Source organism: Ostrea edulis, chromosome 6, assembly GCF_947568905.1.
Source record: "Ostrea edulis chromosome 6, xbOstEdul1.1, whole genome shotgun sequence".
Taxonomy (NCBI): domain Eukaryota; kingdom Metazoa; phylum Mollusca; class Bivalvia; order Ostreida; family Ostreidae; genus Ostrea; species Ostrea edulis.
The window spans coordinates 71,928,924-71,998,512 of record NC_079169.1 but is presented as its reverse complement, the minus strand read 5'-3'; the positions used below and the strand labels follow the sequence as shown (position 1 = coordinate 71,998,512).

At 35.7% G+C, this 69,589-nt stretch overlaps 2 protein-coding genes across 3 annotated transcripts; one reads left to right on the top strand and one right to left on the bottom strand.

Moving 5' to 3' along the window:
* Positions 1 to 12,492: 12,492 nt before the first annotated feature.
* On the bottom strand, positions 12,493 to 41,179 carry LOC125683507 (peroxisomal leader peptide-processing protease-like). Of its 2 annotated transcripts, none has more exons than XM_048924738.2 (10): positions 41,142 to 41,179; positions 35,301 to 36,087; positions 33,283 to 33,434; positions 29,920 to 30,075; positions 25,090 to 25,239; positions 24,253 to 24,374; positions 23,661 to 23,749; positions 21,114 to 21,208; positions 17,774 to 17,851; positions 12,493 to 17,196 (listed from the first exon to the last, which is right to left on the bottom strand). In XM_048924738.2, exons 2-10 carry the CDS (start codon positions 36,077 to 36,079, stop codon positions 17,171 to 17,173), a joined length of 1,647 nt encoding a protein of 548 aa, XP_048780695.2. In that variant the 5' UTR covers positions 36,080 to 36,087; positions 41,142 to 41,179; the 3' UTR covers positions 12,493 to 17,170. The 2 variants fall into 2 exon arrangements, with proteins under 2 accessions (XP_048780695.2, XP_048780694.2); XM_048924737.2 differs by lacking the exon at positions 41,142 to 41,179 and adding an exon at positions 40,722 to 40,927.
* On the top strand, positions 41,145 to 66,766 carry LOC125683506 (histone-lysine N-methyltransferase trr-like). The gene is made up of 13 exons (XM_048924736.2): positions 41,145 to 41,234; positions 51,450 to 51,550; positions 52,429 to 52,471; positions 52,578 to 52,608; positions 52,765 to 53,069; positions 53,568 to 55,777; positions 56,615 to 56,883; positions 57,611 to 57,823; positions 58,831 to 58,955; positions 59,318 to 59,466; positions 59,647 to 59,741; positions 60,674 to 60,776; positions 63,495 to 66,766. The coding sequence occupies exons 3-13, from the start codon at positions 52,440 to 52,442 to the stop codon at positions 64,832 to 64,834; spliced, it is 4,872 nt and encodes a 1,623-aa protein (XP_048780693.2). The 5' UTR covers positions 41,145 to 41,234; positions 51,450 to 51,550; positions 52,429 to 52,439; the 3' UTR covers positions 64,835 to 66,766.
* Positions 66,767 to 69,589: the final 2,823 nt, after the last annotated feature.

Genomic DNA, 69,589 nt, shown 5'->3' with positions numbered 1-69,589 from the left:
CTGACTTTATAAATGCGAAATGAAGGTATCAAGGTACTTCAAGCTGATGACGACGCTGATCTTCTCATAGCGAAAACTGCCCTTGCCTGTGCAGAAAGCAGAATAACAGTTGTTATTGGAGAGTATACAAGGGCTGTTCGATATGTAATGTGTATTGTAGGATATCTCAAAAGCATTCGACTCAACTAGTGAAATGAGCATTACATTTCTTCAAAGTATTCTCCGCGGTTTGAAATACATAATTTCAATCTCTGAATCCATTTCTGAAATGCGTCATGGTACGCTGATTTAAGTAGACCTCTGAGGTACTGACTGATGGCTGAGCCAAGGGCTTGTCGGGACTTGTAACGACGACCAGATAAGAACTTTTGAAGTTTTGGAAAAGGGAAAAAGTCGCATGGGGTTAGATCTGGAGAGTATGGTGGGTGTGGCAAGACGGTAACCTTCTCCGACTTCAAAAATTGCTTCACAAGCTCAGATATATGTGATGGAGCATTATCATGAAGTAGACGAACATGCCTAAATCCTGACACAGGGCGTCGTTTATGATAATATTTCCTGAGTTTTTTTTCAGTATAACATTTCGGTATACCGACCTGTAACACTTTTGCCCTTCGGCACCTGGATTTGTACATCACATGAGAAGAATATGCAATAAAGAACCTTCATTGTGCTTATGGTTCCTTTGGCAACTACAGGCCTTCTACCGTGTTTAGTTAGCCATATTTTGTTTCCAATTTTTCTTACTGGTTCGAAATAGTGAACTCAGGTTTCGTCACCAGTAACAATATTCGCAAATTGTCTTTGATTGAATTTGGGAAACATTTTGAGCAATTGCTTAGCGGTTTGTACTCGTACCCGTTTTGGTCATCTGTCAATATGTGCGGTATCCATCTGGCAGAAATCTGTCTTGCTTTCAAAATAAACTTCAAAATGAAATGCACCCGCAATAGCTTTGGTAGCGAATTGTTTATCTACCATCACTTTCAATTATTTCCCTGACTTTTTGCCTGTTACAGTCACAGGTCGGCCAGTAGCCAACTTTTCTCTTTTTAAGTAGCCAGTTACTAGTAGCTGGTTACTAGTAGCCAACTTTACCGATCTCACGTCGAATACAGTATGCAATACTTGTGTTTTAATAGTCAAGGTTACTAACGAGAACTTGTATGTTTTACTGAGTGAAAGGTGTTGACAAAGGCATGGTGCATTTTACGAAAGTCCGATGTGAACTTTGCAAAGCAATAAGGCCAAACAAGGTATGTAACCGTTAAACAGTCTGAGTGGATAAGATGATATGCATTCCAGTAGCAAAGAATGGTGAATCAATATTTTCAGAATTATGTTGAACTTTATTAATGCATATTAAACTTCCCCTATTTTGTTTTGTGGTCAGAGTCGTGTACAGTTGCCAACTGTTGGTTGTAGAAAATAATACATACGAGTATAAGAGCTTTTAGACCGTAGTAGTACAAAATATCAAATACATGTATTTGATACACTCGTAACATGTAACCGTATATACAATATCTGATACTGAGAAAAACAAGACAATTTAATTTTCACGATTTTAAAAATTATGTTTAGACTACATGTATAATGTATTGACACAAAAAAAAATGTATTAGACTTGCCCTTAGTACTGGGGAATAAATGGCAAATACGCAATAAGGGTATAAATATGGATGAAGATCAGTTCTACATCACGAGTGTTGGCACAGCTCCGATAGGGAAAATTCCCGCTTCGGTGTAACACGCTCTTTTTCACTTTAATCCGATGCTGTTTGGAACTCCCAGTAAACGCTCACGGGATCACCAGTAGTCCAGCGTTTGAAGAAAGCTTTTTGGTGTGTGATCTTTCCCGGACTAGGGAATCAAAGCTATGTACAGTGACCCCCCCCCCCCCCCCCCCGACTACTATTTATTCAGAGGGTGATAAATATCATGGTTTGGATTGAACCACAGTTTAGAACGATGTTTACAGATGGCAAACTAATACCTAGAAGCGCTACAATTGGGTAAAACCAGGTTTATCTTATGCAAAATGTTGAAACTGTTGTAAAATTGGAGTGTCAAGTTTTCTCGCACAGCCGATTTTCATCCGGTTCTATGAAACGAAATTGCACGGGAGGGGCAGCAGAAACAACCCCGTCATCAGGATATTTATTTTACATTTACATTATTTATTTATTTTTACAAATCATAGTTTGCAACAATTAATCCTTTCTCAGGGTTCTGGATTCAGACGCCTATTTCCGTTTAATGTTTATCTAATTTGTCACATCATAGAATATTCTGTGCTTTTATTTGACAGCATGCACAGCTTCAATCTCTCACCAGAGGGCGTATTACGCTGCGCTACAACACCTCTATCAACGTCTGAATGTCAAGATTTTTGGCAAAACTTATTTCTACCTATTGCATTATAAAGTATGATTTTACAAGTTTTAGTGTTAAGCTTAAAATTTTACAGTAAGTTCACAAAAACAACGAATTCCATGATTATTCTAGTATTATTGGATGAATGAATATTTATATAAAACCTTTTAATTTGCTCAGGTGTCTCATATTTACCAGCTTCTGCGTTTATAAAATTCAGACAAGCGTTTGATTTGCTTAGATGTGATCATTACAGATTGATATGCTAAGTTAGTTTTAGTACGTTTTGGTATGATTTTTAGACGTTGACAGAGCAGAGGTATTAGTGGAGAGTAGCGGGAACGATAACTCTGGGTAGAGATTGGCACCGCTCCGTAACCCTACGGCATACTATAAAACCTGGCCTGGTCCCATTGGCCTGGCCTGGCCCCAAATTTGGCCTCTAATTATACTCCATCCCAAATTTTGGCCTGGCCTCAAAAGTTGCCTGGCCTCAAATTTGGCCTCTAAAAAAAATGTTTGGCCTCAGCCAAAAAAAAAAAAAAATTATTCAAAATTTTTATTGAATTCATTGATTTATTATTGGTTTTAGTTTTTCAAAGTCATAGCAGATAAATGATATGTTTCTGTTGTTTTGTAAATGTGCACTTTAAAATAATCACAAACTACCACCAATCTGATTGATTTTATCGAATATCTATTGATTAGTTTATTAATCAAATCATTTTCTTTTCCCTTCATATCTATGTACTTGTATGCACCAAAAATGTATACACAACTAATGAAACGATTGGCATAGTGATTTTTTTCCCCCAGAATTATGATTGATTTCATTGATTTATAATTGGTTTTGTTTTTTCAAAATTATTGAACATGAATTATGTGTTTCTGTTATTTTGTGAATGTGCACATTAAAATGATCATGAACTAACTCCAATCTGATTGATTTTATTGAATATCTATTGATCAATTTATTGATTAAATAATTTTTCCCTTCCTAACATATGTAGTACTATACACCAAAAAAGTATACGGAACTAATGAAATGATTGGCTTATTGATTTTTTTTCTGAATTATGATTGATTTCATTGTTTATTATTGGTTTTGATTTTTGAAAATTGTTGAACATAAATGGTATGCTTGTGTTCTTTTGTAAATATGCACATTGAAAACTCTCATTTTACTAATGATCCATTTCAATTATTGATAATGAATTTAAAAAACAAATTCACACTAGCGTAATGATGAATCATCACACTTCACACACTGCAATGTAGAGTACCCCCTTAATCACTCTCATTGATAAGAACAATGATATCTAGGTATAAAAATACTAACATAAATCATATAGATTGAAACTACAACTTCGATAAATTAAGGATATTCATATCTGGTTAAACTATTTGAAATAAACATGTAATACTAGTACTGTAATGGGATATCAGATTATTTACAACATATCAATTTAACACAAGGTTCTACAGCACGGGTCTTGACAGGAAGTGAAGGTTGAGGTTAATCTATGATATACGGGTTTGAAATGTCACACAGCTCTGGACAAAACGTTTATTTTTTTCAATAATTATCAGAATGAAAGATGATTTTGACGATAGTCTAAAAACTATAATTTGTAGATACATAAACCTATTTTCACCATTATAAAACAATATTATGAGCATTACGTGCATCTGATATTTGCTTAGATGTAGCTGCTGCAGTGGTTGGTTAGATAGAGGTACAAATGATTTATTTGTTAACTAATGCAGGCTTTGATATAAAATAAGAAGACGGTGGACAGATTCAATGTAATAATTGTAATTAGTTCTGTTTTACTGTTGCTTTATCACAAAACCAGAAAAAAATCACAATTTTGAAAATTCAGACAGAAAATTGTGTTTACCTTATTTAGTTTAGGCACAATCATAAAATGAGTTACTAATTAAAATTTTCTGTTGTATCAAACACACCCTATTTGCAAATGTTGGACTGCTCCATTGTTTCTGTATAATGGAATTTCCAACTTCAGCAAACGTTTTCATCACCATCCTTTAATATGGTGATAGATATTCCCTTTATCCTGACAGGGCAGGCCTTCATAGCATGGGAACTTGTCACTTTTACAATGAGTATTGAAACTTAATTATGAAATAAAGAAAGAAATATTTATAATACATCATATCCATTTTAATCTACATTGTTCATTCTACGTAAAGTATAGATAAATGAACACTAAAATACAAATCTAAAATCCTTAGTTCATTGGCTATTGTCATTATGCTAGCAAACATTTCACTGTGTTTATTTTGATTTTTTAAAAATATGTCATTTATCATGCAAGTAACACTAAATGGTGCTATCTGCACATGGAAAACATTAAGACCACATACTCTGTTCGGAATGTGCGCTGCTCTTAAAATCAAATCCATTTAATATAATGATAACACTTTTATAATATGCAAATTGATATCAAATTGAATTCTATTGAATACAAAAATATCAATAAATCAATCATTTCATCAGTATACATTTTGGTGTACTAGTACATAAGTTAGGAAGGGAAAAGCAAATAATTTTATCAATAAACTAATCAATAGATTATCAATGAAATTAATCAGATTGGTAGTAGTTCATGTTTATTCTAATGTAAATACACAATGTATACCGATTTTTTAAATAAAGATCGAGTGTCCAATTTTACTGCTTCAAAGTTAATACGGTTGTTGGAATTCAAATTTGTGTACCGGGTATGTACATGTGTACAATAAAGATAGAGAGTTTTTAAAAACATTTTGGAAATTATTAAGATTGTAAATTTGCACTTTGGATTGGAATAATCCAAGGACGGATGGGTCTTGGGATTTTGATGTCTAATGTTATTTTTATATCAAAATGATAAACCTATCTTCTTTCGACGCCGTACCCTTACTTAAATAATATTTTTCCGGGCTTACACTAACCATACGACGTCTTCTGACTTGCCAAAATTATTTCACAAGCTTCATTCCCATACTATTGTGGACTCACCACGGAGGATGCATCTATATAAAGAAGCGCACCTGGCGACCCCCCCCCCTCCTCCTCCTTCTAAAATAATAAGCATACATGTAAAAGTAACTCCAAGAGTTAACGGGACAACACACCTGACTATTGAGGGTTTCCTGCAGAGATATATTACATGTAGAGGATGTCAATAAGAGGACAGCAAAGACAAACAGCCTTCTGAGGACCCCTTAAAGTATTCAATGCATAAGGACTATATTTCATATCTAGTAAATGAATGGTGGAATTTTTGAAATCATGGTATCATTTTGAAGGGTTCATCAAATAAAAAAAATCCTCCATAAGAATTTTCAAAATTTCGTTTACTGCTTGATTTATTCCACGTAGAATTTAACATTGAAGGAAAAATCATGTTTTATTGATTTGATTTTTAAAAAAAAAGAAATTATATTTTCAGACAAATCGCTTGGTAGAAAGTCATATTTACACTTTCTCTTTGTGAATATATAAAATAGAATTAATCATTTACCACACACATTTTAAGAAAATTAGATTTTCCTTATTTCTACAAAAGGTAAATAACTCTCCAGAAAAGTCTCAAGTGCAAAAAGGTCAGCTTCTAATCAATTATCAGTCATGTGAATTTCATCTACTTCACTTTCATCATTATTTAACAATAAGCATTCATAATGATTTAAATCCAGGCGCGTAGCTGCCTATCTGCAAGCACGCAATTGCGTACACATCATTTTCAGAGAGAGAGAGAGAGGGGGGGGGCAGTAAATCGTGTAAAGTGAGGACACATTTCAACCAATGGACAGACGTTGTGAGGACAAGAATTGCACTATGAGGACAAGTCCTCGCAATTACGTCCTCATAAATGTGACCTACAGCATGTGAAAGATGTAGATACAAAATATTAGCTTAGTGAGGACAAGTGGTGTGAGGACATGTCCTTACTAATATTCTCTCTCAAAAACCTTTTTTTTCATAATTCAAAGGAGAGTATTAGATAAACTTTTATATATATCCCTATAGCTATACCTAACATAGTACTTTTTTGCCTTTAGAATAATATATGTGTGCATTTTCTTCTGTACATTGTGAGGACATCCTCATTTAGTAGGTTTGGTCGGCTAGAGAGAGAGAGAGAGAGAGAGAGAGTAGAGAGAGAGCTCCGTCTTAAAATATTTGTGCATTAAAAATAACTTTGAGTTGTATAGTTCGATTTATAATTATGTCTCCCCACTTTCAGGGGAAGGCATATTGTTTTGTACTTTCCTGAAGTCCGTCCGTCTGTCTGCCACAAAATTCCTCCTATATGGCTTATCGGATTGATTTGAAACTTTGTACAATGCGTCATTGCCATTTGTAGATGTGCATATTGTCTGAACAGGAGGATCCAATTATTTTCCTAAAAGTTATGGTGGATCTAAGAGGGGTGGAAGATGTAAAATAGATTGTGAACACGTCTCCTACTACATGGTCTATCGGATAGATTTGAAACTGTGTACAATGCTTCATTACCATTTGTAGATGTGCATATTTTCGGGACAGGAGGGTCCAATTATTTTCCTAATTTATAGTGGATCTAAGAGGGCTTGTGAATGTTTCTCCTCCTATATGGCTTATCGATAGACTTGGAATATTGTACAATACTTCAATGCCATTTGCAGATGTGCCTATTGCAGGGACAGGAGGATCCAACTGTTGTCCTTAAAGTTATAGTGGATCTGAGATGTGGACAGTGTAAATAGTTTGAGAGCATTTCTCCTATGTGGCTTATCGGGGTTCGTAATGTCTTTGTTCCTTCTCATGATTTCTCCTCCATACCATGCAGTACTATAAGGGGAGGATGTTTCATTTGGAACACTTCCAATTTGGGGAGCCGGGGAGACATTATAATGCCCATTCAAATTTCGTCCTTTATGAATTTCTAATCATCAACTATGCACAAAAAGTTTATTTCATTCATAAAACCCAGGAGCTTCCAGGAACTCGAGGCGGTCATCAGACCCTTTGCCGTACTCTGCGTACACTTCATTTTCTTTCTGGCTACGCGCTTGAAATCCATCAAAATTGTTCAATATCCTTTCCTTATACATTGGCACACTGATTTGACTGCGGATAACTCCGTTTACCTGATCAGGATATGGGGCGCACGGCGGGTGTGACCGGTCAACAGGGGATGCTTACTCCTCCTAGGCACCTGATCCCACCTCTGGTGTGTCCATGGGTCCGTGTTTGCCCAACTATCTATTTTGTATTGCTTGTAGGAGTTATGAGATTGATCACTGTTCGTTATCTTCACCTTGCATTGGATACCTTAACTAGAGGAGCATTGCATCCCAGTTTATGACCTTCTCTCAACAAAAGTACAAAGGATATAGTAACTGTAAATTAATGATTCAAATAATTGGATATCTGTGATATGTTGTGAACATTGTATAATGCAGTGGTGGATCCAGAGATTTCTGAATGAGGAGTGGGAGGGGGCAGTAAATGACTGGGGTTGCCTTGTGGGTCCTGGGTGAAACCCTGGTGGGGGTCCAGGGAGTAAATCTCCCTAAAACAAACGAGTTCTGACAATAGAGTACATGTATGTACTGGAAGAATAAGTCTCTCAGACCTGGAATTCACCATACAAAACACCACTACCACCTATCAGATATATTAGACGAAAATGGATTAACACCATTAGTAGAAATACCAACTGGAAACGATTCTATCTTATACCTTTTTATTACAAACATTCCAACCAAGGTACTAAATGTAAACACCACCCCAGGAATATCAGACCATAATATTGTATACATGGAACTGAACATTAATGTCGACCAATGGAAGCAAAAGCTACGCACCATCCCATTATATAAGAGAGCAAATTGGAATAGCATGAAAAGGGAAACTAACAAGCTTAGCAGCAAAATAGAGGAAGGTGAGAAGAATGGAGCCACTGTTGAACAACTATGGACAACTCTAAAAACCAGCTTGTTAGAGATTGTCAACAAACATGTCCCAACAAAGATATGTAAAACCAAAGACAAACTACCATGGATAACTAGAGACATCAAAACCCTAATACGGAGACGCGACAGAGCATTTAAACGAAAAAAGAAAACCAACAACAAAAATGACATCAAGAACCTCAAAGATCTAAAACATCAAGTGCAACGACTATCGCGCAGAGCATACTGGCAATATATCGAAGGTATCCTTTCGCCACCAGACGAGTGTGAGAAGAACCTAGGGCCGAGAATCAGCAAAACGATTTTGGACATTTATCAAACATAAGAAAAATGACAAAAGCGGAGTAGCACCTTTAAAAAGGAACGGAAAAATCGAAACAGACTCGAAAATCAAAGCCAACATCCCGAACAATCAGTTCAAATCAGTATTTTCAAATTCAGATAAGATTTCCAAGGAAGAATTCAGAAAATTAAACCTCATGTCAAATACACCTGACACTTATCCAACTGCACCTTGAATCAACATCACCTCAGCAGGAATACTTAAACTTCTACAGAACCTCAATATTCACAAAGCCGGAGGACCTGATAATATTAAACCTGTGATCTTAAAAGAACTTGCAACAGAGTTGTCACCAATACTCACAATTATCTTCAGGAAATCACTAAAAAGTGGAGATGTACCAACAGACTGGAGATATGCACGTATAACACCTGCATTCAAGAAAGGCCAACGTTACCTACCATTAAACTATAGACCAATATCATTAACATGTGTATGTTGTAAACTTATGAAGCACATTGTCACCATTCACATAATGCGATATGCAGAGGAGCACAACATCCTATACCCATTACAACATGGCTTCAGAAGCGAACAATCATGCGAAACACAGCTCCTAGAATGCATCGATGACATCACCAAAAACCTGGACAACGGAAAACAAACGGACCTTTTGATTCTTGACTTCTCCAAACATTTCGATAAAGTTTCCCATAGCTTTTTGTTCCACAAACTTCATCATTATGACATCAGAGGCAATTAACACTCTGCACTGGATAGAGGGATTTCTCAACAACAGAAAGCAGGTAGTCGTGGTGGATGGGGAACTATCAGATGAGGCCGAAGTTTTATCTGGCGTCCCACAAGGCTCAGTACTTGGACCTAGTCTTTTCCTTTTCTACATAAACGACATAGCATGAACCCTCAACTCTACTGTACGACTATTCGCTAATGATACCATTGCCTATCTAACTATAAATTCGGAAAACGACTGCAAAATTCTTCAAAATGATATTGATAAATTAGCATCGTGGGAACAAAATTGGAAAATGGAATTTCATCCAGATAAATGCACAGTACTTACAACTTCAAAAAGAAACAAACTACATCCTACAAATACCGCTTACATAACCATGTCCTCGCACACGAAACATCGACTAAGTATCTAGGCTGTACGCTAACTGCAGATCTTAACTGGGGAACCCACATCAACAACATCTGTAATAAAGCCTATACAGAACACTAGGATTCCTCAGAGAAAACATACATATCTCATCAAGGAGCATCAAAGAGAAAGCATATAAATCACTCGTCAGACCTCAACTGGAGTACTCAGCTACTGTGTGGGACCCATACCAACATGGACACATAGACCAGCTAGAAAAAGTACAAAGAAGAGCGGCCAGATATGTGACAGGCAGACACAGAAATAGATCCAGAGTAGGCCACATGATAGAACAATTGCAGTGGCCAAGTCTACAACAACGCAGAAAGGAATCACGAATGGCTATGATGTACAAGATCATCAACAATAAAGTAGCTATAGACCAACAGAAGTACTTCAGCAAGCCTACCAGAACACCACGGCATTCACAACACCATACACTCGCATTACCATCAGCGAGGAAGGACTGCAGGAAATGGTCATTCTTCATTAACACGGTACGGGACTGGAACAACCTGCCTCCGGATATCACCTCAGCAGCATCACTTGAGATGTTCAAATCTCAAGTGAACAATCTTTTCCACCACTAAATAGACTGTTTTTACCCTGTTTTTAACCACATGCGTACACTCACAAACTGGCAAAATATTCAATGAGTTGAAGGAGGCCAGCAATTGGAAGAAGAAGAAGTACAATGTATGTATATTAGATCAAGACCAGTCACTGACTGAATGTATTAAAGCATACCTCTAGTCAAAGTTTGTTTTGTATTAAATACTTATCTGATCATTAAAAACCCAGTCCAGCAAAAATCACGTTTGTAGGATTTGTTGTTTAGCTAAAATTTATTGAAATAACAAACCCCAGTGCAAGTAACCTGATGCTCGGCAGTTTCTGCTGTTATATATCACGGATGTGATCAACAGCAGCAACAGTCTCTGTCGCTCTACAAACTAAACGGCATACTATAAAACCTGGCCTGGCCCCATTGACCTGGATTGGCCTTAAAATTGGAAAATTGGCCTCTAATTATGCTCCATCCAAAATTTTGGCCTGGCCTCAAAAGTTAGCCTGGCCTCAAATTTGGTCTCTAAAATTTTTGTTGACCTCAACCAAAAAAAAAATTTTTAATTCAAAATTTTGATTGATTTCATTGATTTATTATTGGTTTTAGTTTTTCAAAGTCATAGCAGATAGGTGGTATGTTTCTGTTGTTTTGTAAATGTGCACTTTAAAATAATCATGAACTACCACCAATCTGATTGATTTATTGAAAATCTATTGATCAGTTAATCAATCATTTTCTTTTCCCTTGATTTATATCTGTACGTACTAGTACACACTAAAACAGATTGCACAACTAATGAAACAATTGGCATATTGATTTTTTTCCCAGAATTATGATTGATTTCATTGATTTATTATTGGTTATAGTTTTTCAAAGTTGTAGAAATAAAATGATTATGTACATTAGAATAAACATGAACTACTACCAATGTGATTGATTTTATTGACTATCCATTGATTAGTTTATTGACAAAATTATTTGCCTTTCCCTTCTTAACTTATGTACTAGTACATCAAAAAGTATACTGATGAAATGATTGATTTAATGATATTTTTTGTATTCGATAGAATTCAATTTGATATCAATTTACAAATTATAAAAGTATTACAATTGTGTTGTCATTATGATGAATTCAATTTTAAGATCAGCGCACATTCAGAACAGAGCATGTGGTCTTAATGTTTTCAATGTGCAGATACCACACATTTAGTGTTACTTGTTTAATTTCCAAAGCATGATAAATGACATTTTCAAAAAATCAAAATAAACACAGTGAAATGTTTGCTAGCATAATGATAATAGCCAATGAACTAAGGATTTTAGATTTGTATTTTAGTGTTCATTTATCTATACTTTACCCTGAATGAACAATGTAGATTAAAACGGATATGATGTATTATAAATATTTCTTTCTTTATTTCATAATAAATTTTTAATACTCATTGTAAAAGTGACAAGTTCCCATGCTATGAAGGCCTGCCCTGTCAGGATAAAGGGAATATCTATCACCATATTAAAAGATAGTGATGAAAACTTTTGCTGAAGTTGGAAATTCCATTATACAGAAACAATGGAGCAGTCCAACATTTGCAAATAGGGTGTGTTTGATACAACAGAAAATTTTGATAAGTAACTCATTTTATGATTGTGCCTAAACTAAATAAGGTATACAAAACTGTCTGTCTGAATTTTCAAAATTGTGATTTTTTTTTTCTGGTTTTGTGATAAAGCAACAGTAACACAGAACTAATTACAATTATTACATTGAATCTGTCCACATTCTTCTTATTTTATATCAAAGCCTGCATTAATTAGTTAGCAAATGCTTCATCATTAAACTAGTGTGAATTTGTTTTTTAAATTCATTATCAATAAGTGAAGTGGATAATTAGTAAAATGAGAGTTTTCAATCTGCATATTTACAAATCAACACAAACATATCAATTTTGAAAATTCAAAACCAATAATAAAACAATGAAATCAATCATAATTCAGAAAAAACCAATAAGCCAATAATTTCATTAGTTCGGTATACTTTTTTTGCTGTGTAATAGTGCATAAGTTAGGAAGGGGAAAATTGTTTAATCAATAAATTGATCAACATATATTCAATAAAATCAATCAGATTGGTGGTAGTTCATGATTATTTTAATGTGCACATTCACAAAACAACAGAAATATATCATTCATGTTCAACAATTTTGAAAATACAAAACCAATAATAAATCAATCATTATTCTGAAGAAATAAATCAATACGCCAAATGTTTCATTAGTTGTGTATACATTTTTGGAGTGTACTAGTACATACAAATATGAAGGGAAAAGAAAATGATTTAATCAATAAACTGATCAATAGATATTCAATAAAATCAATCAGATTGGTGATAGTTCATGATTATTTTAAAGTGCACATTTACAAAACAACAGAAACATATCATTTATCTGCTACATGACTGAAAAACTTAAACCAATAATAAATCAATGAATTCGATCAAAATTTTGAATAAAAATATTTTTTTTGGTTGAGGCCAAAAATATTTTTAGAGGCCAGGCCAACTTTTGAGGCCAGGCCAAAATTTGGGATGGAGCATAATTAGAGTCCAAAATTGGGGCCAGGCCAATTTTGAGGCCAGGCCAGGCCAGGTTTTATAGTATGCCGGGTGTCCCTGCACTATTTTCCATTTAAGAAAGAACCAGATCTTGTACCAAAATGGACTGCCTTTATTAGACTCAAGAGAAAATGGTTTGGAGGGGCCCTCCAGTCTGTGTGAATTACATTCTGAGGGGCCCTCCAGTCTGTGTGAATAACATTCTGAGGCACCCTCCAGTCTGTGTGAATTACATTCTGAGGGGCCCTCCATTCTGTGTGAATTACATTCTGAGGGACCCTCCAGTCTGTGTGAATTACATTCTGAGGGGCCCTCCATTCTGTGTGAATTACATTCTGAGGGGCCCTCCCGTGTGTGAATTACATTGAGGTGCCCTCCAGACACTCTAGTCTGTGTGAATTACATTCTGAGGAGCCCTCCAGTGAATTACATTCTGAGGGGCCCTCCAGTCTTTGTGAATTACATTTTGATGATTCCAGTTATCCATTTGAATACTAATTCAAAAAATCACAGGGAATTCCAGTGATGTACAAAATCTTAAATCCTGGGTCAGTTCTAACAACACACCACCCCGGTGTTTTGGGAAAGGGGACAAAATGTGATCATAGCTTTGACGAAGAGGAGGATGAGTCCAAGCAGGTACAAGAAAAAAGGCAGAAAACGGTGAGGAAGGGCTTTTGTAAAATGGGAAAATTTTCGAGAAAGTAGTTTTAGTTTGTCCACATTGAGCGAATAACATGTTGAAATTATGAAAAAATTATGAATGCATTGTGGAAAGCATGTGGAGTACCCTTCCATAAACTGGTCTCACACTTGATATAATGATGAAAAGTAGGAAGTGGAAAGTTCCTTATCATTCCTTATTCCAAAGGTCACAGTCATTGATCTTCTGTCCATTTCTGTAGAATACCTTTTTCTGTTTCAGTCTTACACTTTCAAATAGATGCATCAAAAGTCACTATCAGTAACTGAATATAGAACAAGAGCAACGTCAACATGGCATAACACGCCCGTAGATTTTGCTCAAGGGAAACATATTTCAGTGGGATTCATATTTTAGTGAAGTTATCACTGTCCTCTGTGAGCTAATTCATTATTATGCTTGTAGAAATGGATATCAAGATATAAAGAGGGATAGCCTTAGAATGCGCTACTTCATAAATATGCTAACGGTTCGGTTTGTATCCTGCCCACAAGGTTTTCCTAATAAGTGATATTGTGACCTTGACCTTTGACCTTGAAAAACAATAGGCACCTTCCTCTCATCATGATGATCAAATATACCAAGTTATAATATCCTGGAGCTTACGGTTCGGTTTGTATCCTGCCCACAAGGTTTTCCTAAAATGTGATACTACGACCTAGACCTTTGACCTTGAAAAACAATAGGCATCTTCCTCTTACCATGGTGATCAAATATACCAAGTTATAATATCCTGGAGCTTACGGTTCGGTTTGTATCCTGCCCACAAGGTTTTCCTAATAAGTTATACTACGACCTTGACCTTTGACCTTGAAAAACAATAGGCACCTTCCTCTCACCATGATGATCAAATATACCAAGTCATAATATCCTGGAGCTTACGGTTCGGTTTGTATCCTGCCCACAAGGTTTTCCTAATAAGTGATACTACGACCTTGACCTTTGACCTTGAAACACAATAGGCACCTTCCTCTCATCACGATGATCAAATATACCAAGTTATAATATCCTGGAGCTTACGGTTCGGTTTGTATCCTGCCCACAAGGTTTTCCTAATAAGTGATACTACGACCTCGACCTTTGACCTTGAAACACAATAGGCACCTTCCTCTCATCATGATGATCAAATATACCAAGTTATAATATCCTGGAGCTTACGGTTCGGTTTGTATCCTGCCCACAAGGTTTTCCTAAAAAGTGATACTACGACCTTGACCTTTGACCTTGAAAAACAATAGGCGTCTTCCTCTCATCATGGTGATCAAATGTACCAAGTTATAATATCCTGGAGCTTACGGTTCGGTTTGTATCCTGCCCACAAGGTTTTCCTAATAAGTGATACTACGACCTTGACCTTTGACCTTGAAAAACAACAGGCGTCTTCCTCTCATCATGGTGATCAAATGTACCAAGTTGTAAAGTCCTAGGGCTTATGGTTCAGTCTGTATCCTGCCCACAAGGTTCGGACAGACAGACAGATGGACGACGCCATACCATAATACGTCCCGTCTTCGACGGGCGTATAAAAATTGCTGTGGACCAATAGAAATGACGGTATTTGAATTTTTATGCCTCATACATTGTATGTGGGGAAAAGAGCCTTTTGGTTTCTGAGTCAATAAAGTAAATAGGACATGGTCACAATCAGTAATAGTCTTTAAAAATGTTGGTTTCAAATACAATGAAAAGAAAAACATTTTATATTCTATAAAATGTAATGAAATTCATAATCTTAGCTATAGGATACACCTTTATCTTGGAGTTATTCCACAGAGGTTTTGATATGAATGTATTTTGTTATACATTTACAATGGGATTTGACACCATTTCTTAAAACTTATTGTCTTCTCCAAGAACCTGCTACACAAAGATATACATGTATTTACATTCCAATGGAATAAACAGATCTTCACATCCAAGTGACCTTGACAATACAACATAGCTGCAGGATCCTGACACTGTCCGAGGACAATAACGTATAGAAGTTTGAAGTGAGGAGAGCAAGTCACAGCTTTGATACAGTTGCAACATCTAAAAGTTCTATGACCTTGATATACTTTGGTGTACTAAAACTACCAATCACTACAAGCCAGGGGAGCAAACATATAGCATGGACAACAGCTCAGTTTATAGTACTGATTAACAACAAACTACCGTGCACTGTAAGAATTAATAGGAACGAAATTCTGCTACTTCTCAGTTGCTATGCAGCTTGGTTTCCATAGTTAAGAATCATTGAAAAATGTTTTCGAGGCATTTTGAATATCTGTTGCATTTTTGTGTATCAATATAGAATACCATGACCATTTTAGACATGGTATTTAAAACAATCTAGGATATCAAAAGTCAATCTGTAAATTGGAAAAATGATAAACATAAAGAACAATAGGTTCATCAGCAGTATGGAATATACTGATTAAAGTCTCAAGACGTTTTGCTCTTTTTTTGTAACAAAACAATTGTTAAATGAAATTGAGTGCAAAAGAAATTTTGTGAGCTCCCTCAGCCCTCTACCTCATGTAGGGCAATAGTTTGGTCCTCTGGACCCAAATGCATAAAAGTCAGTAAAATTTAAATGACAGTTAATATCCAGTTAGTAACACTACATGAATATCAATGAGTTGATGGGAATTACCTGTTTGTTGAATCAAAAGATGTTTGTACAACTGGTCCCAGATTTCCAGACCTGATTGATTTATTGTTTTTGCGTCTTGTTGAGAATTTTCATTCATATTCATTATTGAGACTTCACCAGCTGTAGGTGAAGTACCACAAATTTAGACCTATGCTTAGCACTCAGGGCTGTAGCAGTGAGGGTTCTTTATCGTGCCAATGGCTGCCATGACACGGGACCTCAATTTTTAAGGTCATATCCAAAAGACCCGTGATTCTCACTTCTAAATGCCAAGCATTTGTTGAAGGAGCAATCACGTCTTGGGTTTGACGCAGCCATGGCATGAGTAGGGCTCAAACTCACAATCTCCCAGTCATAAAGCAAACACACTAATGACTGAGCTACTGCAACTAGTTTGTCCAGACCTAAATATCATGAATGATGTTGAGAAGCTATTGGGAACATGAATGAAATGTAACTATGGTGATAGTTTGATGACATATCAAAATTGACACACACACAGTTTAAGCTAGGGTTTTCTTTTGTTTTCACAGTTTTATCTTGCTCATCATCAATACATGTATTTCTTTCTACAACAAAAATGATGTCTTTCTCATGTAATGGCAAACCACTGACAATACTCTACACATATTGCTTGACAAACTGGTTTTCATATTCAATATAAAACTATAATTATCAAATTATCTAGCCAATTAAAAAACAATTTATCACAGTGATGCTAAGATTGTCAAGAAATTGTTCATAAATTCAATCAAAATGCCACTCCTTCTCTTCAAGTCTTGCATTTTTTCATCCCCTCAGACATACTTCTACACAGTGAATGTACATTATTCACAGTCCATTATCCGTGTACAGTTTGTTAAAGCCTGCTGGGAATCAGGTACCCTGAAATGAATTTTCATATTCATTTTACTACAAAAGTGCTCTGAAAAATCGAAGCAATGGATCCAAATGCTTACCCGAGTTATATTGCCTAACAGTGGGCTGTAAACCTCCTACTTACAAATTCAATACACTTAATGTTCAGTTTAAAAAAGAACGTCTATATCAGTGAAGTAGGGATTTAAATCAATTCAGGAAGTTTAAATCAATTCAGGAAGTAATCAAACTTTATGCGGGCCATAGCAGAGTGATGTCAGAACGGTTCAGAACCTGTGATAAACCATAATAAAGAGGCAGGTGAAAAATGTTTTTACAATCTGGAAGCCATAATGACTGGCAGAAACAATTCCCAGAAAACATGACATCTCTGCTAATAACTGCAATACTCGTATAACCATCATAGCCTAACAGATGGACAGAAACACAAAATAAACTTAGATTAGAAAACATCTCAGCCCTTGGCTCAGGTGAGCTTAAAAATAGACAATCTGAAGAGTGTCCAGTTTGTTTTTGAAAACATCAACAATTTCAGAGACAATCAGTACTGCTAATTTAAGAAATCCCATATCTGTTTGTCTACCTGCTTCTTTGGTTTCCAGGGTCCAGAGTCCTTTGATTAATGGGTCTTTTATTTGCAGATGCTCCAAAACACTTAGATCTGAGCAAATCAGAAAAAATGAATTTCTATCAAAACCATTACAAGAGGCCCATGAGCCACATCACTAACCTGAGTCATCTTGACTCTGCAGTTGTTCAGCTGTTGTGATTTATAAAAGATTTAATTTCAATCTTTATTTCCATTCACAATTTTAACCCATATTGTGGCCCCAAGCTAGCTCTATAGGGTCATAACATAACTGAACACAAGAGGCCTGTGAGCCACATTGCTCACCTGAGTCACTTTTGCCTTCCATTTTTCAGCTGTTGTGATTCTTAAGAATTTTTTATCAATCTTTATTCCAATGAAAAATTCTGACCCCATATTGTGGCCCCAACCTAGCCCCAAAGGATCACATCATAACTAAAAATGAATTCATACAATAAAGAGTTGCCTCAACACCTCAATAAAACCATCTTGCTGTTCTGGATAAAATCAAGGTCACAAGGTCATAGTATTGGTATGATATGAAAGACCTTTTCCATAAGAAATCTATATCTAAAACATGAAGCTCTATCTTAAATAGTTCGGGAGACATTGAATAGGTAAGATTTTTATCAAAAGTTGGTCAAACTTCCAGGTTGAGATCACAAGATCAAACACCAAAGTAAAGATTTTTCCTATATATTTGTACCAGGTATGTAAAACTCTGATCCCCTATTGTGGCCACATCCAACCCCCAGGGGCCATGATTTGAACAAACTTGAATCTGCACTATGTCAGGAAGCTTTCATGTAAATCTCAGCTTTTCTGGCTCAGTGGTTCTTGAGAAGATTTTACAAGATTTTTCCTATATATTTGTATGTAAAACTTTGATCCCCTATTGTGGCCCAATCCGACCCCCGGGGGCCATGATTTTAATAAACTTGAATCTGCACTATGTAAGGAAGCTTTCATGTAAATTTTAGCACTTCTGGCCCAGTAGTTCCTGATAAGAAGATTTTTGAATGACCCAACCCTATTTTTGCATTTTTGTGATTATCTCCCCTTTGTCATGGCCCTTTATTTGAACAAACTTGAAAGCCCTTCACCCAAGTATACTTTTGGCCAAGTTTGGTTATAATTGGCCCAGTGGTTCTGGAGGAGAAGTCGAAAATGTAAAAAGTTTACAGACAGACGACGGACAACAGGCGATCAGAAAAGATAAGATGAGTATGTTGCGGTATTAATAAATTTTTTACCAATTAGCACACATATACCATTTATCAACGTCAGAAAATTGCAATTTTCCCATTGTCGCACACCACGGTTGAAACGTACGCTCCTCTTCCCTTTCACTCGTGGTTCTCTGCGTGACAATTTCTTCGTTTCTCATAAATATGCATGACGTGATTCGGTCAATCGCTGAGTTTCCGAGCAAGACTTAATTAGAGATTTAAACTGTTTATAGAATGCGGTTATATTACTCTGACCAATCAGAATGCTTTTTCTTCCACTAACAAACGCAAAATCATTGTGTAAACGTGTGTTTCACATTGGCAGTTATGAAGGTGCATTTATGAGGATCATAATGATGTTTTTCTGTCACTAAGAACAGGTGGTGGGAAGTCTTTATACTATCAGGTGTTTCTAATGAAATATTCGGAGACTAATGACGACGAGTGTTGTGTATTGGTAATTACACACCCCCTCCCTTCCCATCTTTTGGAACAAGTGGACATTTACAAGAAATAAACCACAAAACTCTTCAGAGGTCATTGATCTGTAGGACTTTTGTTTACTATAATTTTGGTGCAAAAAGAACATGTTTTCATTGCCACATCCATTACTTCTATTGATAACGGATTACGTCATTCTCATCATGCATATTTATGAGAAACGAAGAAATTGTCACGCAGAGAGCCACGGGTAAAAGGGAAGAGGAGCGCATGTTTCAACCGTGGCATGTGACGATGCCATTTTCCTTAAACAGCATTATCAAAATTTCATAAAAACTGGTTCAAACGATATAATAGTATTAATAACAATTTCAGGAAAATGTTTGTGAAAAATAAAGGAAATCTATCACGTAATGGACTTGATAAATAATTTAGTGAAAACAGAGTTGTTGCCCTTGGATTCAATATTTTGAAACATATAATTGATTATTGATATATAACTTCAGACTTTTGAAATATTTTACTGTTAACAAGATTTTTTTTACAATAACTACTGAAAAAGACTCCAACAAAATTTATGTTCCTGTCATGCATAAATCTTATCAAATCATTGACTTTGCAAAATCTTATGATGTCACAGGAGGGTGGAACTGCATTAATTCCAATTTAGTATCAATAGCGTTAAAGATGTTTTTGAATGTTTTACATATAAACATAGTGTATATGCCTGGGGTCAGAGGATCATGGAATTTATAATTTTGGCCGAGACCTTCCTGATCTGCATGACTATGCATTTAGTTTTTCTTACAGATGTGTGCTTGTAGATAAAAAGAATTTAAAAATTTGTCAATGTTTGGAAGTTTTGCCTGCTCTTAAGGCCCCAGGAGTCCTGAAATTTACAATTTATTTCCCCATATGTTTAAAAGATGCTTTACATAAAATTTTAAAAGAATTGAAATATCACGAAGTTAAAAAATTTTTAATTGTTAACGTACGACAAATGACGAATAAACACATAGCAATAGCTCAACTGAGCCACTCCCTTGACCTTAAATGAGTTGCAATTGGGATTGGCACACTGATTTTGACTACGGATAACTCAGTTTACCTGATCAGGATATAGGGCTCTAGGCGGGTGTGACCGGTCGACAGGGGATGCTTACTCCTCCTAGGCACATGATCCCACCTCTGGTGTGTCCAGGGGCTCGTGTTTGCCCAACTATTTTTTATTGCTTATAGGAGTTATGAGATTGATCACTGTTTGTTATCTTCGTCTTGCATAAAACTTGTTTAATTTTGATAAAAAAGCATGATGATTAATTTTGGTGGGCAATGAAAAACTTCATCATTCATACAGTGTACTTCTTTTGAGATTTCTTTAAATCTTAGATACTAGCGTGTAATTTCACAGTTAATATAATTTCAGGTGGGGACGAAGAAACAATTTTTCAAAAAATGGCCTAACTGAATTTAGACTTGATAACAATGAATCGTGGTGGCACATTTTCATGAGAAAATTTAAATTTTCATCATCACTAAATATATTTAACAAATCCTATCAACTTTATTATCGACTCAAAGTTTAATCAAGAAATCCTAGTATAATCTACAATACTGAATTTAAGTATTATAACAAAGCCTATGATATTCAGAATCATTCTCACCTTTTGACTGTACAAAGTTTTCAATTATGGGCAATACTGTTTCCATAGGAACACACATGTTGATATGGGGATAACTAGCACCGGATGAAACATCCCTGCAAACATAATTCAGACCTTGAAAAACCTTTGAACTGGAAATATTTGCATGGTATTCCGTATTTAAAAAGCACATAAAAATATGCCTACATGTCTACCATTTTCTACTCTAGGTCACAAAAGACTAGAATTCTTTGCTCCATTGATATGTTTGAAGTATGTGTGGGGCAAATTGTCATCAGTCCAAATGAAGTGTAAAGAATAAACTGAGAAGCCAGAAAGGGCCCTGCAATGAATATTTTATCACATATCAAATTCTAAGTTTCATAACCCATAACAACAAAACCAATAAATCTGAAAATCAAAAGGGGTCTTCCTAATCCGGGCATTACCTTTAAGGAGGTATGCTACACCAGAGAAATTTGATGTAGATGAAAAATAGAGGATATGTACAACAATATTTTGAAGTTAAAAATTTTCAAATTTACTTTATTTTGTCAAAATAATACAGTTTTAGTAGAAGGTAATCTGAAAAAAATTTAAAACCCCTGCTGGACTTGAACCTGCAATCTACAGTTCAGCAGTCGGTATTCTAACCTACTGAGCTACTCGGCTAGGTATTTAAATGGAAAAGGAAAAGTCAAATATTGCTGATATCGATTTTTTCATCCATGTTTTTAAAGGAAGTCAGCCATTATGACGATGTAGAGTACTACCTTAACTTCCCAAGTTATTGCATGCCATAACAAGAGTTGTCAGAAGACAACTTAGCTTGTCGGAAAGCATTACTCTACTAACCTATACCTTTTATTCAAAACAGGTCTTCCTCTGCCTCATCCAAATATTATGTATAAAATTTATGAAAATCGTCTAAAGGAAACTTATCATTTGCCACAAGTGCTGATGGACAGACAGACAGGTGGAGTGATTATTGTAGGGCACCCGCCATATGGTGGGGCAATGCTAATTAATACCGAAACGGCTCTTCATTTTCAATTTATCTTAATGAATTCTTTATGTAAAATGAGGAAATCAAAGTTGAGAGTTATACCTTGTAATACAAGCTCTATTATTTGTCATCACTACTTATGCAGAATTTAATTTCAAATGTTTGAACATGAACAATGATGTTCATGTAGAATGTATAGAAATGTTTTATGTTCCAAAATAAATGTTTGCAGTTTTCACATTTGAAGTGTGATATTCTTTGGTTCTGAGCATTTATTGCCATTTTGAATTCCGGAGCATCTACTATTGAATGCAGGCAGACAAAAATATCTGGAAACACTGATCTTTCATACTTGTCAGAGTGCTCTGAATAGTCAATGGAGTGCACTCAAAATCTATTGTACTTCAAAATTTCATTTCTTTAGATTTTGAAATTTTATTCTGGTAGTAATCAGAAACTACAAATCATTTAATATTTAGAGTAACACTATGACTTACTGGACATTGTGGTGACCCACTTTGTGCCATTGTGACTAATTTTGTTTGTGACAATGTAACTTATTGTGACCTACTCTGGGATGCTCTGATTTACTTTATGAGTGACTTCTTTAGTACTTTGTGAAACTGTGACTTACTTTGCGAAATTATGACTTATTTTGTTACACTGTGTCGTACTTTGTGACCTACTTTCTGACAGTGTGACCTACTTTGTGACAATATGACCTACTTTGTGACACCGTGAGTGACTTTGTTTTTGACACTGTGACTTACTTTGTGAAATTGTGACCTACTTTGTGACTGTGTCCTACTTTAAGACACTATGACCTGCTTTGTGATACTGTGACCTACTTTATATTTTTTACTTAATTTGTTTGTGACACTGTACATGATCTACTTTCTGACATTCTGGTTTTCTGTGCGACACTGTGATTTACTTTGTGATACCGTGACCTACTTTGTGACATTATTACTTACTTTACCTGTGAAACTGTGACAGACTTTGTTTGTGAAACTGTGACTGGCTTTGTGTGTGAAACTGTGACTGATTTTGTTTGTGAAACTGTGACTGATTTTGTCTGTGAAACTGTAACCTACTTTGTGAAACTGTGACTGACATTGTTTGTGAAACTGTGACTGACTTTGTCTGTGAAACTGTGACCTACTTTGTGAAACTGTGACCTACTTTGTGAAACTGTGACTGACTTTGTTTGTGAAACTGTGACTGACTTTGTCTGTGAAACTGTGACTGACTTTGTGAAACTGTGACCTACTTTGTGAAACTGTGACTGACTTTGTTTGTGAAACTGTGACTGACTTTGTTTGTGAAACTGTGACTGACTTTGTCTGTGAAACTGTGACTGACTTTGTTTGTGAAACTGTGACCTACATTGTGAAACTGTGACTAACTTTGTCTGTGAAACTGTAACCTACTTTGTGAAACTGTGACTGACTTTGTTTGTGAAACTGTGACTAACTTTGTCTGTGAAACTGTGACCTACTTTTGTGATATTTTGACTAATTGCCATGTTTGTGACCTATCATATTTCTAACATTTTCACTTACTTTGCATTGCATACTGTCACACCCACCACTTTTCCATGTCTGTTTACAATAGGACCTCCACTGGCTCCAGCATGAATAGCACAGGTGGTCTGTAAGTACATGTACATATACACAAATAGCAAAACAACTTTATGGCGCCAGACTCACTTGAACCACTCTGTTCTTATTAAGAAATGGACCTATATGTTTTTACCCAATCCTGATGGACAATGCTTTCCACCATATACTTGAATTTGAAGATTGTTACTTTGAGCATACTTTAAGAGAGTATGTTCTTGCTGATCTTCAGAATACATATTCCATCTTAAACAAATTTCACTATGCAAAATGTTGTCATCTATTTTGACTAGAGGCCACAAATCAAATGAATTTTATCTTAATCTCCATAAATAAGGAACCCTTTACAGCGCAATTTCATTTGTTACTCATTCACTATATTTTCCCAAAAAATTATTTCAATGTTGATTAAAGAATACAAGACTTAGTGCATTACAGTTTAATGCTAGCAATCGTAGTTACTATCAATACCGACATATAATCATTCCATGGGAAGAACAAAATTAACTCATCCATTTCAATGCATCCAAAATACCTGAATCATTATAACTTCATTCTTTATTTTAAGAACTTTTGACACAGTCCCTGATGTAGCTGAAGGTAAAAGGTTATATTCCTCATTGAAGATGGCATGGCCTATTCCAAATACTGGTTCCCCTAAAAAATGGAATGTTCATAGAAGTAAAATCACATGAAATAATGAATCTCTGCCAAGTTTAATGAATTGGAAATACAAATTGGTAATCTAATCATAATCATGGTATGTTTTGAAACACAAAGTGTGCTATTGGCAGTAATCTAATGTTGGCCAATTTTGTGTATACATTGCATAGATACCATATAGTTCAAGCACACACACATTACTTACAAGGAAACAAAAAGTTGATATAACAGTTCTTCCCCTTCTCTGAGATAAAGGAACAGATGTTAAAAACCTATTCACCCTACAAATGACAACAAGAGAGCCTGTGTAGCTCCCTCTGGTAGAGATATTTGACAAGTTGTAACTGTGTGGTTCTTATGATTAATATATAATTTATAAAATCCTAAGTAAAACCCTGTGGGTCACGGTCCAGGTGTCATGAAACTACACAATATATGGATGCTTGCACATTAATTTGATTAACTTAAAGGTTGTGTGATTCTTCAGAAAAAGTTTGAAGAATTTTCCTATTCATTTGCAATTCCTCTGTAAAAATTTAAATCCCTATGATATGTTCCAGGCCTGATCCTAGAGGTCATGTTGCTTTTAGCTCTATTTGGCTAAAATTGATTAGAATTTCCCCTATATTTTATTTCTTGGAAGTGGCAATCACTTAATATTACAGTAAGGTATTCATTAGCATCATGTTTCCTATCAGAAGTTACTAACCTTCCTTCACCTTAGACGTCTGCAGTGTAGAGGGCCGGTCAGATTCCTTGACCTTCACCGATAAAAAGGCAAGGTCAAATGCAGGAGAAATGAAATTTCTGTATAGAAGCTTTCCTGTGTACACATTTCCTGATGGCCATTTAATTCTCACTGGAAAAAAAGAATAGGTGAAACAACATTTCAAATTAAACCTAGCACCCCCCCCCCCCATTTATAAGAATGTAAGGTTGAACTGAGGAATTGAACCCATGTAGTGAAAGACAAATAACACACACACCCCTCCCCCCACAAATTTTAAAATTTGGGGGAAAGTGGTTTTTTTTTGCTTATCAGAAATTTTAGAAGGGTCACCCCCACCCCACCTTGAAAAACAATGCTTGTTATATTCATGCAAATCTATTATATATGATTAACATCAACACTTAAAATTTTAAACAAATTATTTGAATCCATGATAGAATTGGTACCGGTAAGTTAAACTATTCTTTGACAAAATTAAATCACACCTTATATGCATTAGGTAATAAAATATTTATTCAATGTCTGATCAGTCAATAGTATAGTTATTGACTGGGTCCGAGGACAACAGCTGAGGGTAAGACAAAATAGCTGTTGTCCGACAACACAGTCCATGATTGTATTGTTATATCCCTTCACTTTTTAGGCAGGTTTTCACTATAGATACACATGGTTTGTTGACTTCGAACTTTTAACAAGACAGTGTGATTTTGTAAGTTTATTCAACATTTTTTAAAACTGTTAAACCTATGCAGTGAATTGTCTTGAAGTAAATTGTTATACTTTCATGTAAATTAAGACGAATTTGATTAATTTAGAAACATTTGTTAAAAGGGACTGTCACCCCACTGTGTGCATAAACCACGTCCTCTGGGTAACAGTACATAGCAACGGTTGACAATGCCTGCCAACGGGTAACAGTATAAAAATTGTTAACTGCGTAGAATATTTGTGCATATGGTTCAAACATTTAGTATAACAAAAAATATATTACATGTTTTATAGGGTAACGTGAAATTGTACAAGTTTGAAAAACCATAGTTGACATACGGCTTCAGGTAACAGATCCATTCTCGGGTCAAACAAAACAGCTGTTGTCCCCAGACCCAGTCAATAGACGTTTAATAACTGTATAGAATCACAATAGTCTAACAATATATATTGTTATAGATAAATGCCTATATAGATTACTGAAAGGAATTTCTTGGAATATATAATTGTATTAATTAATTGAAATTGAAAGTATTATGAGGGCAAGTCAGTAAGTAACCAGCCTATCCCATTTCCAATTGACCGAGACGGTCACGATTTCCATGCCTTGTTTCAATACATGTTTTATACCTGGGTACAAAATTGCACGCGTATCAAGTAATTCTTTAATAAGATATTGAATGTCAAACATGGCTAGTGATGCAAAGACATGCTTTTCATCTAAAGTTGAGTACCATAATATAATTCGGTACTTGTATTTAAAAGGTAAAACAGGCAAGGAAATACACAGCAAGTTAGCCGATGTTTATGGGTCTTCTGCAGCATCTTATGCTCAGGTTAAATTCTGGGTAGGGATATTCAAATGTGGTAGAACGTCTTTAGAAGATGAAGCCAGGTTTGGACGCCCACTGGATGCCACCAAAGAAGAAATGTTTAAGAAAGTTTGGGATCTGGTATACTCTGATAGGCGAATTCAGGTGGAAGAAATAGTGCAGGCATTAGATATTTCACATGGTAGCGTTTCAACAATCTTACATGATCGTTTAGGTATGCGCAAGCTAACAGTCCATTGGGTCCCCAAATCTTTTAGCAATGAGCAAATGGCAACCAGAGCATCTGTATGAAGCGCCTTGTTGAAGCGTTTTAGGTCAAAAGATGATTTTCTTTTGCATCTGGTGACTGTAGATGAGACTTGGGTTCATTATTGAGCCAGAGAATACAGCTCAGAGACGTCAGTGGGTAGGGCCTGGGTCCCCGAGGCCAAAGAAATTCAAGACGCAACCAGGGTGTTCGGGTAGCGCTCTCGCTTCTCACTGCTGCGACCTGAGTTTGATCCCTGTGATCGGCAGTGGTTGTATGTGAGAGGGTATGGCGGTCGCCCGCTCGGACACGTGGGTTTCCTCCGGGTACTCCAGCTTCCTCCTACATAAATGACCCCCTAGTGCAAACATCCGTGCATCAAAGGACCCCATTGGAAATAAGCTTTCGAGCTTTCATGGGTTATCCTTGGTATTTATGTATGTATGTTTGTATGTATGTACAGTGGAGCCTCGTTAATCCGGACACTTTGGTTCCCAGCGAAATCGTTCGGATAAATGAAGCGTCCGGATAATTGAATCGCATATTTTCTAGTTTTGCATAAGTAACCAGTAAGTGTCTACTTTATTGATGCATAGTGAATTAAACACATTCTATCATTGGATTTAACCATTTGCATTAGTAAATAAATTAATATAATGTTAACATTTACATGTATTTCAAAGCACTAAAATTTAATGTATGTGTTCAGTGTATTTGCCTGTGTTTACATTGTACATACATATGATCCCTACAAATAAATATACAAAACTGTGTACTGTCTGCACTAAAACAAATAATGAATCACTTTATGTAACTATAAGTAAATAAATCATTAGTAACTAACATAATCATTTACACTTCAAACATTTCATCACACTTTTATTTCTTGAAGTGGCCGGTAATTTCCATCTGTCACGATTCACGGGTTCGGCGGTCTGTTAAAACAATCTTCATCGTCCAAAGTTGTATAAGACTTTCGTGATTATCATGTCAATTGACAACATTCTTTAACCAAAATTCAATCTGCTAGAGTTTATATTTCTTAATCTATAATTATCCAAGACAATATCGGGAGAACAAAATCATTTAAGCTCGTAATATAAAGACCTACTACTGCTTTGATCTAATCACGCGCACCTATTATTTTCATGATGCAATAATAACGGAACAAAACTCGGGTGAAACTAACATTACAGGTACATACAGAATTTAATTGTCATTTTCCTTAAAATGGTAATTTTCTCACTTCTACCCAGAGTTTAAAAATTCGAAAGCAATAAAGCTCTACAACATCGTAACAAGAATCAATCGTACACAGGTACATTCTACATGCGTGACATTCTAAACGTTAAAAACTTATACTACATAATACATGTGCATGAACATGCATGTATATTTCACGCCAATCAACAGTATAAAATCCAGAATCTAGAAGTATAATCTACACTCTTTGGATGTGAATAAGCCGATATCAATTTACGAATCAGTACAACTGATATGTGTAGCAGTTAAAAAATTATCATTACGGCATGATGTTTAATTCATTAATACTATTAGGGTGTTGATCAAGACTACAAAATAATATGCTACAGATTTATTTACAAAATTCAACACTACACGCAATAAAGATCTTATGTGCGAAAATTGGCAATACAATGTCTCGATCGGCACGTGCTATCTAACGGACTTATCATCACACACCACCTAATTGGAGGGAGGTGTTGACAGGGTACAGGTAATCGCTTCAATTAGTTTGGCTTGTTTTCTTTATAATTTACGCCTTGCTAAAATAGTCCGACACAGACCTTCCCTAAACAAAATTACTGTCCGGATTAACGGTACAATTTTCAATGCATTAGAACGTTTTGTAGTAAAAAGTGACCGTCCGGATCCGGAACGCGAATTTCCGGATTAATGATGCAAAATAACGTATAAAAATTCCGTTCCCTAGAAAAATCGTCCGGAAGGTGAAGCGTCCGGATTAATGGCGTCCGTATTACCGAGGCTCCACTGTATATACCGAATAAACATTTATTTATTTACATCTGCTGGCAAGGTGATGGCCACAGTATTTTGGGATGCAAAAGGCGTTATTATGTTGGACTTTTTACCCAAGAGAAGTACAATAACTGGAGTGTACTATGCAAACTTGCTAGACCAGCTGAGAGCCGCCATCCATGAAAAATGCTGAGGTAAACTCTCTAAAAGTGTTTTGCTGCAACAGGACAACGCGAGAGTCCACACTTGCAAAGTTGCAATGGATGCTGTAGAGTGAAACGGGTATGAATTAATACTACATCCTGCCTATTCGCCTGACCTAGCTCATAGCGACTTCTTCCTATTCCCGAACTTGAAAAAGGATATCCGTGGACATTTTCATGACGGCAGTTGAGAAGTGGGTCAATGATAAAAGGACCCTGACTTTTTCAGTTCTGGGCTGATGGCACTTGAACACCATTGGTCTAAGTGCATCACACTAGAGGGTAATTACATCGAAAAAGAAGAGGTGGATCTCAACCAGAAATAAGTTAGGCTGGTTACTTGTTGACTCGCCTTATATATCACGTATTAAGAAAGATACTGTTAACTTCGAGACAAACTTGACAATTTTCAACTCTTTGCATCTTCAACTTGTAAAAATCAGTTCTTGACCTTTCTTACCCTGATACTGTAGGAACTCTACGTATTTCACAGGATATACATAGTGCCCTTTGTGTAGATGCAAGAGCACTAATTTAAAATTTGCACTGAATTTTGAAATACTTTATTTTTAATTACATTGCTGCACCACACAATAACACTAATTAATGAATATACTTATCAAAACAAATAAGGAAATAACAACATAACACAACAGATACATGTCTCTTCATTTACAGCATTCAGGAGGATGACAGACAAGGAGAATGAACAAAAAAGTATTTTGATGTTATAACTATCACATGCCTCTTAAAATTATTGTGACATCACAGATTGATAATTACAGTGTATATAATATGTTTAGGTCAAAATATCTAGTACCTGGACTGTAATTGCAGTCTTTAACAACATGGTTGCAAGTCAGAAGTATAACTTCATCACCATGGATACCAACTGTGAACCCTGAACCCCAGCTTCCTCTAACAGAGATCATGGGAACTGAGTGGACCACGTCTTGTAAAACTGTATCTGATTGGCCTAAAAGTGGAAAATTAGCTCATTTCATACCAGTATTATTGATTCCCAGTTGTTTACATTATACAATAATTTACTTCTGATGAGGTGACAACCATACAACCTGCAGGCATGTTCATGAAACTTTCCTAAGATATGGCTTAAGATATGTCCTAAGATGTAACTTAGGAAAAAAGTTAGGAACATCCTAAGATCAACTTAGGACAAGTGTTAGGATGTATCTTGACGATATCTTTGGAACATCGTAAGTTAAGACGTCCTAACTACATAGGAGCATTCTTATTCCTTTACATTTATCTATGCACATCATATTTGTGACATATTTCTGAGTAAACAATTAAAATCTAGATACATACAGCTATACAAAAGACAGACATTATTCATTTTTATAAATATTCTTAATACAGATACCGTAAATTCAATATAATTATGTTATAAACTAAAACTTTTTAAAAGATTATTACTATTTTAAATAAAGTAGTAAAAATAAGAGATGTTTGTAAAACATATATGCCCCCATGGTGCAAAACTGAAAAGAGTTATACACATGCATCATTTAATTAATAGTAGCATCACCAATTCAAAATACTGAGAAGACAATATCTTCCTATGTCAAGAGTGGATTGACTATGTGACCTAAAAATCAATTGGGGTCATCTACTCCTTATGCTCATTGTTGTACCAGTGTACCAAGTTTGGTGTCAATCAAGCAATTAATTCTTAAAATATAAGGAACAATATATTACTATGTCCAATTTAACTCTTGATTTTTGACCATGTGACCTCAAAATGAAGAGGGGTCATCTTCTCCTGAACATGTACCAGTGTACCAAGTTTGATGTCTGTCAAGTAAAGGGTTCTCAAGATATTGAGTGGACAGTATATTCCTATGTCTAGTTTGACCCTTGACCTTTGACCATGTGACCTCAAAATCAAAAGGGTCATCTTCTCCTTCAGATGTACCAGTGTACCAAGTTTGATTTCTGTCAAGCAAAGGGTTCAAGATATTGAGCAGACAGTATATTCCTATGTCAAGTTTGACCCTTACCTTTGACCATGTGACCTCAAAATCAATAGGGGTCATCTTCATCTGAAGATGTACCAGTGTACCAAGTTTGATGTCTATCAAGCAAAGGGTTCTCTAAACCTTGAGTGGTCAGTATATTTCTATGTCCAGTTTGACCCTTGACCTTTGATCATGTGACCTCAAAATCAATACGGGTCATCTACTCCTTAGGATGTACCAGTGTATGAAGTTTGATGTCTGTCAAGTAGAGGATTCTCAAGATATTGAGCGGACAACATGTGGTCTACCGACTGTCCAACATACCAACCGACTGACAGGTGCAAAGCAATATGCCTCTCTTCTTTAAAGGGGGGCATAAGAAATGGATCTTGTGATACTCGAACCTATGCATGTGTATTTAATAAACTAGTATATTATTATTTTTCTTTAACGATGAATGCAATGCAAAACCACTTAGCAACGCACTACCTGTGTATGATAGTTTAAAAATCGAACCAATATACCTCGACTTACATGTACTCATGTCGAGGCTATAGATAAAAATAATTGAACAACCCTTTTTCTAACACAAGTCAAAACGGTCCGACTTTGATTTTGAGTTGTGCAGATTAGTGTACCATAATGAGAAAGAAGAGGGACCCAAATTTTTCAACTGGGAAAATTCATGTTCTACTTCATGAGGTGATAAAAAACAGAGACTTCTTATTTAATAGACTATATCTAACATCGTTATAAACACAGCAAAGAAGAGGGCTTGGGAGAGGGAAGATAAATGTGTGTTATTCGTCCATCCACTCACTGACTGTGTATGAGATTAGGAAGAAATGATCTTCCTATACTAGTGACATTAAGAAGAAGGCATCCCAATAGCGCCGGAAGGTTATGAAAACCGTGAAAGTCTGTACTTACTCGCGATAGCATCGTCATTTAAGTAATCTAGCGGGTTGTCAATGTGTCTAAATAACTTTTCCCAGTTTCTGTGAGCTCTTCGCTTCAATATTATGGCTGTTGCCTTGTTTATACAAACTTAGCATGATCTTAGGACAAGGGTTATGCTGTCCTAAAGTTAGGATGAACTGAAGACGAGGCCTGAATTTAGGAAAGTTAGTCCTAAGATAGCTTCATGAACATGCCTGTTGGTCATCAAAAGTTACTAACTGATTTACTAAACAATCAGGAATTTTACAACAGTTTTCACAATATTTTGTTTTATAACTTCACCAAATAAATATATGTGCATTATAACATATTATTACAATATTTCAACAGTCAAAATGTAGAACTGTAACAGTAATGAAATGTACTGTCAATTTTTTACATTATAGTTGATAATGATTTGATCACAATTTAATAGCAATATTTGGTAAAGCCATAACTAGAAATTGAATCAATCAGAAAGCATAAAATTCCTGATCATTTCATAAAAATACATGTAATGCATTGTATACCGTATATAATACTCGCCTATAAGTCGGATTTTTGGGAGTTAAATTTTGGTCCAAAACTCTAATAGGAGTGTCCTAAGAAGATTAGCATTTTTCTGGATGGCGTAATGTATAGCCTAATATTTTTTAAACAACAAAAATATGGACGAAATAAACAAAAGAGTAACTGTTTAATTTGCTGAGAATAAAAAGTGAAATATCGATGTCATATCCCAAAACATTATTGGAACACAGATAAATACAATAATATTGATATGAATTAAATTCATTTGTTGGGGAAAAAATATCAAATATCAGCACATTTCTCAAAATATTTGAAACACGGGTAAAAACATTAGAGCATTGACTTGAAATTGTCAAACAATTCTTGAAAAAAGTTAGAGTGACTTATAAATGGGTCAATGGCAATTCCCTCCAAAATAACCTAAAAACTATACAACCGACTTATAGGTGAACCGACTTATAGGCGAGTATATACGGTATCCTTCACAAATTTAGTTTTATTGACAGTTAACTACTAAATCACAAAGCATCAGGGGAAAAAAATTGGAATCCCACAGTACTAAAGGCATGAACCTCTCTCCCTTTCTCTCTCTCTCTTCTTTTTTTCTTTCTCCCTCTCACTCTCTCCCTCTTTCTTTCTCTCTCTCCCCCACTCTGTCTCTCTTTCTTTCCCTCTCTCTGTCTCTCACTCTCATTTTGAATTGGACCATTCAGAATCCTTGTGTGGAATCTTACCTTTGCTATCAAGGTTTAAGTCAGCCAGGTAGATACCCACAGGAAGTCCCTCCATTGTCTCTAAAATTTCTGGTAAGGCACAGGCCATTGATAGCCCAACCCATTCATTGTTTTTCCAGCAGAGAGTAGCAATCATAATGCCTACCACAGACCTGTAACATCCCAGTACTAATGTTAGAGTACTGTACTAAAGTTAGATTACTATACTATGTTAGAGTACTGTACTACCACAGACCTGTACTAGTACTAATGTTTGAATACTATACTGTCACAGACTTTTAACACCCTAGTGTACTGCACAAAAAAAAAACCCACCCCAGGACGTCATGTACAGGGTATATCTTGATCATATAACATATTATAACAATATTTCAACATTCAAAATGTAGAAACTGTAATAGTAAATAAAATGTATCAAATGTCATTTGTAAAACAGTTCGTCAAATTTTCAAACAAAAAAAGTGAGGCAAGAGGGCGAAATTATTTTACAAATATAAGAAATGTAAACATTTTTATTTGAATTAAGTATGATTTTAAAATGCCAGCGCTTACAAACAAAGACCTAACATTATTTATTATACCTCAGTATGAGAATTCTATGCAACGCGTAATTTGATTGGTCTAGACAGTCACGTGCCAGGGATGACAAAACTTCATATCTCCCTCTCAAACATCATATCTCCCAATCATATTTCGCCCCTTGGGCAATCTTGTGCATTTTCCATAAATATAACGTCAAAGTAAACAAAGTGTATTATGACGTCACAATAAGTCAGAGTCATTCTACTTTCACAGTTCGTAAGGCACAAAATATGCGGGTCTCTGATATATAGTTTTAAAATCGCCTGGTTTTGGTTGATATAAATACAAGCAAGTAAATCAGCATTCAAATAGAATGGAAATACAAAAACTGGTTATCATATCACTATATTTCGTTGTTTGTACATTCTAATACGTTGACGGTGCGGTGTTACTGTTAGGGCGATCTCAGCTACATACAATGTATAGATGAGGGAACTCCAATTTCAAATGCATTTTTGTATATAGTCTTCCTTTGTTTCGGTATAATAAACAATTTATTTCATGAATATTCGGGAGATATGAAGATTTATTCACCCAAGAAAAATCATATTCCCCTCGGGCGTTGCCCTCGGGAAATATGATTTTTCTTGGGTGAATAAATCTTCATATCTCCCGAATATTCATGCAATAAATGTATATTGTTTACCACATGAACTTAACATTTTTCAACTTTATTGATGTAGTGGCATCGAATAATGCTTCAAAGGCTTCATTGGCTTCCAGTTCGATTGCAGTATAAGGAACAACTTATGAAGTATCGTACATATAAAGATAGGCATCGTGAAAAACTTAGAACACCATATCACACTGTTAAAAATTCTCTCAAGACTCTGCGCTTCTGTCATTTGTTAGCCATGTTTATCAAGGTCATTTGTGCGTTTGTTGTAAAAAGTAAAAAAAAAAAAACATTTACGGGGAAACTTTTGGACATGTGGGCAGATATTATTTTTGATAATATTATAATTTGGATTTATTACAAATAGAAGCGGCGAATCCAACAAATTAGATTACAAATTGGCACAGCCTATATACTAATTGTTATACAATGACAACTCCCTGATTAGCTATATCTGCTCGCGTATTTCATATTTTAAGGATGAGTGGGATACATGATCACATGCTTGAAATACATATGATGTTAAGAGACTCCATGTTATAATGCCTGCCTTTGCTTTACTAACTACGATATACAAGTCTAGTAACCTACGTTATGCTTCATAGAAAGTTGTGACATTAGAGCTGTTGGGGTACAATACATTGTGAATATTTTATTATACCCCAATATGATAATTTTGTTACAGCACATTATCTGATTGAAAATTTTCACCCCTCAAAAACATTGTCAACCGGGGCACAGCCTCGATTGACTATGGCTTCCTCAGGGTGAAAATTTTCAATGTTACCCTTAACTACATGCACTATCTAAATATTGTTACCTTGAACCTTTCCTCTCTAAGAGCACCCCTCCTTCAGAGCCTGGAACACATCTAGCATCAGTCATCAACAATACCTTTCGTTTCCCTGCTGTATTGCTAATGATCCCAGCACTTCTCGAGTTTAGAAAAACCTCTGGATTTAGCCCTCCAAATGGTGTGGACACAATGTCCACTGGATCTCCTATGAAGTTACAGTTGGATGACTTTATTGTGAAATTTGAATGGATAGGCGTCCAATCATAGAGCTTGATGAGTACAAAACAAGATAGCAAATTGTGAAAGGTTAGTTGTTTTGACTCGTCTTCTTTGTTTTTCTTTGTAGGTTCATCAGCAAAGTCCCAGCTATTTGGAGGCATGAGTTTGTTTAAGACATTTCTTAAAGATGGTACACAAAATATGCTGTGGACGATGCCTGAAAACTGTGTGCTCTGCTTTTCGGGCAGACTCTCCAATACTGCATGAGAAAGAGTGGTCCTCAGTTCTGTGTTTAAACTCATATTCACCAAACGATCCAACGTAATCTTTGGCAATTTGATGTCAACTTGCAAATGCCTCAAACTTTCAAAATGTGGCCCACTACAGTATAACTTCCTCTTTAATTCTTTAAATACTCTACTTTTAGCATGCAAATGCTCTGATAAGATAGTTCCATGAGTGAGGAAATAGCCTGTCCTACTATCCAATAGGAATCCACTACAGGTGTTTTCTAAAGTCTTGCCCACGGTGGAGCTTACTTTGATAGTGCCACAAACAGGATTCGGTGTTTTATCCATTATCATTTGGTTACCTATTAAAGAAAAATGGAGGGTAAAGTCTATATATGCTACATACACAATTCATTCACAGTCAAAATGTTATTCAAATTATCAATGTTATTGTTAATGGCACATGTAGTTTAATGTTGCAAATGAGTTTTACTATATTGATAACATGTATTTGGTGACCATATTACATCAGCAATTATGACCAGAAATCTGAAGAAATATGCTAGTTACTTTTATTCTATTACAATTCCCAGTATTTTGCTTCATGTCAACCTCTTCATTTGTTAATTATTTGATAAGATATATTATGAAATATTTACATTTGATGTTATGTTTTTGCATTATTATTCATTCTACATATAATACTGTAATGTGTAGTAGTCACCCAGCCAAGTACTGATCACGCTCGCCATTGCTTAACTTGCATGATCAAGAGAGAGAGACTTGAAGGGGGTATGGCCCTTCATTTGAAAAAACTTGAAAGCCCTTCACCCAAGGATGCTTTGTGCCAAGTTTGGTTGAATAGTTCAGGAGATATTGAATAGGTAAGACTTTTAAAAAAGTTGGTCCTACTCCAACATCAAAGTCACAGTAAATCATTGCACCTCTACTTGTGACCTTTGACCTTGTGACCTCAAAAGCAATAGGGGCCATTTACTCCTTATAGGAGGTATCAGTTTACCAAGCTTGATGTCTGTCAAGCAAATGATTCTCATATGTAGAGCAGACAATATTTTCTAACATCCAAAGTGGACCACCATTAACCTTGTGAACTCAAAATCAATAGAGGTCAACTACTCTCTGAGGGCAACTACTGTACCAAGTTTAGAAACTATCAATCAAAGGGTTCTTTTAATTAGATATTGAGCAGACATGACATGGTCTACAAACCAACCGACTGACTGGCACAAAATAATATGCCCTCTCTTTTTCAAAGGGGGGCATAATAGAGACTGAATAATTTTTTATAATGCAAAAATCTATACACAAAATCAGCATGGTCTATTTCACTTGGTATAAAACTTTCTCTATTTATTTTTCAGTTTACTTTCTAATTTATCATTTGTTTGTATTTTTTATCCAAGTTCTTTCCAAGCAGCACACCTTGTTGCGATAGCTGCAATGGATGGAAATATTGTCCGTGTGGGACAGGCACATCCAGTTCTTCTATATTAAGTAACTTTAGCAACATTGAGAGGGGAGGGATAGTGCAATACAGGTGACTCTCGATGGCTTGAATTTCGATCTCTCGAAGTTTTCGGTCCCGTAAAATACATTTGATCGTTTTTCACTCTTGATCTCTCGAAGTGGTTGTAGCATATACCCACCATTACTCAAGTGTCTAATAATTTGGACCTTACCTGGATTTTGTTGAATGCTGGAGGGGTAATTAGGTGTTTACATAGTGGAAACATCACCTGTGCTTCTTTGTGGAGGTGACACACTTGAGTATATAATTGGCTAATTGGTCAGTTTACACCTTGCACTGGGGTTTTGTGTTGTGATGATTAAAATGGTAAATAATCAGACTATGAACAACATCTATAATTTGTTTTGAGAGTAAGTTTTATACTTGATATAGAGATTTACAGACTGTTAAATTTCTTAAGGTTGATCTTAGTGTAAAGTTACTCTAAAACATCGTTTTACTCATTCGTTAGAATTTTTGCTTTGATAAAGCGACATAACATTGTGCTCTTTTTAGTTTGCAATAGTAAAGCTTCATCGGAACTTGGGTTTTGTATGCCTATCTAAGCATGATTAAAGAACAAATAAATACATTAACTTTGAAATGTTTTATTAATGCAAAATAAGGTTTTTCATTTTGATATCAAATTAACTACCTGAAGAGTATGAAGGAAAACATGTCAAAACCATATCATATATTTATGATCTTGTTGGTAAACATTTCCGGTAACTGTAAAATCTGAACCATACCAGCGGTTGACCTTTAATTTCCAAATTTCGATCTCTCGAAGTTTCATTACGGTCCCTTGAACTTCGAGTTATCAAGAGTCACCTGTATTAACATTTATTACAAATGAGAGTGGTATCTCTATTGGATCCATTACTGCTCCCAATATGGAGCCCACAAGGCATCTGGAGGTCAATGATTTTCTGGTTTATTTAATGTAGGAAATAGAATGAAACAGTTATAACATGAATGATAAAACTAGAAAATCATTAAGTGAACTACTGGACTATACAATGTCATTATAATTTCATGGAATTGACTACTTATTCATTTCTTTCCAGGTTGGCACCATCAAATTAACGGATAGGCCATCCATAGAGCAGGATGCTGAATCTTACAGCCTTTACCCACTTCTCCTAAAGGACGCAAAGTTTGATGAAGCCAGGGTGACAAGTATCCTGTCAAGAAATGTCAGGCGGACCACCAAAAACATACAATAATCAAAAGTGTATTTATTGAGTGATAAATTTAAATTAGTTCGGGTTATAACATAATTGGTCTAAATTATGCTTTTCATAAACTGCTTTGCAAACTCGCAATTTGGTGTTGGACTGAATCATTACCTTTAAACAACTTCTTTAAAACCCAAAGTGTGTCTTTTAATTAGCAGCCATTAATTCTTTTTCAATGTTTTACTTATACATCTCAGAAATAACAGAAATTTCTGAATGGGAGTCGCAGTAAAAGGCAGGGGTGTGGGGACTGCCTTGAAACCCCAAGTGGGTCCTAGGGAAAGCCCTGGTCAGTGGTGGGGGACAGAGGATGAAGTTACTGATCGAATTCTGACAAAACACAATGTACATATTTTAGTGTTTCAAAACATATTTCTGTAAAATAAAATTGGATCAGATTTGTGATGATATCTAATAGTGGTTAATATATTTTACAGCGTTACCATTGGCATGAGCAAAGACCCTTATGCAAAACAACTTTAGACATTTAATCCACCTATTCATTTGATGCAGGAAATATTATGGAGTTGATGTAAACAGTGCATTGTGACATCATATTAGCTGCTCCAATGTGTTTTCTTTCAAACCAAACAAAACGTACGAAGGTACGAGAAAGCTTGTAGACCTGGAAATTAAAAACATTTTTGGTACCTTCAAAACAATTTGCTTATTTTATCTACAGGGTTGTCAACGAAGTATACCGCATGGCGTCATATTTCCAGAGTGTTATAGGTAATCCTCATCTTTTTCAGCTGATGAAAAGCAAATCACATGACTCAAATGTGTAATCATTGGAGCGAGAGCGTCACATTGCTTTACCTTTGCCCGCTACCACACACTGAGTGTGTTCACAACTGATATCTACAATGTTTACCAATGGTAATATTCATTGCATAACTAATTCTGAAGGCCAACTACATTTGCAGTAGAATTACCAACACGTTTTTGGTTTATTAGTGTGACCAAAACAATGGTGGTCAAAGGAATTCAGTGTCCTCAAGTGTTAGTAATGAAAATAAAGGGGTAAACACTGTGGTGAGATAAATTAAAGTGTACTGTGGAACAATAATCTCCACAAAATGTTGCACATGTATGGTACAAATTGACGATTCCTTGGCAAAAGAATATTACCAGATGACATGTAAATGCATCATGTCCATGAAATTTGTTCGATTTTGTTTAAGCAGTGCAACAATTAGAGTTCTTTTTAAGTAATTGTCATGTCAAAAACAAAAATGACCCAAATACACATTCTTCAATGGTAACCATTGATAACAACTGGTTACGATTACTTTATTAGAGGTACCAATAGTCACCGTTAGCAACGAATGCACCCACTATTTTCTTTTAAAGATGGAGGAAGGGGCATTAGCTGGGTTAGTACCACTGATAAGATTAATATAATTACATTATACATGTATCATAATGCTTCAATATATACACTTAGCCAAACAGAGAATGTATTTATTGCTGAAAAGTAGATCTTTAAAAAAGAAGACATTTTATTTAACAGATTATATAATTTCGTCTGTATATAGATGAATGATGATCATTTATTTGAAGTTCCTTTGAAAAGCCTGATAAATTTATAATAGATCTTTCAAGTTATAAGGCAATATCTAGCCAAATTATTGGGCCTTTAAGGTAGCTCACTTCACTAAAGCTTATACTCTGTTTGACACCACGTCATGTCACAAGATGGCGATTTAAATGTTTTGTGAAATTATTTGTATCGATCGACTTGTTTGTTTATCATCGTAGCTCAGAAGTTAAAGCATTGGGCTGGTGAACCGCAGGTCTCGAGTTCAAATCCCCCAGAGTCTTTTGTTCATATGTGTTGAAATGACTTTTTTTGAAAATCATGTTTCTATCCAAATTTGTATATTTTTTTTGCCTTTTTGGCATATATAGATCTACTTAATTATTGTATATCATCATATCTTTTATAATTAAATCAATTTCGTACTGATTTGAGAAACTATTTCTGGGTGTAGTGAGCCACCTTAAATTCCCTTGCCAACCTTGCAGAAGACTATGAAAAGCCGTAAGACTTCAGTTTAAAAAAAACTGTTTTTCTTTATTAGCCGTTTTTACCGAACCAGAGCTGAGGTGTATACGTGGATATGAGGTGGGGGAGGGGTTGTGTAGTGTACTGGAAAACTAGTATAAATCTAAAGATATCAAATATTCATAAGAAGTGTGGTTAAATGAATAAGATACCACTCAATACCTTCCATTAGAAGCCATGCACCTGCTAAAAATCACTTCCGTGTGGTCTACGTCATCATAACTTGCGTAAGTATAGGTGCTTTAATAATTTGTAGCTTCTATGAATTGCTTCAAAATAATATGTCTCCTGTGTTTTGAAAGTACACATATATATGTATATTGACTATATAAACTACATCTGGGGGAGGTCAGTATCAAGTCAATTAAGCTGTAAATGCTTGGATTCTCTCAACCAATCATGTTATTTCCGGTTTAAGACATTCTATGACGTCAAGCAAAATATACCGCCCACTAAATTCAATGTCGACAAGTATGCCAAATAATAGGGTGCAAGTAAATAAACTGAGATGGGAAATGCAAAATTAAAGTCTTATTTACAGTTTCATTATTTCAGTATGCATGAAAATGCCGTAAAACTTACCAAATGCAACAGACTATTTTAGGTCAAAGTTCATGATAAACCCTGAACACATGAATGTAAACCCCAATGAGGTCACAAGCCTGTTACATGACGGTGAGTGTTTTCTGAATAATATTTTGCTGATAAAATTTGCAGGGAAATGGTCGTGTGTATAGTAAATCCGTCGCTTGATTTAATTTCCGTAAAAAATACATGTTTCGAGGTGACGAATGCACGCGAAATTCGGGGATTTATTGAGCGAGACATTAAAATGTATTTTGCACTAATGCGTTGTTGAGAAAATGGGGTCAATTCTACGATTTTTTTGAAATAATGAAGGGGCCTCCGAGGAAATCTGAGATGTTGTCGACTGAATTAAACTGCATAGTACGTTTTATACGTCTGATTAAACATCGTGGTCTATACTATAGTTGTATATTTCCCCTGTATATTCTGAATTCCACAACTTTGTCTTACTAAGGTGATAAAGTACCGACGATTTATTAACAACAATAATGTGGCAGTTTTGTGAGAACATTCAATGTACAGACAAATTTGTACACAATGATAATGATATCATTAGGAATTTGTGTTTCTTTGGTGGTCTCTAAAATAAAAAATAAAAAAAGGAGAAACAAAAACTGACGTAATCACTGTTCTAATGTGTGGTAGGTGAACAAGAAATTGGTTCAAATTGTGAATCTGGCAACGGGACACATGCTAATTAAATCTGATGATTAATTCAAAGTACTGGTGATTATTTTAAGAGAACTATGAAATTATATTTATATTTATAAGATAATTATCTTTGTGATTTATTGTTTTTAACAATGTATTCCCCATGTAACATATTTATACTTCTACAGGATGAGTGCTACTTTACATAGCTGTATAATGTTATACTATCTCTTAGACTAAAAGAGAATGATAACTTTTAAGTATTAGTACAGCATTGTGATAGCAGTAAAGTTTGCAAACGATATCGTCTACTTTAGGTAGGAACCTCCAAAATTATAATTTCTATCTGAATATAGTTACCATATATTCAGTATTCTGGGAAATCAAACTTCATTGTCAATAATTTTGATTATATTTATTCTCTCAATATGAAGCCAATTAAAATATTTTTTTCAAAAAATGTACATTAAGTACAAATACCCCAAGAATTGGAGTGTCTACAAGTATAGATAAAAATATATATGTAACAATTTTAAGAAGAATGGATGACTATTCAAAGCTTTCAGCGAATCTGTATTTGACATGGCAGTCAAAAATGTATCGTTTGATGGATAAACTGATTCTTTGCCACTAGTTGGACCATGCCACATGTAAATGAAGTAGCCTGATTTGTGAATCGAAATTCTGTATCATAAAAGAAAAATCAATATTCTAAAGAACGGTTAGAACAATAATTATAACCAAACACCATATTTATCTAGTAGTCTACTTCGTTTTTGTGACTTCATAAATGGTAATGATGAATTATCTGATCATTACAGATCGAGACTGCTACTTTTAACACAATGACTGACAAGTTGTTCATTGGATTTTCAATTCATGATTTACTTGTATGTCAAGTTGAAATACTTTAACATGAAGTTGTAATGAATAAAAGAAAGAGATTTGTACACAGGTTTTCCTATCATATTCACCAGGGTCCGTAGAATTGAGAAAATTGATATCTAAAATGTTCAAATTGGAGAAAATTTGAAAAGTATTTACTTTGTGCTTAGTAACCCTTTGTGCTTAGTAACCCACAGGGACTAAGCCCGTTTTGGGCCCGAACTCTGTGATACCATAAATATAGAAAGGGGTCTAACTCTGATCCAGATAAAAAAAACTAACCACTCGCTTCTAATGCTTAAAAAATCTTAAACTAGGTACGCTATTCGTAATTTGTCATTTTCCTTGCATAGATTAATGTTTTAACTACTTGCATGCCAAATTTCAAGTCACAGGTTCTTCAAATAACAAAGATATACATGACCATCATTCTCTCGATTTCACTTGTCAGGGTTTGACATTTACTTTCTTGAGCACTAGACCAGTCGGGCTACTTCAACTGATTTTTACTAGACCTGACCTTACATCCACTAGTCCTGACCAACTTTCCAGAGAAAAGAAACCCTGATGGTTTCTCCATATTTAAGTACTTAATTCAAATGAAAAACGTTAAGTTTAAACTAAAATGCACTTAATTGTCTCAAAAACATCTTTAGTCTCGTCATTCAATTTGATGCTTTTATTTTCAAACGCATTTTCTGTTTCTTTAAATTCTACTCGGCACAGAAATTCTTTAGTCTTTTGTTAGAATAAAATGACCTCAACCGCTTTTTTAAAATCTCTTTTTCATAAGCCCTGCTTTGTTTCTTCCCAACCTACTCCTTTTTTTTCTCGGAACATCCTTCCTTGAGGACGAGAAGTCGAGACATTCCCGCACATGTGTCAACAACGAAAAATGGCTATTTACAATTTAATTTATTCATTAGATAGACACTTTCTTATATTCAATTAAAATAAAGTGGGTTTTTTTTTTTAAATGAAAATAAATCCAGTTTATATCTATTTATCCGAAACATAACTTTACAACCATTAACAAAGAGTAAATGTCGTAAAACATCACTTCCGACAGCGACTTATATATTAGAACTAAAATTAGATTTTGTCATCACGGGATGCAAAATTGCTCGCAAACTCTTTACAGTTATTTTTTTAAAGTTAAAAATGAGATATCTTATGGTTTAAAATAAAGTTTCTTGTTTATTTTTTCAACACAACCAGTCGGACTAGTAAATCGACATTTTACCCGACCGGACCTATCATTTAGTAGACTCTGTTGGTCGGACGTGCCTTAGTGTCAAACCCTGCTTGTTTATTTTTACTAGGACATTTACCGATCTAGGTCATGGAGTCGTTTCTTGCCTATGACAGCAGCGAAATTCAGACTAGTGTGGAAGATTTCGGACCTGTCAATTAAAATTTCACATCAATTGTACGCTATTTACTTCCTCATACTTTTAATAATGTTCTTCGTGTAGACGTTACACGACTTATTTTTCCTCAGCAACATCAACTGTTGACAAGATCTGCCATTTTAATGAAAGCACGAAATACCCGATAGACTTAAAATCTCAAATACCTTAAAATTGATCAAAACATTATTCTTGTGATATTGCACCTAGAGAAGGAAATTGAACATTATTTTTTGGCTTTCTTCATTTTTTGTTTATATTTTATTTCATTTAGATTATTTTTATCAATTTTCCCCTTCTTTAAAGTTTTAAGTATTTGGGGTCTTTAGTGCATTTCTCAAAATGGCAGTTCGAGTCGGGAGTTGATGTTTTGTAAAATAAGCAACCCAGATACGACGAACATAGAGAATTTTATCAAAGTATGAGGAAGTAAGTAGCGTATAATTGATGTGTAATTTCAATTGACAGGTCTGAAATTTTCCACACTAGTCTGAATTTCGTGCTGTCATAGGCAAGAAACGACTCCGTGACCTGGACCGGTAAATGTCCTAGTAAAAATAAACAAGTGAAATTGAGAGAACGATGACATATATCTTTGTTATTTGAAGAACCTGTGACTTGAAATTTGGCATGCAAATAGTTAAAACATTAATCTATGCAAAGAAAACGACAATTTACGAATAGCATACCTTGTTTAAGATATTTTAGGCATTAGAAACGAGTGGTTAGTTTTTTATCTAGGTCAGAGTTTGGGCCCAAAATGGGCTTAGCCCAGGGCTGTGCAATAACCAATAAAAGTGAAGGGGAAAAAATGCTTAGAAGCACAGTCTATACAAAAGACGTCGGACCTGACCGATGTGCAGCGTCTCAGGTCCGATGCATCATTTCAGTGTCCGGTTTTGAGCTTTACTATTTTGACATGGCGTCATTTAAATGTTTGTTTATATAAGTAAAAAATATCACACAAATCCAAATACATAAATGAATGTGATTAAAACCGCATGGACCGTCTAAAGTATTATAATGGAGGGATCCCTGGTATAGTATTACTAGTATAATAAATATGATTTCCTTGGTTTTGCATTTTCACGTGTTTCACTTTTTTACATTAGGTTTTTCGGCCAAACAAAATTCGGTTCGGCCCCGTGTGTTCATTGATTACACAGGACTGAATGTCCTGTGTTGTCCAAAAAACTTTCGCATAGACTGGAAGCATTTTAATAATTAGGCCTACTCAGAAAAAAATGCTATATATATATTCAAAGCAAAAGTTTTGTCTAAGATCTCACCCATCTGTCTATAATAAAAGAAATAATTACATGCAAATTCTATACATATTGAACACAGTAACCAATTTATAAGATTATTTCTATACGGTAATTTTATTTGTGTTTGACATTATACTTATTTAGTATTACCATTGTTTTTTTTGGGGGGGGGGGGGGGTACTCCTCGGCATTGGGTCCGTCCTGTGGATTCACTCCTTCACAAATGACTACCACCCAAGCTCATATGCAACTGAATATAGTTTGACTGGCAGCTGTATGTGAATTGATTTGTTAAATAAAATCATTGCCATGCGCATATAATTCTCAATGATGTCAATGGAATACACACATTGTTTGTGAAAGAAATGAATGTGTCTATATTTTAGAATTGGGCACCAACCTAGCAGGTCTGCAACTGAATACAGTTGGGGAAAAAGATGAGACTCTGTGGATATGAAAGCAGACATGCATGTCTCTCATTGAGTTTAAGATTTGTTAACATGATTAATAAAGTTATGTATGATATATTCAAAATTTAGCCAAGCAATAATGGTGAAAGACTCATGAATTCTATCGAAATAATATTTTTAATTGCGCATGAATATAAGGAAGTGGAAGGTTAGAACTTGGGTTAGATGAATAAGGACTTTGATATATTGCATTTAACTTTCCTTCAGCTAATATTCCAACAGAATTCTGATGTCAGATGAAAATATATCTGAAATGAATAAGCAATTCTATAATTGCTTTGTTTAAATAAATGAATAACGAACAAGTTAACATCATTTACATGCGAAGGTGGTACATTTTTGCGGGAATACTTCATGTAAACAGAACGGAGTACTCAAGATATTTGAAGACTTCAAAAGAATAATTTGTATCGATACCTGTTACAAATTGTGTCCGGGCTGTTACTGTTTTGTCTTTTGCTGTAGGCTTTTGCTATTTGACATGTGCCAATAAGTGATCATCTCATGCAAATGTGCTGGTTACCATGGATAGAGTGACCTTTGATCTTGAACTTTCATACTCACATTCACACAACTTTTGAAGCTTTCATGGGTAAATTCCTCGAGCCAATGTGTCATGTCACTAGTTAAGTTTATGACATTGAAATTCTATAGATATCTAGACAGTCTAGTTAAGTTTATGACATTGAAATTCTATAGATATCTAGACGGTGTAGTTAAGTTTGTGACATTGAAATTCTATAGATATCTAAACAGTCTAGTTAAGTTTATGACATTGAAATTCTATAGATATCTAGACGGTCTAGTTAAGCGTAATACTTTTGTTTGTACATTTTATTTTACCATTCTTTAAGATTCAGAATGAAAGCTAATGAGACAGTGCTGTATATACAATTGACCTCTGACCATGAACATAGAAACTGGTATAACTTTAGAACCAGGTCTGATAGTTTAATGAGATCTTATGAAATGATAAGACCTACAAACTAGTATCAAGGTCAAGTGACTCCACTGACCTTGACCTATGATGAACGAAAAACTGGTATTACTTCAGAACCAGCCGGCCATTTCACTAAAAGTTATGACTTGTAATTAACAACCAATATTGATTGTAACTCTACGAGTGGTCTAGTGCTGTTGCAAGTGCTCCTACATGCATGTAAATGAGCAATATGGCCACCATGCTGGCCCTGCCTTAGATCATTTTGTGGTAATATTTACAGAATTAATATATTATTCCGTGACTGGTAAAAAGTATGGCGAACTGACTGACATTTGTTTTAGTCAGTCCGATGGGACTGGTCAATTAATTTTCTAAAACGTCATTTTGGAAAACATACTTGTGGAATCTTAAACACACAATTGGCATTCCTCTGTAGATATCAGATTAATCAGATTAGTAAATTATATAAATCTCACGTACCATATATACTTGCCTATAAGTCGGATTTTTGGGAGTCAATTTTTGGTCCAAAACTCTATGTCCCACTTATAGGCAGGTCCTAAGAAGATTAGTATTTTTCTGGGCGGCGTAATGTAGTGTTTTTTAAACAACGCCGACGATTATCATGGACTACCACACAAATGATTATTGTTCACACATATCTAGACATATCGTATTGTTTATGTATTTCAAAATTATGTATAAAGTACAAGTATTTACATATATTTTTATCTCGTTAAAAATTATTTAGATATCGGTAACTAATTCTTTCAGTTCAACTAATCGATCATTTATTGGTAAAATTGAATTACGAACCCGATTTAATATTGAAATATTCATATGTATATCGGCTGAAATATATTTCATAAAAGATTGAATATTGTTAACAGATAATTTAGATCATCATTCTTGACTCTTAAAAACTCGATTGTTGATACAATGAATTATACCGGAATACTGGATATTGAGCATGCGAGTATATACGGTAAGTGTTACAATATTGTCTGAGGCATATCAAGTTCAAATTTTCCATTATTTCATTTTATTAACATGAACAAAATATGTTTAGGACTGGTAACTTTTTCTGTGGACTTGTTGAAATTATACCCTATCAGTCTGGCTGAACTGGTGACATAAAAAGTTAGTTTCAAGCCTTGATTTACATGTGGAGAAAGAAAACACTCACAATGACTTGCAGTCTGCTTTTGCTTAAGAATATTGTGCAGTCCAAACCTAAATTTGAATTTAGAGTTTTCCTTCTTTGCTACACACAACTGTAAAGGCAATAAATCCATTGCTTCACTCTTCTATGTTTCCACAATCATTAATTACTACATTGAAAAAGTGAGGGGGGGGGGGGGGGTGGCAGTCAATATATTGAACTTTGCATGTAATAATAACAAAAACAAATGAAGGAGGGAGGGGGGGGGGGGTTGGGGGTTGCCATATTTGTCTGTGTCACCTTTAGTGTGCATGCATGTAGATATATAACATTAGGCAGAATTTTTAACTGTTCAGTTATTAATTCTTATGAACATGTTAAGAAATTAAAACTTTTCTTCGGTAACAGTTAACGAAGTTGCAGCAGGGTTCGAAATTAACTTTCTCAAAGCACTAGTCCATACGGACTAGTCACTATTGATTTTCACTAGTCCGCAAAGCATTTCACTAGTCCGTCCAGTATATCATATTAAATGATCTTCATTTTATTCAATAGTATTTAATGAAACCACACACATCACAGTTGCAAGCAATTCAGTTTCTGACACCTACAGAAGAAAAAGACCACCATACTTTATTTTGCATTCAAGATTTTGAGAAGTATACAGTAACCTCAGAGTTAATCCTTTTATAAACATCCATAACTACATAAGTGCGTTTGAGATCAACGTTCCGGTTGTTTTCATGCTCAGTTCTTAGCGTCACAGGAGTTTGAAATTTTATCAATAAAATTCACTCGATTGACCAAGCTATGAGCTTTAAGTGTTATAAACTCCTGTGTTAGAGTCGTGAATAACGAGAACAAGTGCACACAAACGTGGATGTTCTTAGACCACACTACTTGCAGTTCTTGCACCTCGAACTCATGATGCGTACTCGGCATTCACAGAGCTGTGGAAATTTTTTTTCAGAAGCCTGTCATTCGGACAGACATGTTTATCAACTTTGCCTGTCCGAACAGATTTAAGCCTGTCTGAATATTAAGAGTTAAAATTAACATAATTTATAAAATTGAAGTAACACACAAATCGCAGGTTTTAGAAGTTTATTATAACAAGTCTTGCACTAGTTTTCAAACTCAATTTCTAATTCTCTCACAACCTCTCTCACCATTCTTTCATTCTCGTCAAAGTCTTGCTCACACTCTGATTCACACTCCCTCTCTTCATCATCCATTCTCTCACCTATTCTTATTCCATCCCTAACACTCTGTCTCTCATCTAATACTGCTCTCTGACGCCATACTTTCACATGGTTTAGTTTGCCTGGTTCCCTGTCCCTACTATGCGTCATTGTTAGTGAGCCAGGGAACCAGACAAAAGTTTCATTTGGAGATCCTCGAGTGGCTTCCACCTCACACATTGTATAGGCCTAAATCATTGCGTAGTGAAGTCATCCAAGGATTACCGATGCATAAGAAACGACAACTCTGGATAAAGACTGTTTACGCGGTGGCATTTGTGTTTTTCTTAATGCGGGCAGTACAAACAACATCGATCATGCTGTCCGACATTTAACCAACTTATGTCGGTCACGGCCAAATTAAGCCGGTCTTGCCGGCAGTTTTCCACAGCTCTGCGTTCAGAATCGACAGGAATTTGTGCTCATTTGAAGAACGGCGGTCTCAAACGCACACTATGTGTTTGGAAGATCAGGATGTCATAGTCACGCAAACACTTAACCATGCAGGTAATCGACCATAAGTTCAAACATCTAAGAGACTCGGACAAATCTTGCTAAAATCTTAACCAATTCAAGATTGATTTCCGGATTTTCACTAGTCTGTATGGACTAGTGCTATAGAAAATTTAATGGTCTGACACGTTTTTTCTAGTCTCTGACTTACGGACATGAGGTAATTTCGAACCCTGTGCAGGAGGTATAATGTATTTGACCCGTCTGTCAGTCCATTTCTTATGAACACAATTCCTCTGAGACCACTCAACAAAATTTCGTGAAACTTTGTAGTTGATAAGGACACACTATGTAGATGTGTTAGGAAATTCTGATTCAATAATTTTTCTGGGAGTTATGCCCCTTTTGATCTTAGAATTTGGAGCCTGTCTGTCCTGTTCAGCTTCTTGTCAGCACAACTCCTCTGAGACGTACTGCTCAACAGAATTTCATGAAACTTTGTAGTTAATAAGGACACACTGTGTAGATGTGCATATTTCCAGGAAATCCTGATTCAATCATTTTTCTGGGAGTTATGCCCCTTTTGAACTTAGAATTTCTACCCTATCTGTCCTATTCTTGTAGTAATGCATATAGCATTACCATTCATTATGTGAGGCATTGTCAAGCAATGTTGGAGCGTGGGGTATGTGAGCTTGATCACCTTTTTCTTTCATTAATCGATGTTTGGTACTACATGTAATGGTGAATAATTTAGCTTAATTACAATTATATGGCTTATCATACTTTCTACACAGAATGTAAACAACCTTTAAGTTCAAGAAAGTTATAGATTTTCCAGGACCGTTGGATTTCACAATATCTGTATACTTTTTACAGTACTTGCAATGCTTGAAACTTCATTAAAGTGCATGTGGTTTTGTCCACAGTATATGTCCAGTAAATATTTTCTCTTTGTAATTGTCAGTTGAAAAGAAAAAGGTGCAAATAGTGAACACAGTGATCAATCTTGTTAACCTATAAAGAATACAAAATTGGGAGAAAGGCAAAACTTGGACTGCTGGACACACCATGTGCTTCTCCATTTTATCACTGAACCGACTGTTGCTCTCGATGCACAATGCATACATGTTAAAATTGATTGAAGATCTTGATTTAGCAGGAAAGTTAAATTGTACGTAAACTCAGTCAAAGTAATTATTTTGTATACTGACAGTTGTGCAACGAATAATGTGTTTACTTTTATTTTGAATAAATTACTAGCCCAATGGACGAACACAGAACCTCTTCAATTGGGCAATAGTAATTGCACCCCCACCTTCGATTGCTTACTTTCATTTATTCATAAGTTAGAAAAGAAAGTACATCGCAGCTTGATGATGACTGACACTACCTCAAGTATAAAATTTACAACTTGTGGCATTTTCCCCATGTTTGTTAACGAATGTAATAGAAGACAAACACTTTGATCTGTAAAAACACCCTACATAAGCTTATGACAATATTATGTACTCTTTCCGATACTCGTAATTTGTATCAGTCTGAAGAAATTATTTGGTGTTCGAAACCTTAAGCTAGGTAAATTTTTTGAAACAAACTCAATCTAAAGTGTACAATATTTCTTATTAATATGAAAGCTTCAGAAGGTAATGACCTATGAGAAGTTTGTCTGTGATTATCTCGGGTCAAAGAGTGTGACCTCTTTACTTAGAGTGGATAACAGGATAGCAGACTTCTGCAGTGAACTTCAAAAAGTCCACATTAGAACTTGGTCACTATCCAGGGCATTTGTGTTAAACAAACACATCTTGTTCTTGTAGGTAATGCCAGTCAAAGAAAATGTAAATGAAGCATCCTTGTCAGCATTGGATTTTCATGAAGAGACTGGCCATAATTTGGCAGCAGTAATGATTTCTAAAGGGTAATGTATTTTTCTTCCCTGTCACTAGACTTGCAGGAAATAATTACCATATTCATCCTATTGTAGGGGCTACCCCTATAAGCGCCCCAAGGACTTTTTTTCAACTCTCAAAAATTCTAGGGCCCACTATGAAATACAGTACTACTCGCATTTTTGATGATGAGAGTTTTTAATCTTTCTAGCAATCTTGGTTCCGAACTGAATTTCATAATACATGGTATCTCTAGTCCACCAATACTGGTTTCTTCGGAGTAGCGATAGTTTCCATTTACAATGCATTTCAAAGTCCCCCCATGTTTTAAAAAGAATGCTACAACTTTACTTATTTTTCAAGTCACGTGTCCAACTATTGAACAGCAATGGCATATCCATAGGATTTTGATATTCATTAAAACATTTTTCAAACTTATTAAATTCAATATTCAAATTGATGGGAATATTTCAGCATAGAGTAATAAATAACCCCCCAACCCAACCCAACCCCCCTCCAATTTTCTAAGAGCCCGGGGCACTCAATAGGACGAATACAGTATATATTAAAGTTAATGTTATGTGAGAAGGCATATTTCTTGTAAAACACAACCCCCCCCCCCCCATATTGATAAGCCAGGAGTCTTGAAGGTTGTTAGTGAAATTTCTGTTAATAAGTTGGTAGGTATGATTATTGAGTGTAAAGTTGTATGACGTATATACTTCGTATATATCCATTTTCACAGATCTGGTTTCATAATGCTCAGATAAGTAATACGAATGAAAAATCTCTCACTTTGATTTAAGTGAGTGTGCAGTCCTCTGTTTAATTGAAACACACTAGGAAAAATTCTTCATCCTTTTTATTCGGTGTGAAAGGTGTTGTACATGTATTTTTATTTTTTTAGGTAATAAAGAAATGGACAATGGAGAACCATTCTTTGACATAAGGTAAGACAAACAAGCAATATACTAAGGTGAATTTGAAGAACTTTCATAATATTTACATTGAGTAATGATATTTATCACACTTTGAATTCTTGTCTCTGTTTTTCAGTGAAGGATTTTTTGGAAATGACAATGATGCAGTAAGTTTATAGAATAATTTATGTGGCAAACTTGAAAATAATAAGTTTTTGAAATATAGCTGTAATTTATTGAATTCAAGCAGTGCTGTCTATCCACTCCTACCTCATTTGTGTTACCTGCACTTAACAAAGATATAATGGGGAAATATTTTTTAGGGGAATTCGGACTTCAGTTGGGCTGATGAGTTCATTTCCTCTTCCGAGAACCAAGAAGCGAATCAAGCAGCCACCTCTGTCCTCCAGCAGGGGATAGATGAAGCCATCACCACCTCATCCTCACTTCCTGTCATCGCTTCACAAAACAATGTCATTACAGCATCACAGCCTAGCTTCATCCTTACCAACACTGCCAGTCCCATGCCCATAGCCAATCAGAATGCTGGAATTCAGTTTGTACAACAGCAGCAGCAGCAGCCTAGCCAATCACAACAAATCATTACATCACTTCCAAATTTGATTGGGTTTGTGTCTTTCATCGGATGCATTCATTTAGTTATTAAGCAAAAAAAAACCCCAGAATAGTAATTGAGTGGTTCCTATTACATGCTCTTCAGAAAGTTTTTTTTTGAGGGGGGGGGGGGGGGGGGGGGGTTGGACGAAGTATTAAAAAAGGTCTGTAATTCCAGTGGATATTTTATGATAAATGAAATTTTATTTCGTAACATCATCATCGTTTTTAAGGTAACCAAGGACAGTTTATTTGGATCCCTAGCTTAAAAAATTAGGATCAGGAGTAGGTTTGGAACTACTCATAAATTTTTTTACATCGTATCAAACAAAATCACATGTAAAATAGGTCTCTTCACAACAGCTGAAATGCATGTAGTCTTCCATCAAATTTAATTGCCTTTAGAGAAAAAGAAAATGCATAATTTATCTAAACTCGACATATAATCTTTAATCAAATATGAATGCCCTTAGAGAATCTATCCATACTTGAGCATTTTCTAATATTGCAGGTCCACAGCTCAATTAGTAAGAGGTCCAAATGGTCAGTTGATATTGACCAGTGGACCAATACAGGTCCAACAATCTCAACAGACACTTCAGCCTTCATCAGTTCAGTTTCCTTCCCAGCAGTTTCAAGGACCCAGCCAGAGTCCAATTTCTGCCAGTTCACCTGCTGTCAATCGCTCTATCACACCTGCCACCTCTCCTTTAGTAAGCAAACCAGTCGGATCCATTCAGTATTCCACCTCCTCATCGGATTCAACATCTATCACATCATCTAAAGTCCCAAATCAGCCAATAGTCGCTAATGTGGGAAATGCCAATGTGAACCTTTTACAACTTCAAGGAAATGTGCAGCAACAGTTACTTGCCAGGAATATTCAGGTTCAAGGACAGACCAACACTGGGAGTATAAATGTTCAAGGATTGCAGAATTCAGGTGTTGTGCAAGGTCAAGGACATATGACTTACCTGCCGGGGCATGGACAAACTGCTATGTTACAAGGGCAGCAGGGAGCAACTGCTGTTCTCCAGGGTCAAACTGCTGTACTGCAAGGACACACTGGTCAGGCTGCTTTGTTGCAAGGCCAACAAGGTCACACTGCCATGCTACATGGTCAAGGACAAAATATAGTCAATACACAAAACACTGTTATTCAGAATCCTAATGTGGTGAATTTGAATGTGGCACATGTGTTGTGCAACAACCCAGCTCTTCAAAACCAACAAGGTGGAACAGTGCAACAAGGACAAAATATACAAGGGACTCTTATACAAACTGCTGATGGTAAAAGTATCATAATTCCTAGTCAGTTATTACAGTCAGGTCAAGGTCAGCCATTAAACCTCCAAAACATTCAGCAGGTGTTTCAACCTCCGCTGAATACTAGTGGTGCCAATGTTATTCAAGGGTCTTCATCAAGTGGAACAGGGGTTCTTCAAGGAGCCACCATGTTGGGGAACAATGTAACTCTTGGTGGTTTAGGAAACGTCATCCGCATGGCAAACAATACCTCAGTGGCAGGACAGGACAAAAACATAGGTGCAACCCATATCATTGGTGTGAACAGTCAAGGGCAGCAGGTGCTTATACAGAGGGCTCAAGCTCAGCAACAAAACATCATGGTAAGGACACTGACACCACAGAATCTACAGCTTCAGCAGCCCACAACCAACACGACCAGCACATCACATTTCCAGGTATCTCAAGCTTCTCAAGTGGTGCAGCAACCCTTACTTGTCTCATCACAGCAACCAGGGATACAGCTGCAGAGGATCATCACCCCCACTGGTCAGCCCGTCATATCTGGTCAACAAAATCAGACCGTAAAGGTCATAGGTCAAAATGCCCCAGGTGTATTGTCAATAAATCTTCCCCAGAATATCAGTTTTCAAAACCTGCAGAATCCACAAATGCAGACTGTACAGTTAGTGCAACAGCAAGTTCAGAGGACTGCTGTTGGTGCGAAAAGTGAAGAGCACACTGGAACACGGGCACAGCAGGTGATACAAGGTTCTACATCAGACTCCAGTCTTAAAACACTGTCATTTGTCACTAAAACAGTCTCACAGCAAGGTAATCTCATTCACACATCTACAGGACTTCAACAAATTGATCAAGCTAGCACACAGTCTCTGGCTAGTGTTCAGAATGTGTTCAATCAGGCATCACATGTGTCTCTCATGCCACAAAGCAGTGTTGTGAACTCCATTACACCAGCCACCACTTCCCAGTCCCAGACTGCTCTGTCTCAGCCCATATTTAGTACCACTACACAAATACCACATGTGGTTCCCTCTGTGGTAACACCACAGCCAACTAGCGATACCAAACCTCCTACTTTCTTACAGCAGACCACACTACAAGCCAGAAGTAATGCACCAAAGCTTCAAACAATTCAGTTGACACCAGAAACACAACAGAAACTGAAATTGATTCAGACAGAATTAAACACTCTTCAGAGTCTGAAACAACTAACAGCTGAACAAAAGCAAAGACACACGGCATTAATCGAGCATCAAAAAACAATTATCCAGAAGTGTGCACAGAAGGCAAAACTCCAAGTGGCCCAGCCAATGATAGGTCAGCCACAGGCCAGCTTTCCTACACAGAGTCAAGTAGTCATAAAAAAGGAAGAACCACAGGTGGTTCTCCAACCAATGATAGGGGAACCACCTACAGGAACAGTACCACAGCAAGTCGGTTCATTGACCCAAGGTAATAAAGGTTTACATTTTTGATGTTTTGTTTTTGCTCTCCTGTTTAGCTCACCTGAGCTGAAAGCTCAAGTGAGCTTTTCTGATCACCTGTTATCTGTCGTCTGTCTGTCTGTAAACTTTGTCAACTTCTCCAGAACCACTGGGCCAATTTCAACCAAACTTGGCAAAAAGCATTCTTGGGTTAAGGTCTTTCAAGTTTGTTCAAATCAAAGTGGAGATAATCACAAAAATGCAAAAATAGGGTGGGGTCATTTAAAAGTTCTTCTCAAGAACCAGTGGGCTAGAAGAGCTGAAATTTATACATGAAAGCTTCCTGACAGTGCAGATTCAAGTTTAATAAAACCATGAGTCCTGGGGTTAATTTGGAGCCACAATAGGGGGTCAAAGTTTTACATGCAAATATATAGGTAAGATCTTTAAAAATCTTCTTTTTAAGAACCACTGGGCCAGAAAAGTTTACATTTATATGAAAGCTTCCTGACAAAGTGCAGATTCAATTTTTTTTAAATCCATGACTCCCTGGGGTAGTTGAGACTACAATAGGGGATCAAAGTTTTACATACAAATGTGTAGGTAAAATGTTTGAAAATCTTCACAAGAATCACAGGGCCAGAAAAGTCTACATTTACATGAAAGCTTCCTGACATAGTGCAGATTCAAGTTTGTAAAAATCATGGCCCCCAGGGGTAGATTGGGGCCACAATAGGGATCAAAGTTTTACATGCGAAATTATATGGAAAATCTTTAAGTATTGGCCAAGGTGACTCAGGTGAGCGATGTAGCCCATAGGTCTCTTGTTTTGTGTAGAATTTCACCTTTTCTTTTTGAATCAAAGGAGTGGTACAAGCATCTGCTACAATCCCGAGTGCATCACCACTGCTAAAAGCACTGTCATCAACCACCACAAGCATCCACACAGCTGTTTCCACCACTCCTAATCAAGTCCTAAACAAGGTGACATCAACGACTCAGGCCACAGTGCAAATAGGTCAAACGGTGACAACACCTGCTGGTGTGCCAAAACCTCTGGGGACAAACTTGCCAGCAGGAGCTACATCTTTAAAACTTGGTACTCAGCAAACAGCTGTACCAACTCAAATCAAAGTAAATATGCTGTACCTGTTGCATATATCGTTTAGAATATTTCTGTGTCAACTTTCAGTAAATCTGATTGTCTTATAGAGAGAACCTTATTTAGTTTAGCTGAACAATTTTTAAAATGTAATATTACTAACATGAAGTTGCAACATGGACATAGTAAATAGTATGAGTGCAATCAAGCATACTAAATGGGTTATCTTTTTTGATGATATGAGTTTGTAACAATGAATAAACAGGATGTGGTGATAATAGAGAAATATACCACTGAAGTCATTTTATATTAAAGAATCATTTCTTATCCTCCCATAATCAGATATTTGGGGGCATGTACTTTTTGGTCTATCTGTCTCTTTGTCTGCAAAAACTTTAATCTTGGCCATAACGTTTAAATTCTTAGTGATAGGGATTTCATATATGTATTCCTTGTGACAAGACCTTCATTTTGGTACCAAAATTTTTGACCTCATGATCTTCACCTTAAAGTTTGACCTTTTGAAAAGCATTAACCTTGACCATAACTTTTGAACAATTGGCGCTAGGGCTTTTATATTTCACAAGTTAATTTCTTGTGACAAGATCTTTCTTTTGGTATCAGAATTACTTTGCTGTCATACGGGGGCATCAGTATTCCACATCTTGTTTCTTAAACTGTTACTGCTTGGTTTCACCAGGAACATGTAAAAAATCATATTAGGTTTCAGGTGGTTTGAGATACTTTTCTTCATTACAGATTGCAAACCATGTCCTCCAGTTGATCTTGACCCCAGAGCAAAAGAACAAGGTTGAAGGTTATTTAGCACGGATGACCCCTGAGCAACAGCAGCAGCAGATCACCATGTTTCTTAAACTACAGCAACAGCAGCAACTTCAGGCCCAGGTGCAGGCCCAGAAAGCCCATCAAGCCAAGCTGCAAATGCAGGGCAAAATTCCCACACCTGTACAGGTACCAAGGCTTGTGATTCCTTTTTGATAAGAAATCAGTAATCTGTATTGGTCTGTTCTATGCAGTCTAGGTAAATTTTGGAACTGGGTCTCAGAAAGTTATTGAACTTGTGGTTACTAGATCTTCACATTTTGAGAGTATGTAGAAATCAACATGGCCCATCTGTAATCCATCCCACTCTTTGCTTGGGTCAGAACTTTGTAATAGAGAGATCATCGTAGCTCATGCTTGGCATGAAAGTTGCTTATGACCAAGGCCATTGTCATGGGTGAAAGAAAGTTTGAAATCTGGCTGGGCCATTTCTTTGCAATGGAGGTATACTAGAAGCTCATACTGTACAGAAAGGTTGGTAAGGGCCAGATTGTGTCTTAACTCTGGACTAAGGACATTTGGCCAAAGTAAAGGTTGTTGGTGAAAAAAATTCTAGGGCTGACACATTGCAGCAGTAAAGTGATCCAATACTCGGCGTGATACATGACTCACAGTGTGATGCATACCACAATAACGAATTAGATGCAAGAAATGAAGATTTAGCAGATTTATTTTATGTGTAATGCAAATTGCCAAACCAAACCATGTATTTCTCTGTACAAACTAAATATCTTTTGACTTGAAGTTCAAGTTCGAATTACTGTTTAAAGACAAGCCAACTTTTCTTGTGACATTGAGCCCAAAATTATGTTCATTCAAGGTTTTGTTGAGTTCTGCGAGACCTAAATTTTTCAATTAACGGGAATCATTATTTAGAGATGTGTATCAATGCACTGATGGATCACTCCAGTCCTACTGAAAACAGGTGGTGTGTCTGACAAGAACCTAGGTCAGGTCACTAGGATGGTGGGTTAGATATACCACATTAGTCGTCCCAATAGAACAGTTCTACTGTTAAACTAGGGGGGAAAGAGGCTGGATGGTCATTCAAGAAGTATGCTTTTTTATTAGATATAAAGCGAAGTAGTACAGAAATAAGAAAGGTAATTACAGTGTAGAACTTCTCATCCTTCCAGACAATGACAAGTGGCACTTCTAGTGCTGCCTCTGGTGCCAGTGTTTCGACTGGTCATGTGATCATACAACCTGGAACCTCAGAACCTAAGCTGGTGGCTGTGGCCTCCATTCCAAAAGATAGACTGTAAGTAAACTGCTATGTGAAAGTAGATATCAAATCCCCATTTTCCCTTTATGTTTTGAATAAGTATCTAATATGTTTAAAAGTATCTAAATTGACAACTTGTAACCATTCAGTTTTATGATAGAATTTTTTAATGGACAATGACTCTAATGTTTACTGCATTGACTCTTCCTCGTCTTTATCAGGCAAGTTTTGCATGGGATACCTTCTTTAAAATGTATGTGCACTTTGGAACGTTGACATTCTCCGTGAACTGGAGTTGGTGATTGTGTGAAGAGGACATGAATCATAGCATTGGAAATATCCTCAATTGTTTGTTTTATTGTGGTTCAGTAAATTTAACTTGTTATCTCTGACTGTAGGATTCATCAACAACTGAGTAAGGACCAGGAGAACGGCTTGAGGTCAGACACACATGCTTCTTTCCGAGATCAGCGGGACACGACGCGGAGACTGCTGAGGTATCATGTCTTCCAGTGGACAGAGCCACCCAAGAAACTGATCAAAAAGGGTAAACAATAATTTGTCTTTTGTTCTATGTGTTGATAGATGTAAGGTTAACATTGTATTTCAATAGAAAGTTTTGGTGCCGAGAAGAAATGATTTGCAGTGTGTTCAAAGAAGGATACCAAGAGAATGTATTCATTTTTTCAATACATATATGTAGAAAATATTTTAAATTGTATTGTAGATAAGGAAATGTTTGAAAACTGTGCTGAAGGATTGGTGAGAAAAAGCAGTGCAATGTTTGAAAAGTTTCGTCTCTTGCTGATGAAAGAAAGTATGGTTAGTATATGTTACCAAGAAATCCTAAAACCCAGATGACTATATTAATGCAAGTGTTTTGTAATCTGTATTTTGATTGGCTAATGCACTGATGTTTGGGGCAGTTTAACAAACATTAACAAGACAGAAGGAAAGCTTTCGATTGTCACATTTAAATAGAACGACACAAAAAAGGTAACTTCAAACATAGATATTTTGTTCAAATTTCATGGTACAAAAAAAGCAAAACTCTATGAAATAAAATCGATTTTGATAGCTTCATATCATTCTTGCAGATTTAGAGCTCTCCTTCTATTCTTTTCGCCTATTTATTTAAAATGAACACCCAGGGTTTACTGTATAGAAACAACTCATTATGATGTGCTAAGTTCAATAGATAGCTCTCTGTTTATCCAACCATGCAAAATCGATCAGATTAGACGAGTATAGTCTCCATGTTTCGCCACGCTTCAGTTGTCTACATAAGTAACAGTACATTTGAAAACCATCTAGCTGCATAAGGAAAATAAACCCCAGATGTAAGTCATGTGACAATTCAAAATGTCAGTATTTACGGTGGAAAAGAAGAAAACTATTAAGGGACCACCTGTGATCTTTTTTCCTCTCTCTGTTGGATGGTCTCTTAATACAGGTTTGACCATATACTTGTACACATTGTTAATAGAGGGATATAGGAATTGTAATGGGGGGGTATAATGACTGCTTGAGACAAGTGACTACTGTATAAATAGTCTAACCTACACACACAGGTGACATTAAATGTCAGTCTTAATCACTTTCTATGAAGATGTCCTTCAATGTAGTTCTGGAGTTTCAGTGATCTAGGTTTCCATTGCTGAAATTTATTTTTGATTGTTATGCATTAGGTAAATTAGAAATTAAAACGGAGAATGAAGAAGAAAATTTTTAAATACCTGATTTTTGTGTTCTAGAGGGAGAACAGCACAGCAGAGACTGTTATGATCCAGAGACTGCTGAATGATGATCTCAAAGAAACTGTAGCAAAAGAGAAGAAGCAGCTGGACGAGGATCCAGGTAGAGTAATCTCCCTTCAAATTTCATTATTTGTGCTTAAAGTTGCTCTCTGCTATAGTATTCATTAATGCTGAAATTATTTTCATTGCAAACTCAAAAAATGATTGAATAAGGGAGGGTGGATTGCATTCCCAGCCATTCTTTGATGTATATTTACTTTACATTTTAGCAGCTTCAGCACTGAAGCAAGATCACTAATATCAGTGAAACTTCTCCAAACTCCCTCAGAAAACCGATCCTCCCAGAATATTGACCGATTTTTAAAGTCCCGGCTGAAATCTTAACATTTCCTTACAAACAAATTCTCACAAAACCGGCCACCCCTGAGAACCGGACATCGGCCACTTTTTATAGAACAATTGTTAAGAAACGTGTAATTTTTCCTCATAATACTGGCCACTTTTTTAAGACTAGAAAGTTTTGGTATGAGGGGTGATCATGATTGGCCATGTGTGAAAAATGACTGACCAGCCAGTTGGGAATTATCCACTGGAGGTGTGAAAAATACCTGTGGCCTCTATAATTTCTATGGTTTACCTTTGATGTCCAGGGTGTTCGTCAAATCTTTATTCTCCTTACCAATCTTACAAAAGTATTGAGAAAATACATAGAAGTATTCATACAAATATATAATATGATGTGTTCACAATGTATACATATGTACAAACTGCAGCAATTTAAACAAAGTCATTATAGAGGGGACAGAGTATGATGGATAGCTTTTAAGAATTTACTTAATTTTCTTAACTTGCAAATATTGTCGGAATTAAAAATAGATTTTGCTGTTAATACATTTGGTGGCGACCTTCTTTTCTATTTAATACGTTGGTTTCTAATTGTAACAAATCTACTATATTTAAAGAAATAATGTTATTCATCACCTGGCAAGTCCTAGTGCCCTTCCAAATTCTGTATAGAATGGAAATAATATTTAAAACAGTATCAAACGCCATATTGTGTACTATGGTATGGATATAAGCGGTAGTGAAATAAGAACAAACCCATGACTGTTAATGATAATTATCAAAAGATAAATTAATTTTCTTGGTTTCCATTTAAATTCAAATTACAATTTCATATTTACTACTGTGTTTTTCATAAACGTCAAAACAAATTTGTTAAGGATATAAATGACAGACATAAACAGAGTTTTTATAGGTAAGAGGAATGCCAATAATGTATTCTGTAATAGATTTTCAATTTAAAATTAGATGATTTCAGCGAGAATATTTCGGGTACAAGCGGATTAACTTGATTGATATTCACTGATAGATCAAAGTGAACAGTACCTACTACTTTGTGTATTAATTGCTGCAATCATACGGCATGGGTTGGAAATAAACATATTGATTTATTTCGTTTTATTTCCAAGAGTGAAATAATAGACCTTGAACACTATATTATATGGTTTGTGGTATGAAGAAGATTTATCTAGTGAAAATTGAGATAAAATGTCTCTAAATGCAAGTTCTCGGTATACCGGCCATCCCTCTAAACCGGCTGTTTTGGTGGGGGTTCCCCGGTCCGAGAGCTGGCTGGTTTAGAGAAGTTTCATTGTAATTCATGATTTGAACTAAATGCTAATTACTCTATATGTCAATTGTTATTAGTTTGAATTCCATTAAAATTTAGATTTGCCAAAGTAAGTACATGTACACACATAGTACTTACCTCAGTAAGCAGCTGAGTACTGTACAATGTCAGTACATGTATTTGTAAATGAAAAGAGAAGTACATGTAAAATAAAAATCATACATTACAGCAGGGTTTGTACAAACCACAAAAAGTGCACAAAGACCTGGAAAAGTGCTTAAATTTTTATTTATTTATTTTAAGTCTTGAAGGTGCTTGAATTCTGCAAATATTAAAAAGTAGAAAATAAGAATTTTTTGTTTAAAGTAAAACACTGTTATAGTGAACCTCCATGGCCAGTGAAAAACAGTTCATTGTAACTAAACTTTGTTATATCCCATGAAATTTTCATTATTTTCCTCTCATAGAGGAATGTTTACATCTTCACAATAAGCATACATTCATTACAAGCTTGTTTTACTGTATATGAAGCATTTCTGTGACTTAGATTTTCATTAACAAGAAAGCACATGTGGCCTCAGAACCTGTCATAAGACTGAATCATCACAAAGTTTGGGAATCGAAGTATAATTGGGGTTGAAGAATTTAAGTCTGTTAAGAGTAAAGTGTTGTTTTCAATGTGATAAGACAGTTTGAAGGGATGCAGCTTTTAAATTCTCACATGCAAAGTAATCGGGTTGAGTTCTGACAATTTTTCTCTGACAGAAAAAATACAACAAAATCTAACCAAACAATCATTAAGGGAGAAAGGGGGCAAGTTAAATAACTTTTTATGGCAGTTTGTGAGTTCAAAGCTCAAAGTTTTTTGTATATATCTATACATATTATATTGGCCTGGACTTTATGTGTCAATTCGACATTTTCATCATCTCAGGAGATCTTGGTCTTCTATCAATATCCTCAGCTATAAGATAATGACCTTCAATTGTAACAAAGCATGCACTGGTCTGTGAAACCAAATATATTCAACTTTTGGAACTGATTTACTGATCTGTGGGGCACTTAGTACTCTCTTGAGATTAAAAATGTTGGATAGAGGGGGAATTATGAAATTTATAAGCTTATGGAAAAAGTAAAGTTTAAAATAGCAAAATGCCATATTTTCAAGGAATATTTCTATTTCAGCATCTTTCAAGCCTATGCCAATACACATGTTACAAAAGACAGAGAAGGCAACGGTGAAGGAAGAAATGAAGGAACAGAAACCTATTTCTATCAAGCAAGAGCCCCTTCCAGACCAGATGCCCCCTGAAAATACATCTTCTAGTCCCTTCACCTCCATAAAGGAGGAAGAAAGCAATTCGCGTCCAACTACGCCAAAATTCAAACTCATTATTCGTAATGATGGACAGAAGTTGACGAGTTCTACCTGTATTACTGAGGATGGTGACAGTGACACCAATACCTATATTGCTGAGCAGAGCAGCACAGATAGTTACTGTGATAATAATTCTGACAAAGGATCATTGGGGTCAAGGTCACCATTACTGGATAATATAGTGAACAAAACTGGTGATGATACCATGGTGGAGGACAACACTGTCACAAGGTGGAGTGATATCAGTAATGACGAGAAACCATTTGCTTCATACATGGAGACAGACAGTGGTGATGTGTCAGAGATGAATTATTTGAATTTTCCTGGCAGTAAAGTAGAGGTGGAAGGTGCAGACCGCAATATGTATTCAGACCAAACAGAGGCTGTTCATAATCTGATCTCATCCGAGGACACTGTCAATTACAGTAGTCAAAATTCATTTTGTCCTAGTCCTCCATCTAGTAGTCAATCCATGTCAGTTACATCTAGTAATGCTTTGTATTATCATGACAATTCTAAAAACTCACACTTCAGTGGTTCCTTTCCTGGTTTAGATGATAGCCAAAAGTCTGCAGAGTTGAGTATTCATTCTTTCGCCGGATCTGCTTGTGCTCAATATGAGCCAATTTCCTCAGATGAAGGGGACGACGAAGAGATTGTCTCACATTATGTGCCTGGTAAAAGTGAACCTTATTCTATTAGTATTGGAAAACACACTATGAAGTATTCCAGTGATTCTCAGTCATATCTGCAAAGTGAAAACTTCGACAGGTCAAATCAGACTTCAGGTGCAGATGTGATTGAAATTACCGAGAACGATAGCAACTTGAAAATTGAGAGCAGTAGTAATGATAGTGATTCAGATTCTGAGGCAAGTTCCATGAAGGAGGAAGACAGTGCACCAAATTACCAGATGCAAAGTGCAATAGATTCTATACTGCAGTTCAATGATAATACGTCATCGTCATCTACATATCACCATATGGACCAGTCAGATTTCTTTAATCATGACTATGATGCCAGCCAATCAGAAGAGAGTCCTATAAATAGTCCCCAGTCATATGATAGACAGGAAAATGGGGACCATACGGACACCACTTCAATGGAGGATGATTTAGATGCTGCCGTTAAAAGTATTTTAATGTAGAGATAGCCATATCTAGCTTTGTTGTTCACAATGTGTACCTCATACATGAAGATTTTTTCATTGCCTTTTATGTATGTGAATTTTGTATTGTAAATTATTTTCATTGAGAGAACATGCAAGGGAATCTCAAGTGTCTTTAATTTTTCTTTTAAGGTTGAATCTACCATGTAAATTCAATTTTCACTGGAGGTAGAATTCCTCTTGCATCTGAGATGCTGATTGATTTTAATAGTGCTACACATGTTAGCCTTGACAATAAATACAAATGCAACCGAAATAAATTTCAATTTTTACATCAACCATTTCCATAAAGGTAGGTTCATTTAACAAATGAATACTGTAGTTAATTTTGTAGGCAAAATAAGATTTCGTCGTTTTTGAAATTGAAAATTTAAAGTTGATATATGTGCCTTAGAGGTATGTACAGAGATTATAGGTTTAAATATTTGATGAATCTGCCCTTTGGGAGTTGCAATAAATGTATATTTTACCAAAATGTTTGGAAATTTTTATTATTTCACTTCCTTTTGCATAGCTTTAAAACTTTTATCTGAACTCAAATGTAGAAATAGAGAATTTATTTTGGTCTGCCCTACAATGGTTCTAGAGACATGGATAGTATGGGCCCATTACTTTGACAGTCTTATACCATGACATGATTTGTTATAAATGCATGCAATTTGTAATGTAGGCTTGCATAGAACATATTGTGGTAGGGTTTTCCCCACATTTTAAAGAATGCCCATGTTTCTGACAACTTTGTAGAGCTTTGTAGTTTATTTTGTATATGAGATAAACATCTACCATGCATCTTTTGTGATATTTTTCACATATTTTGTTATTTTCTACTTTTGTAAATTTTTACCTTTGAGTAAGAGTCCGCTTTGGTATCAGTATTGTCTTAGATGAATTTAGATGTTTTTGTCCATAGTGCATGTATTGTATGTGGATGTTGTAAAAAACAAAATCAGTTTCATAGTATAGATAAATAGATCATATGTACTGTATACAAGAAATTTTCACCGATTTTTTGTTTGGGTTTTTTTTTTTTTTTTTTTTTTTTTTTATTATTATTATTATTTCTCCCTTGCATAGACACATTGAGAGTTATGTCTGATTTTAAATTTGCCCAAAGCCATATTTTACTGCGTAAGACACATTGAGAATCAATTTTGTCTGATTTAAAATTTGCCCAAGGCCATGTTTTACTACTTCAGAACGTGAATAAATTCAAATTCATGTAGAATTCAATTCATCCATTTAAGATGGGGAAATCGGGGGAAATTTTTTCTGTAAACAGTATATATATATTTCAATTGCAAAAAGATAGCTGCCATAATGAGCTAGTCCAGACAAATTACCTTGTTTCTGCATTATAAATCATTCCATGCCATGTCAAATATTTTGTTTTGTGAAAGGATTTTTCATGGAGAAGTACCCTTTCCAGCTGCAATAAAAATGTTAATGAACTTTACATATTCCAATTTTACAGTCCAGAATTATCCACCCAAAGGCATAGGATGTTTATATCTTTCTCATTTATGCACTTAAGAAAAAAGCACCCAATCAAAATGAATTAGTTACCCATCTGAATGAATTTATACTGATTTTCTCTTTGTAATATAGAGCGTTGATGCTATTTGTATATTTTTACAGTGGAAGTGATACAATCTTTAAATTTAACACATGTACTATACAGTCATTCCTTTCATGTGTTCAAGCCATTTTCATCTTGTTGCACATGAGTTTGAAACTTTCATATGCTTTGGTGAAATATTTTCGAACTATCATGGACTTTTCATAAGATTATATGTTATTGATGAACGAGTTGTCATTATTTATTGAAATGTCATATCAGAAGAGTCCACCCTATTTTGGGTTTTAAAAAATACAAAACAAAACAAAAAACAACAATAAAACAATAAAACATTACAACCTTTTCACTTTTTTCATTGCATACCTGTCAGTACCATTTTCTTATATATGTCCTGCATTTGCAGTCGTTAGTATAGTTTGTTCAGATCCGAGTGTGCAGTACCAGTTTCATTTCTCGCACTTTTCTTCCTAGTACAAGAGTTATCTCTCTTTGGTCACGATTGTAAATCTGGCAGCTGTGTATGGCCAGGTGCAAGGTGACGATGATCTGGAGTCTTGTTGACGTGGGGTTTTTTTTGGTTGTCATTTTAATATTTAACAAATGCCTCCACTAATTTTTGTGCGTGTCTGTATCATGTATGGTGATACCATGTCCGCATGAAGCCATTTTCAAAGTGGTGGACCACAGGGGCTCGTCACGAAATTTTTGTCTTAATAAAATTTGACATCGTCTATTCTATATTTACATAGAATAGAGAGGGTCAATTCGTGACGAGTCCCTGTGGGTGGACCAACGAACACGGTGGTGACCCCCACCTACTCTTGGAACTAATTTTGAACCATAAATTCTAAGTAAATTTTAACAATTCAGAATTGGCAAATTCACAAGGCCCAGTATTGTTAACAATGGTAGGGAGTGTGGTGATATTATCAGAATCTCGGAAGGGGTCCAAATCCACTTTACGATCCGGGAATACAAAGATGACAATGGTGAAACGAAGTTGACCAACGGTGACTAGAAGGCAGATGTTCTAGCAAACTGTTTAGTAGTGTTTCAAGGTTAAAATAGCTTACAAATGGGAGAAAAATTGTATAATGAGGAAAGCTGTGCTCGCAGTTCTCAAAATCTTGAAACACGAACAAATTATGGGGGAAGGGCGCGCTCCAACCAATACCCTTGGGGAAACTAAAAGTATTCGCTGAACCACTCGCCATTTTGTTTAAACAATTTATAAAGGAAGGAAAAATGCCAAATACTTCGAGATCGTTGCGTTAAATAAGGAGAGAATGGAAACTACGTAGACTAGTGCGAATAAAAGAAATAATTTGGATTTTTATCGGGCAGATCTATCGCATTTTTAAAACTTGTGAAAGCAATTAATGAAGGAATTGAAAAGGGGTAAATATATATTCTGCCTTCATGGACCATAAAAGCATTCGATAAGGTTAATCGAGAAGATGGAGAGTTGCAACATAAGTAGTACTGTTATCAAATGGACACGAAACGTTCTAAGCATCAGGGGTGCAAATGATCAACACATGACGTCACTTCCGGTATCCATGATTTTAATCAACTTGAATCTGCACTATGTCAGGAAGCTTTCGTGTAAATTTGTAATTTTTAGTGGTTCTTGAGAAGAAGATTTTCTCTATATTTGTATATAAAACTTTGATCCCCTATTGTGGTCCCATCCTACCCCCGGGGTCATAATTTTAACGAACTTGAATCTGCACTATGCCAGGAAGCTTTCATGTAAATTTGTACTTTCCTTGCCCAGTGGTTCTTGAGAAGAGAATTTTAAAAGATTTTTCATATATATTTGTAAGTAAAACTTTTGATACCTTATTGTGGCCCCAGCCTATCTCCAGGGGTCATGGTTTTCATAAACTTGAATCTGCACTATGCCAGGAAGCTTTTAAGTAAAGGAGTAGAGACATTTTCTATAGTTATCTGGCCCAGAAAATAGATGATTTCAGTAGGAGTTCCAAAATCCGGCAATATATAAGCAACTCCAAACTACATTTAATTTGATCCAAAATTGCTTTGTGTTGTATGACAGGAGCTTTCGTGTAAAATCAGCTCTTCTGGCCTGGTGGTTCTTCATCAGAAGATTTCCCTATTATATTTGTATGGAAAACTTTGATCCCCTATTATGGTCCCACCCTACCTCCCGGTGTCATGATTTTAATAAACATGAATCTCCATTATGTCAGGAAGGTCTCGTGTAAATTTCAGCTCTTCTGGTGGTTCCTGGGAAGAAGATTTTCTCTATATATTTGTATTTAAAGCTTTTATCCCCTATTGTGGCCCCACCCTACCCCTGAGGGCTTGACCCTTCATTTGAACAAACTTGAAAGTCCTTCACCCAAAGATGATGTTTGCTAAGTTTGGTTGAAATTGGCCCCGTGGTTCTGAAGAAGTCGAACGTGTGAAAAGTTGACTGACAGACGACGGACAACAGGCGATTAGAAAAGCTCACTTGAGCTTTCCGCTCAGATGAGCTAAAAGGTGCAAAGTGGTTACTATAACACAGTAAGGCAGAGTCAGATAGCAACCGGCACTACCATCTATAAGACGACCATGGAAGCAACAGTGGGATTGTCACAATCTGAAGGAGAGATGTCAAAATTTCAACAATGGCAAACATCATTATAGGACTCATAAGAACTTGCACATACCCCGGTATTTGGATATATTCCAAGCTCTAGTAAGACCACATTTTGAATATGCTGCTGTGGTATGGTCACTACATAGATCAGGTGATATAGAGAATGTTCTAATGAGAGCCACCAAACCAGTACTATCACTCACGAATCTAGAGTACTCAGTAAAACTCAAATTATTAACATTAGGAGGAAGAACGCTGAGAGATGTGATAGAGACTCATGAATATACGACAAGGAAGTAACTGCAGGATGAAGGGACCAGAACTTGAGGGCACTCGGATAAGCTCCGAAAAAGACCAGTGTAAGCTCAATATCAGAACAGCTCAGAAAAAGACCATTGTAAGCTCAATATCAGAACAGCTCAGAAAAAGACCATTGTAAGCTCAATATCAGAGCAGCTTAGAAAAAGACCATTGTAAGCTCATTATCAGAACAGCTCAGAAAAAAATTCATTGTAAGCTCAATAAACAGCAAATACTCTTTTTTGAACAG

Excerpts from the sequence above, each read along its gene's own strand:
- LOC125683507 (XM_048924737.2), bottom strand. Across the intron at positions 25,240-29,919 it reads AGACTGCAATTACAGTCCAG|TGAGAATTAAATGGCCATCA; the intron begins GTACTAGATATT and ends CTTTTTTTCCAG. Across the intron at positions 24,375-25,089 it reads GACGTCTAAGGTGAAGGAAG|GGGAACCAGTATTTGGAATA; the intron begins GTTAGTAACTTC and ends TCCATTTTTTAG.
- LOC125683506 (XM_048924736.2), top strand. The coding sequence starts at position 52,440 with ATGGACAATGGAGAACCATTCTTTGACATAAG. Across the intron at positions 55,778-56,614 it reads AGTCGGTTCATTGACCCAAG|GAGTGGTACAAGCATCTGCT; the intron begins GTAATAAAGGTT and ends TTTGAATCAAAG. Across the intron at positions 56,884-57,610 it reads CTGTACCAACTCAAATCAAA|ATTGCAAACCATGTCCTCCA; the intron begins GTAAATATGCTG and ends TCTTCATTACAG.